At 41.8% G+C, this 71145-nt stretch overlaps 3 protein-coding genes across 6 annotated transcripts; all 3 read left to right on the plus strand.

The window, feature by feature from the left end:
- Positions 1-17588: 17588 nt before the first annotated feature.
- Positions 17589-18848, plus strand: RRS1 (ribosome biogenesis regulator homolog). The gene has a single exon (XM_027638629.1). The coding sequence runs from the start codon at positions 17644-17646 to the stop codon at positions 18733-18735; it is 1092 nt and encodes a 363-aa protein (XP_027494430.1). The 5' UTR covers positions 17589-17643; the 3' UTR covers positions 18736-18848.
- A 1208-nt stretch (positions 18849-20056) lies between these two features.
- ADHFE1 (alcohol dehydrogenase, iron containing 1) lies at positions 20057-41237 on the plus strand. Of its 3 annotated transcripts, XM_027638626.1 has the most exons (15): positions 20057-20173; positions 21851-21888; positions 24111-24154; positions 24351-24404; positions 25606-25760; positions 25928-26124; positions 26529-26606; positions 27754-27859; positions 29087-29239; positions 30361-30459; positions 31393-31471; positions 31592-31688; positions 34821-34978; positions 38596-38724; positions 39326-41237. In XM_027638626.1, exons 1-14 carry the CDS (start codon positions 20115-20117, stop codon positions 38677-38679), a joined length of 1401 nt encoding a protein of 466 aa, XP_027494427.1. In that variant the 5' UTR covers positions 20057-20114; the 3' UTR covers positions 38680-38724; positions 39326-41237. The 3 variants fall into 3 exon arrangements, with proteins under 3 accessions (XP_027494427.1, XP_027494426.1, XP_027494428.1); XM_027638625.1 differs by having other exon boundaries at positions 38596-41237; XM_027638627.1 differs by lacking the exon at positions 20057-20173 and adding an exon at positions 21510-21593 and having other exon boundaries at positions 38596-41237.
- An 8633-nt stretch (positions 41238-49870) lies between these two features.
- VXN (vexin) lies at positions 49871-68548 on the plus strand. 2 transcript variants are annotated; one of them, XM_027638630.1, is made up of 7 exons: positions 49871-49972; positions 51375-51547; positions 54433-54488; positions 60213-60339; positions 62851-62912; positions 64595-64680; positions 65559-68548. In XM_027638630.1, the coding sequence occupies exons 2-7, from the start codon at positions 51481-51483 to the stop codon at positions 65743-65745; spliced, it is 585 nt and encodes a 194-aa protein (XP_027494431.1). In that variant the 5' UTR covers positions 49871-49972; positions 51375-51480; the 3' UTR covers positions 65746-68548. The 2 variants fall into 2 exon arrangements, with proteins under 2 accessions (XP_027494431.1, XP_027494432.1); XM_027638631.1 differs by having other exon boundaries at positions 49905-49972; positions 51295-51547.
- The last annotated feature ends 2597 nt before the right edge of the window (positions 68549-71145 follow it).

Raw genomic sequence — 71145 nt, forward strand, 5'->3', positions numbered from 1 at the left:
GTGGTAGATGCTGAATGTCCCAATGTGTCCGACTCTGACATCCCCAAAAGGCAGACTGACTCACAGCTGTACATCCCAGATATGTGTAATGGAAGATCTGGCAGACTAAAAGAAAGCTGCCCCTGGATTTTTATCCCTAAATGTGTGCACCCAGATTATATCAGAAACTGGGCAGATAGAAAGGATGCAACGAAAGCAGGATGTGTTGAATGCATAGTCTATGCTCATCCATATCTGCAAACAGCTTGACTGAATGTGTAACTGGAAGACAAGTATAATATCATTTTCCCACCTATGTGATCATTTACTTCTTCAAGTTTGGCTTTTGTGCTCAATCCACCATGACAAAAACCTTCCTTTTAGAGTCAGAGGAAGAAGGAATTACAGTGTTTTCCCTTAAAACCGGACTGTCTGGCAGCACCTTGCACACTATTTTAAAACTGTAGGAAAAAACAAGCTTTTTGACTTGCAAAAGTGTATGGGGCTCTAAGGAGGACTGGACTTTACGGTTTGTTAGTCTGGATTACTATGATAGTTTTTCTGGAATAAACAAGGCACTATTCCCCATTCCTTTGTTCAAGCAGTGGGTGGATACTGAAACATTTCTGCTGTCGCTTTTTGATTTTATGTCATGTGGCTTCATGTTGAGCCTTAATTTGCTGCTTTTTATAGCTCAAGTGTAAGGAATACAGTTGAACAAATGTTTGAACCACTCCTCAAACAGAAAAAAAAAAACCAAAGCAAAAAACAAACCCTGTTGTGAATATTGATTTGCATTTTTTAACAAATTCTGGGGTTACATTCCTAGTTCATCTCTGACAAGTAACCCAATGAATTCTCTAATGAGAAGCAACAGCAAATGTGAGCAGGGAGCGCTGTGCTTTGAACACAGGGCAGGCTCAGGTCTAGTGGGGAGAAGTGAAGGGGCTTTGGCCAACCACCTTAATACTGGTCACCCTTCTCACATAACAGAACATGGTGAAGGCTATGAAGACACTGCCACAGACTGACTTCTCCCTTCACAAAGGTCAGGACAGTACTTGCCCTCACACATCAGCAGCACAATATTGTTCAGGGAGGCCACTGAATTTCTGCCCCAAAGGATGCAAGAGGGGAAAGCACAAAATATTGCAGACCTTTTATTTTATGTGTTCCCTTTGTGGTTGGATCCACAGAGCTGACCTACAGATGATTTGGGAATTGCTTCTGAATTTCAGTAGCATGAGCAGAAGCAGAGTGCAGCCTGGTTTAATAACAATACATAAAATATAACTGTATAAGTGCTTTCCAGTAAAGGAACACCACTGGTTTTAGTGTTCTGCTGAAATGTTCTACAGTTTCTTTGTCTTTGACCATGCAGAATAAGCAGGAGAATATTGACAGCACTACAGAAATACAGCAGCAAGGAAACAGAGTGAAATCCTGAGCCACTGAAGACAACAGGAAATTTCTGAGGGAGCTGAACTGGATCATTGTGTACTACCTCTTCACAGATATTTTAAAGATGTATATACTGCTTTTATACTGTATCACAGAGCACAGTGCTGCTGTACCTGAAAGCCTGCAGTTTCAAAGAGAACAAAGAACAGAAATCTCCTCTTTCCCTCATGAGAAAAACTCGTTCATTTTTAATGTGATTTTCTACTGGTCCATCACCTGAGCTGACTCACTCCAGGGTCATGCCACTGGCATGTGGGAAGTGGCAGGGCTTGACAGCTAGGGAGGCAGGGACAAAAAACGTCACCACCACCCTCTTTCAGTAGCACCTGGCCCCTAAAGCTGTATCATCGCTGCACCTCGAATGTACCAGAGCATGAAACTCCTGGCACTGGATGAAATGCATAAAGCTGCCATGAGACACTCCAGGTAGGACAGCAGATCACTTGGAGGAGCCTCTGGGAGCACAGAGTGCACTGGATAAGACCAGTTTTACTGCCAGGCACGACCCCTTCTCTAGATCATGGGTTGTTTGGCGAGCTGTATCTGGTACCTCAGGGCAAGGACTGAAAGTGGGTGAGACACAGGTGGGGCAAGAGGGAAACACTCAGCAAGGGCAGTCAAATGAGTCTGTCCAGTTTACTGCCCTGCTTTCCACCTTTAGCCCTCAGGAGATGAGCAAATATTTTCGAGGAATTCCTTAAGTACTCTGATTGCCAAACCCATTTATATAGACTCATCATCATCATCATCTCAAAGCACTGAAGAGTAGAAGAAAAATATACTCTGAGTAAAAAATGTAAAAAAGGGGGAAAAAAATAACAGGAAAGGAGTGTGAAGGAGAAAAAATAGCTTTTTAAGAGGAGATAAAAAGAAGGGAACAAAAAAAAAAATACTCTGGGAAGGGAATATATATATGGAACCTTGAATGGTCTTTACTTATTTAGGTCCCACGCAAGAAAGATCATCTCACTTACCTGTGACATCTACATAATGAAGGCTCAAACTGCCACTAAGCTTACTGAAGAGAAACAAACACTTGTAGGGCAGCTTTGTCTTGTCTCAAAGAAGTTATCCAGAATATCTTGGTATTTCTTGTTTCTTTCCACTGGTTCTAAAAGAAGCCTAAACAACCAGCTCTATGTGGACAGCTATAGTGTACCTGCCTAAAGCTAGTTGAGGTTATTAACACAGTAACATTCCCCATGCTCCTGCATGGTCTCTTCTGCTTCTTGATGTTCTCAGGGACTCTTGAGCTCCATGTTTCCCACTTCTCAGAGAGAGGTGCCCACCACAGACAAAAGTTATCTCACTGCCAAGCTGGAGATCTGCTGAATGCTTGGGAAACCAGGACCTTGCACACCACAACACACAAGACAGGTAGGCTTAGATGTCTCAGGGTATCATTTACATCCACTTCCAGTTTCTAACCATAAAGCCAATGCCTGGCCAAGTAGAAACCAGTGTATTCCTCATAGTGTGAAAACTTCGATAAATCTTGTAGAAATAGCAGCTATATCCACTTAAATTTATAAAATACGACTGCCTGTGGTGTTGTGTCCTTCATGGGCTGGGTTTCGCTCTTGTATAAATCCACTGAAGTCAGGGAGAAGTTGTAATGGGAACAGAGCACAAGCCCTAGTAGAATGACAATAGCAGGCACATTAAGTAGCATATTAATTCAGTTCACTAAATTGGGCACTTGCTCACTTTATTTAAATAATTATAGTGAAAGACACATTTATAGAATGAAAAGTTTGTAACAAAGTTAGATTTAAACAAAACTGAATGAAATAAAAAGGTGCATTTTCAGTTGGCAGAAAGACATAGGCTATATTTGGATTTTGGTCAGAAATGCAAGGACTGTTTTTATCGCCTCTAAATATGGTAGCAGAATTCTGAGGTCCCCGGTACTGGAAGTGATTCTGGAGGCACATCCTCTTTAGAGGAAGATTAGGGTAATTTTCCACACATTTGTGCTTATTAATAGAGAGGGGAATAAAGATTCAAATGTCTCAGAATTGATGGAACCTCAAAAAAGACTCAGAGACAGGAAAAGCTTCTGTCCAGAACTTGTACTTTCCACTCGAGAAGGCATATTGCATTGAAACCTTGCTGTCTTCAGCCATTCCTCTCTTTGTCCCAAGACAAGTTGAAAAACTACCGTGAATTCCTGATACGTTTGAAAACATACCTTTAAACCTGTTTTCAAGCAGGTGTTAAGTAAAATGATGCTGAGTTCAATTCACATTGATGAGCTAGGCCACAAATGGGGATTGTTCCACTTCCCATCCATGTTGGTCTTCCAAAGGCTGCTAGCAGAATCTGGATACCCTTGCTGAAAAATGACATGGTTCAGCTATTTCCTGTTTTTGGTTGGGTTTTTTTTGGAGCTGATGGCCTGACTATTTGCTGGCTTTCAGTATTTTTGGATGGATTTGGGCCAACAGCCAAGTGACCTTGAGCTCATCATGTTCTGCCAGCTGTTCCGTGATGCTGTCTGCCTACTTCTCACCTCCCTTCCTGTTCTCACCTGCAGAGCGCAAGGGTGTCAGCTCATCCCAGCAGAACAACTTCTCTTGCCCCCTTCTACTCAGTAGAGAAAGGTCTTCAGACAGACAAGACCACATTTCTCAAACTTATTGACTTCTGTGCAGTAACTTCAGGTTTTACCTGCAAAACAGGTAGAATGAGGACATGCAGTAAGGACAACTGATGTACTAATGGGGAGATCTTTTAACACTTTCATACAATCTTGTGCCCTCTACAATACCTCTAACCTGCAGCTTCAGCAGAAGGAAATACTTGCCAGGATTGAAGAAGCAGTGAAAATGGGAACATTGCTGTGATCCAGAGGTGTGACTGCAGCTCATACTTGAGTCACCTTCAGCTTCCATCTCTGATGCTGACCACAATATTTCTGCAGAGACTGCAAATCTACCCAGGACCCTGGGTGAGCACTTGGCTGTGGATGTCCTCAACGTCACAGCTCCCTTGTTATCTGTAACCCAGCCAGGAGATTTCAGGTGAGCTTAGGACAGAAAGGCAAGCCACAGTCCACCCCTTGAAGTGCAAGGTGAAGGTGCAAACCAAAAGGGTGAGCACATGGGACCTCTTGGTACTCAGGAGATCCAAGTGCAGTTGCTGGTATGCTGGATGGAAGGGATGCAAGCAGACCACACAACCATCCTGAAAACCTCCTGTATATCTACGCGTGCACCAATTTCCCTGTGAAACAGCAGCAGTTAACTACATGCATTCATAGGATCATCCAGAGGCTTTTAAAACTTCTGATCTTACTGGAAGAGTAAAGATGAAAGCAGGGCACTTATTTATAATGAAGGCATTTACAGAAGTAAGACTCTTTTATCTGTTTACTGTGTGGTACCAAATAGAAGATTCTGTGAGCATGTGCATCAGATAACAGTGAAAAATGTATCTGCATTATTTTTGTTAAGTATCTCACTAATGTGAAAGAAAGACTAAAGGTCATCTGTCAAACGAAGTTGTGAGGCAGGACAAAAATCCTCTCATGTTGCATATCTTGAAACCTTTCAGCTCATGATATTTTTGTTGAACAGAGAAAATGTGATCAATGAATCATTAGGAGTCCTGTGTCTGATAATGGAGATCAAGAGTGCCTCTTGATGATGAATTTAAGATGCTTTTATTAACCTGTCTCAAGATGGTTGATTGTTTTCTAATGTGATGAGACCACCTCAAGCACTCCAATTTTAAATATTTAGAGATCTTTATTGTCAAATGCTTCTCAATTAAACTTCTCAATAAATGAATTACTGTGCAAATTAAGCTCAAGGTAATTTCTAATAAAATTACAGGAGATTTCAGTATTCTGTAAGGGTAACTCATAGGAAAACACCTGGAAATTAATGAGGAACTAGGTGGATCTCTTTTTCTTTTTACACTAAGTTTCTGAGTATGTAAATCCACAAATTTCTAATTCTAACTGCCTCCAGGCCTCCAGTCAAATTTTGTTCATCACAAAACTTCATATGTGAGTAGAAATTAATTAATCTATGCTCCAGTCCTAAGAACTAAAGCCATTTTCAGCCTTGATGCTTTCTGATACAAAATCTATTTTGCATCTCATTTACTATATAGATTACATTCATATTTGTTTCACAATTCTGTTACACAGTTAGAGGAGTGCAAAATGATGTCTGACTAAATGAGAATCAGGCCGTCGCACATAAATTTTCACTCCTGTTTCAGGATCCCAATTCCCATTGAATTTACACAAAAGTGAAAACCAAATAAATCTATTCAAATCCACCAGACTGTACGACTGTGAAAACAGAATAGAGAAATCTTGATTAGATGAGTTGAGCAGCAGTTGTCCATGTTTAAATGGCTGCACGCTTTGTAGAGTTAGAACATACAGGATTTTGTTTATGCACCCTTTTTAAACTCTGACAGTTTAGGCCTTCATCTTGAAAGACAGCTCCAGTATCAATTCTAAATTTATAAAAAGGAACAGAGCACAGTTTTGCATTAGGTCCTGCCACTTCCAACTATTCATGATAGATGAGTATCCCGTACCCTGTTTTCACCTGGTGATATGTTAGAAGATAAATTATTAATAATACTGATTAGGCTGGTAGCTGGTCAAATTTGTATGATTTTGCTTGATTGTACAGCTACGTGACATAGTACTGAATTGTCTCATCTGCCATCTGCTTTGGTGTCAAGATGGGCTTTTTCCCAAGTGACATTCTGTTGTCAGTTGCAAGATTCTTGACATTTCAGAATGTCTTCATTGAGAATTTTTTGGTCTACTTCAGGTTTCCACAAAAAAGTGTTGTTGATCACCACCAGTACTATGGAACTCACTGTTTGTGGCAGCCAAAGGGATCATTCGCCTGGCATTTCTAGGCAGCACCATAGAAAATTCTGAAGCTTTACAGCCCTTTCTCCCAATTCTCTCCCAGTTTCACTTCTGAGTGAAGAATTCAGATGGGTTCACTTGCTCTGTTTGCTATTTTGCTTTCACTTTGCTCTACATGTTTAATATTCTTCTATTCATCTATATGATGGAAGTACAACAACAAAAAATTCATATTGGTTATGTTCCATGAGGTCTTAGTCATCTCATACAGGTCAGGATTGCAAGAGTTAATATGTTTTTGAGATGCTCAGTTTACTGTTTTCAATTTAATTTAATGTGGACTGGCTGTGTACTGTACTATATTATACTGTGTGTTGTATTATATTTTAGAAAGGGGAGCCTCTCACTAGGCATCAGTTGTGCACAAAATGATGCTATACTGTTTCATGAACTGTATATGAATCAAGTCTGTGGTGCTGGGGAAAAAAAAAGCCATTCTTACTCTTTGGGGCACTAGAAGGAAGGAAAGAAGGCCATTGGCAAGACCTGGGAGGTATGTTACTGATGTTCATTTGGGGTATCAAAGCCAAAGAAAGATGTAGGCTTTCTCTAAGAAAGCTTACAGAGGACAGCAACAAGAATAAAAAGTTTGGAGGACCAACCACAAATGAAGATGGGTTAGAGGCACAATTATCATCACTGAAATTGTGCAGGTCCTTCCCATTTGCAGTGCTGTAAGTGTGTGATTTTTGAATTCTTGACGCAATCCTCCCAGTCCACAAACACCAACATGTTCTCTTGGGGAAACCTTAAAAAATCTCAGGGAACTGTAGGGAACAGTTCCGAAAAGCTGCCTTGCTGAGGTCTCATTCATAGTCCCTGTGTGGGTATGTAATGCAAGTTACAAGGATGTTATTAATTGTCTGCAGCATCTGCATGATTTTTTCCCCTTCCATACCCTTTTCAACAGTTTAACTTAATTATGCCCTCTGAGGGTATCCACCTGTATCTTGCAGACACTCAGACAATTAGTAACATCCTTGTATATCTAACTGTGCCCTAACTGTATACCTTCAGAAACAAACAAAACAGAGCAACTCTCTGGCTGGATGCTGTAAAGCCGTGGCCTTCTAATTAGTCTCACTGACAGTGTGTGCGCAAAAGCAGGCTCAGATAGCTGGCAAAGCTGATGTAACTCAAGGAAATGCCAAGTCACGTCTGCCAAGGATCAGGTTGTAGACCTGTACAGTAGCAATGAGAGAATTTGGTTTGTAAGAGCTCTCTGGATCAAGTCCCACACAGCTTTCATAATGAATTTAAATAACTGCTCTTAGACACTGCAAAAAAATAGCTTGTACCACACAGGAAAAGGTCACAACAGCACTTGTGTTTCTACAAGAGGTAATTAACGTATTATTTGGCCTTTGATTTGTCAGTTCTTATAAAATGATGTACATGGCCAGCAGTTACACAAGGGCTCTATTGTACTAATGTTACCACAGAACAATTTCATTGAGAAACTCCCAAAGTTGCAAGGATAGCTTCACACTGAGAATAAATACACAAAATTTCTTTGTGAGCCACTTCCCATAAGACATGCACATTGAAACAAAACATACATCCCACAATCCATGTTCTGTTGGCGCCTGCGCTCCTTCATTTTGATACCACGGTGAGAATGCAGGGCTTTACAATTTTGTGCTCAGTGAGGTACGCTATTGGAGGATTTCTCTTTCAAAACTCACAGTTAAATACATACTTCACTTCAAACCCTTAAATCAGTAGGACTCTTTATGTACCTGAGTACCTTCCTGGATCAGGCTGCAAACAAGAGTTTTCCCACCTAGTTTAGCTAAAGATGAATCAGAGAGATGAAGCATGGTAGCAGTCAGCGTATTTTGGTTCGTCTGAACAGCTCTCATCTACCATTAGCTCTCATTATCTTGGCAAGCCCCACTCACTGCCCAAAACACAGGGAAAATCCAGCTAAATTTTGCCCTTCTCTATCTAATGGAAATGGTGAAACGCTGATGTGCTTTTAGTGCTGTTACAGCAAAAGTTTGCTATGCATTTAAACTTAAAGTGTATTTTCTGGACCCTGAAAGATCTATCATGCCACCCATTTTCAGACAGAAGCATAATGTGAAAGCAACTTTTCCATGACAGTTGCTGTTATGCTACTGTATACACACCCTGAAAAACAGCAGAACAAAGGAGTATTTCAAGGGACTTCAGGGATTTGTACATCCGGGCATTTTGCAAAGAGCAAGTTTGCAACAATCTGTTGAATTTTCCAAAATTATAATGAAACCAACTCAGAATCATAGCCTGTGTCCTGTCTGATCACATCTCAGCACATCTACATTAAAAAAAAAAGTGGGTTTGTAAAAAAAAAAAGAGAACAAGGCTTCAGTTCATTAGGTTTTTCAATTCATGTTTACTATGGTCTGCCTTGGTTTAAACTTCAAAATCCAAACAAAGGAAAACACAAGTGACTAGCTTGAAAAACAAAAGTAGCTAGCTGAAGGGCGGTAGGAAAACAGGTTTACAAAGATAGTTTCCTTTTTATATATATATAATTTTAAACTAGTGTAATTCACACAGAAAAGACAAACTCAAAATGCAAACTCAAATGTGAAGGTACAAAAAAGCAAGATCAATTTTTTCCCAGAGGACAGCACTCAATACTGCAGTTGAAGTGCATTTATCCTATATGTAAAACAAAGATTTCGTGCCACCTTGAAGACCACTGCTAAATCCATTGAGATGATGAACACAAATCTTCAGATTTCCAACCCAAACCCAACCCTTTTTATCTAATAGGATGTTTGATAGCATCCATCTACTTTCGGTTTTGTTCAAATTTTTTAGTTTAGAGGGCTTATTTAGAAGACACAGACTTAGTGTCAGATGCTTCCATCATAGTAATCCATAGCCTGAACAAGAATATCTCCCAAGATCTGTGAATATCCTCAGTTCAGACCTAAACCACCTACAGAGTTGGTTTTTTTCTTTCTCTAATCAGCAAAAACATAATGAGAATATGCTTTATCTAGAGCTGTTTTGCACAGCTTGAATAATTGGAGTGAAGGAAAAGCTGCAATCATTCAAACCATTCATTTAAAGAGATGTTGCTCACCTCCTTCTTCCCTACTGATCCCCTAAAATGCATTTATAAAGTATTTTTCCATGTAGCTTTCCTCTTCTTTCATCTACTCTCTCTGATTGTAGTTGTCTGTATTTTCATTGGTGTAGGATACAAAACTCAGGAAAGGCCTTAGCAAGTGAATGAAAAACAATTGCTTTTCAATACATAACACTGTCCACAGCAAATGTACAGCTGGGATTTTCCATGATCCTTTAACTGACTGGTAACATCAGAAAGAGTTGAGTCATAAGCTTAATTTACGACTCAAACTTACCATCAGCTTTTTCTCAAATTTACCAACACCTGTTTCTCACACTTACCACACCATTCACTCTTATTGTGCCATTTATTATCAGTGCATTATAGGAAAGTTAAGCCTGGCTTACTCACACAATTTAGTAGGTATTTTTTCCAGGTCCCCAGAAGTGCTCTGTAAACCTGCACCAGAAACGCATGCTCTGACACACCAGAGCACTGCAAATGGCTGTTCTGTCCACCAACAAACTAGTCTGGAGACAGGCTGTAGGCTGCAGCAAGATTTCCTCAAAAATCATGGTCATTCAAGGTTGGTGTATCACAGAAATAGTTAGAAATACTAACGGACATGATCGGAGTAGAGCATAGACTATGAAGAACAGCTTCAAATACAGGAGCAAGTAAGTAAACTCATTAGAATTAACAGGCCTTGGAGATCACTGCAGGCAGGTTGGACTAGATGGCCTTTAGGGGTCCCTTCAAACCCAAACTATTCTATGACTCTACATCTGCTTTAATGCAGTGAAGAAGGAAGAACAACAGAAAGGAATGAAAGCGATGAGAGGGAAACAAGGATCCAGGTGATGGGTTACATGGAGCACCTCTGAGGCACTCCAGATGATGTGCTCTGGATGCAGCAAGGCAAGTATTCAGAAGCTCAGAGAGCAGGTAGTGTTAAATCACCTTCAAGAGAAAAGGAAGGTGCCCTTTTTCAGAATCAGGGATATTTGGGACACTAGAGAATGCAAGTGCTTGGCCCTGTAAATACTATAGAGAAAGGAGCAACAAAGAGCAGTCCAGCAAAAGCTCCTATTTCCGTACAGCACCTCACACTAACAGGTAGTCCCAGAGGCAGACTGAACATGACCTGTATGAGAAATCTGCAGGTTTTAAACCTGCTTAACAGTATGGTGGATTAAACTGTTCATGTACCCTTGGCTAAAGAAGCAAATCTTTTAGTTTGTCCCTTTCATTTATTGTGTGAAAATATTTATTTTCATTTTATTGCTCCTAATCACTGCTACACACAAAATTGCCTTGCCCCTGCTTTAAAATTTCCCAGTAATTCAGAAAAATTACAGATTGAGCAGTTCCCATGGTGCCTGTAGAAGGATTCTGGAAACTGAGATTGTATCCCATTTTGACCTTTTTCTTGTAATGCAGCAGCTGATGAACAGAGACACTGCAGAAAACTAGAGGAATAAGGATGCACTGTGCAGAACAGCTGATTTGGGTTTGTGGCAGCATGAGGAAGGCTCTTAGTAGCTCAGAGAATCTCATCCCCTCTGAGGACCCTAGAGCTCTGACTGCAGATTAGGACAGGGATTTCAAACCCCAGCTCTGAGGGCTGTGATTCAGCAGTAGCAGCAGCAGCAGCAGGGAGGTTACCTCGTGAAGGCCAACATCATTCTTGCTTCCAGCTATCCCCACCCCACTCCTCTGAGATGCTCCCAAAACCCTTTGCAGGAATGACTGAAAAACCAATTTAGCAACTGGTTTAGTTTATAGTATGTTATAGTAAGGTAACAGCAAATTGTTGCCAGTTTCCCTTAACACAGCAAGCTGTGAGTTCTGGTTGCTATCCGAGCAGTTATGGGAGATCTCTGATGCTACATGAGCAGTTAAGCCACCTTTACAAGACAGACTTCTTCATGAAGAGGTTTGGTAGGCTGCTGTAGACACAAATCATGATTGTTTCTCCAAGGGAAGCCATCCATGGTTGTGAGTCAAGGCTGTGGTTAATTCTCTCAGGGACAAAACCTGTTTGAGAGATTGCTGTTCCCTCTCAAATGCCTAGCCCCAAATTCACGCTCCCACCGCACCCCAGAAGCTATGCTGATTCAGCCACCCTGCAAGCATGGTCTAAAATATGTGATATGACTCTGTTAATCTCTAGAACTTCTTTTTCAGCGTAAGAACTATTTTAACCAAATCTGTCATCACTGGGTAATGATGTAGAGTTACAGCTTTAGGCTGTATGACATTCAAAATGAAAAATATTTGTTTAACAGAATTTCCCCTAATTTATTCTGAACCACAATACAGGTAGAAGCTCATACAAGTTTATAGATGATTCTTGTCTTACATGAGTCACCTGTGGTTACATGTGGTTGAAAACCTCCCTAAAATCTTGGATTGAACCTGAAAAGTGCCATATTTCTGTGTACAAAAAGATCTAAACCAATACTTCTTTCCCATTTCATTGATAACTGTCAACTAAAAGTGTGTTACCAAGACCTTGAAGTCTTAAATGTAACTTTAAGACTAAAATAGTCTGCAAAGTCATTGAGGACAAAATTCCATGCTGACAGACAAGCCCCACAGATGAATGGAAATGTGGAGGATAAAAGGTTACAAAACTGTGTTTGGGGAGCCTTTTTCTTGCTGTCAAGTACTTCCAAGGCTTTGAAGAAACCTTTGGCAAGCAGCACTTCAGCGTACACCTCCATGTCATCCAGAAAAGGCTGGGAGAAGATTAAGGCAGTTGTGGTGTGTGAAATGGTTATGGTATGAGTATGAAATGATGCTTGGATCTATGCCTAGGCTCAGGTTCAAAGTTCTTCGATAAGTCTCTGAAGAATCATGGTCCTGAATGCATTGCATTGTCTTGCTGTGAGATCAGGTCTCATCTTTTTTGTTTTACCAAAATCAATATTTAGATCTCTCTTGCACCCGTGAACGCTGTTATCTGCATAGGTTTAGTCACACCCATGAAGTATTTAATGCACATAAAAGGCTGAGGTTTTCTGCTGAAAACATGTCCCAGTAAAGTCACTGCTGGGAAATGGATTATTTCTAACTCACAGAAGCATTAGAATATAGGAACTGGCATGGTCATTTTCAGCAGACATACATTTACCCTTCTCTCAGATGGACAGTATTGAACCTCCTGCTCCATTTGATTTGCATTGTGTCCCTCTGTCAATAAAAATCAGTAATGACTATGACACATATTTTGTATCGAGGATAAAGATTCACACGTTCCATCTCACTCCCAGTGTCAGAGATACTTCCAACCATGAACCCAATCCAAGAACAGAGGAACCAGTTTTGTTCTTCTGATTCCAAGTGCAGACTTAATCAAGGGCAAATCTCTGTGCATGACAGATTTGTTCTAAAAGAAGGAAATGCGTTCATTGGCTTTTTTTTTAGCTTGTAGAAGTAATCTTATGCCAAAAAGTAGGTCTACTCTAGACAGGTGATAAGAAGGACTGACCCTAGAAAAAGAATGTGTTACTATGTTGCCATTCTTTCCATCACTGTCTGATAAAGTTCTCACTCTGTTCTTTAAATTATCCTAGAAAACACCCAACAAAACTTAGCCACATCATTGCTGGTACTTCTAATATTAAGACCATGCTACAAGAAAACTTTCTCAAAAAAAAAAAAAATCAGGTCACTGTAGAGCTCATAAAAAAAAAAGGAAACCACATCACAATCTGTTCTCAGTCTGATTCCCTAATGCATTGCAAGATAGGCATCAAGCACTTGGGAAGGCCTCAAATTAGCTTAGCTTTGTTTTGTTTACCCAAAATCAGTTCAGTGAAACCACACAGTCACAGCCAGTCAAATGATGAAAATAGATTATGGACAACCCATCACTTTCCACAGTGCCTGCAGTCATCCAAATCTCCCTGCTATCTCACCAGTTATCTATGTTCTGGTTTCTGCACCAAAAATCAGGCTCTGCTTAGTAACAGCATTTCCAACTACCCAGTCTTATGTTTTGAAACTAGAGCTACAGCCTCCTGAGTTTTATCTGTACATTTTTTTCACAAATTCAACATTCTGCTATAATCACACTAAATCTTCAGACGGAAAATCTGCCCATTTACAAACCAGCCAGAATGGTTTTTAAGCATGTGAGCATAGATAATATTATCAATATCAACAGAATTTGCTTAGACTTAAGCATGTCCTTTACCAGATTCCTAGTAAGGCCTTACAGTAGAGAAGGAATGACCCACTATCTGTAATGAGTAATTTAACTCTTCTAATAGGAAAAACTGTAATTGCCAGTTGTACTTTTGTTATACTGCTGAAGTAAATTCTCATATTTTATAAAAGATGGCGCCTAAAGTATTTGCAATTTTTTTATTCCTTAAAGACAGTTTTTTTCACATTATATGGACTAGTGACTAGGAAGGAGTCTTTGTTTAGCCAAATTTGTATTCTTCTTGTTCATTATTTGGGCTGAAAAGGCACTTATATGTCCCAGAAAATAAGATACATGCTGAAATAGATGCTACAGGGGTAAAAAAATGTGTTAGGAAGCAGAATAGGTCCATAAACTGATGTACTTAATTTAGCTTCAGTGAGCAAATAACTTCTCCCTTATATGAAGAAGTCCTACAACACAGATTTTTACTTCAAAGCGTACTGAACAAAGTCAGTGGAAGGCAATGATTTGGAGATAGTGCGGATATTTTAAGGGCACTTTCTACTATTTGCCAAAATTATCAGCACTTTGAGTTTTCCTGATAAAAGTGTTCTTCATAACAATCCTCGCAGCAGGCCTATGAATTGGTTGAATCATCTTATAACTACATCTACTGCCATCCAGAGGTAATTGGCAAAAGTTTGAAGAGTAAATCTAAGTTAATGGTATCACTAACAGTGAGACATTAATCCTGTACATTAGAGCAGCTCCTACCAAACATAAAGCTGTAGCCCAGCTGAACAGAAACTACAAAAATAAATTTAAGCAGCCTAATTCTTTATTCTTTTCCAAAAGAAAAACAAACCCAACAGTATATCACGATGTTGTAGTTCTTTTGGTGCATCACACATATCTTGCATTATGTTTTCTATTAATCTTTTGGGCAAGTGTTTCTTCAAATTACATGCTGGCATCTTATGTTTTTCATGCAGTTAAAATTTTTATGTGGTAAAAAACAAACAAACAAACAAAAACAAAACAAACAAACAAACAAAAAACCTCCCTAAAACTCTACATCTTTCTTCATCCTAAAGAAAACCTGCACTTTGCAAAAGCATCCAGATTCTGTCTGGTGACCTCACAGTAAAGAAAACAAGCAAACACTATGGAATTAAGCATGTACACACACGCATACACCATGACATGTATTACTATTGTCCATACTAAAGAGATAAAGAACCTCATGGAAAGGGAAAGCAATGATGAAATTATTTATTTATCTATAGATTGTAAGTGCCCACAGTTAGCTGCTTTCAAGCCCTACGGCTGAGCACTTACAAATCCAGTTCACAGGTAGTTCGAGACATGCAGTATTTCAGATGCTAAAAGGAGCCTAGGAACCCAAAAGCAGAGATGATCAAAATGCATAAACTTTTCTAAAATTTCACTCTTTTAAAACTTTCTGAAAAAGTCCATTAAATAACCTGGAACAAACATGAGATAATGAGAGCATTCATTTCCTAAAAGCCATTTCAATACTGGTATCACCATTTCATCTTTTGAAAAGCCAAAATTTGCGGCAGTACACACACACCTACTCCCTTAACATAAGCAGTATGCCTGCTTGTAATTCCCAGCTCTAAACTGGGAGTACAAGCTCAAAGCATGGCTATGATCACTATACAGAGCATCTCAGAAGTCCCTTCTCAGAATGGGACAGTTTCCCAAAATATCTATGACTATTCACAAATCTTGGTTTACAAATCCATTCAAATATTCTTCCAGCTACCACCTTCCCAACCACACCATGAAACCACAAACTGCAAACGCCAAAAGCACGTTCTGGCTCTGAGGCGCAGATTTCTGGAAGGCACAAAAAGGCTGAAATTCAGTTCTACAGAACAGTTTCCAGAAAGTAGCTTTTACCTTCTGAGATTCTTCTACATGTTTTCAGGTAAAACAAGAAGGTCATGCACTCCTTCTGCTATTCCAGTGATAATCATTAACACTTCAACCAACTTAGGAAGTGCAGTTTATGTCCCCTCAGTCCCAGGCATTTACCTGAAGCATCCTGGGCTTTGTATAAATATAGACCAAAAGAACTCCAAGATGTTAGCTGCAGAAGGATAAAACAGGAGGGTACATGGATCAGCGTAAAGGTATTAACCAGACTGCTGAAATAGTGCACCTTGCAGTTCAAAAGTTTAAATTTATGCCTGAATATAGATAGTGCCTATGCATCTCTTCAAAGAACTGCCTTTAAAATTAATTTTATCTGTGATTCCAGGTGAAAGTATGAGTTGTCCAAATTAGGGAACAAAATATTGTCCAATGCCATCTTGTGGTAAATGAGAAAATAGTCTGTGCCATCCGGCTTGGATTTAAATACATAGGGACTCTGCTGCTCCATAGTATACAAATCATGCTCAAAACTGCTGACTTGGGGGAAAAAAGAAAATTATCATAGTTAGAGTAAAAAGGGTAAGTTTTTATATGCTAGCCATTAGAATTTGAGAATCAGCTATTTGTCTTCATCTTACGTTTTCTTTTCATTTCAACAATACTGCTGTGGCATTACACTCAGAATCATTTCCATCACTCCAAAACTAACATGAAGGAAAGATGTGATATAACTTAGTAGAGAACTGTACCTCATATAAAAACTCCCATCACTTCCCTCAGCTACCATGAAGTTAAGTGCTACCATGAACTTGTTTTTCGGGCACCAGGGATCAGTTCAAAATGTCATAGCCATACAAGCCAAATCACTGTATAGCTATAAAAGGATTCTTCCATACCACATTTGTTTAAAAATAGCACAGAGGTATCTTTGACTCAGCTGACCTTTGGGTGCACACCATATCACCCGATCACCTCACTTGAAATTATGCCTGATGAGACATCTGCCAGGTGATACTGCTTCCCAAATTCCTCCCCTCCCTTCTCTGTAGGGTGAGAACACCTCTGTGTCAGTCTCTGGGATCCTGCAATAAAATACTAGAATTTTGGTCCTGCAAGGAGCAGTTACAGGCACTGCTTTACAGCAAGGAGTGTCAGACATAATCATATGCAAAAGAGGGGAAGAAAGAAAGAAAAAAAACACAACCAAAAACCACAGGTAAAGTACATTCCTGTGTCGCAGTCCCTGACCTGTTCAGTGTTTGGATGTCATGGCACACCCCCAAGTGCAGGCAGAGGTAGGGGAAGCTGGCTGCAGGGCCCTGTTGGTTCTCTGATGGTCCCAGCTCTATGCTTTTGGCATTGTCTCCCCTCACCTGCAGTCTCTTCCCACACATTTTCCACCTCAGCACCACTCGCGGTGGCAGCGAGAGATGGGTTTGGGGCCACCACAGCCCCCACACAGCCCCAGCCTGGGTGTAACTGGGGATTCATGAGTATCGTTGGTGACACCATCAGTGAAGGATCTAGAGGGTAAGTTCTCCAAGGAGCAGCTGAGGGAGCTGGGGTTGTCAGCCTGGAGGAGGCTCAGGGGTGACCTTATCGCTCCCTACAACTACATGAAAGGAGGTTGTAGCCAGGTGGGGATTAGCCTCTTCTACCACACAAGTGACAGGACAAGAGGATAGAGGCTTAAACTGTCAGGGGAGGTTCTGGTTGAACATTAGGAGGAATTTCTTCACAGAAAGGGCAATTAATCATTGGAATGAAGTGTACAGGGAGGTGGTGGAGTCACCGTTTCTAGCGGTGTTTAAGGAAAGACTGGATGTGGCACTTTGTGCCATAGTCTAGCAGCATGGTGGTGTTGTTCAATCATAGGTTGGACTCGATGATCGCAGGGGTCTTTTCCAGCCTAGTCGATTCTGGGATAGGAAGCGCCTGCCCGTAACCCAGGGACGCCAAGGTGCGGTGACAGGGCAGCGGCGGGCGCAGACCCCGGGACGGTCTGTGGGGACTCGCGGCTACCTCAGGACTACATCTCCAGGCGGGCATTGCGCCGATCCCTCCCCTACGGGCGGGGCTGTTCCGGGCACGGCTGTTCCGGCGCTCTGACCCGGAGGAGCTTCCCCGCACTCCGGGGCACCGGCGGGGCCGCTCGCACGTGGTGCCGCCGCCGACATGGCGGCCGTGCGGGTCGAGGCGGTGCTGGCGGCCGCCGAGGAGCAGGAGGCGGAGAAGCGGCGGAGCATCACGGTGGAGAAGGAGCTGGAGCTGGAGTTCGACTTGGGTAACTTGCTGGCGCTGGACCGCAACCCCCCTCCAGCGGCGGCGGCGCTGCGCGGGGCCGGCCCGCGGCGGGAGGCGCTGCTGCGGGCGCTGGCCCGCGACAACACGCAGCTGCTGGTGTCCCGGCTCTGGGAGCTGCCGACCGAGCGCGCCGGCGGTGCCGGGGGGCCGCTGGTGGCGCGGCTGCCCGAGCCCACCTTCCGCCTGCCGCGGGAGAAGCCGCCGCCGCGGCCGCGGCCGCCGACGCGCTGGGAGCAGTTCGCGCGGCTGAAGGGCATCCGCCGCCGCAAGAAAACCTCGCTGGTGTGGGACGAGCAGGCCAAGGAGTGGCGGCGGCGCTGGGGCTACCGGCGAGCGGGCGGAGACCCGGCCCGAGCGTGGCTGGCGGAGGTGCCGGCGGGCGCCGACCCCGAGGAGGACCAGTTCGCGCGGCTGCGGCGGGAGAAGCGGGAGCGGGTGGCGCGCAACGAGCTGAACCGGCTGCGCAACCTGGCCCGGGCCCACCGCGCCGGGAGCGCCGTGCCCGCCGCGCCCCTGCACCCCACCGGCCACCAGGACCGCGAGGAGCTGCGCCGGGTCGCCCGCGTCGCCCGCGTCTCCACCGCCTCACTCGGCCGCTTCCAGCCGCGGCTGCCGAAGGAGCCAGCGGAGCCGCCCTCCCGCAGCGGCGGCAGAAAGCGCCGCTTCGAGCCGCTCCTGGGCAACCTGGCGGCCGAGCGCAGCCGGCAGCTGGAGCTGCTGCGGGACATGGGCAGCAAGAAGCCGGTCCTGGACATCACCCGCGCTGTCAACAAGCAGATGCGCCAAGAGGAGGCCGAGGCGGCCGCCACCCACAAGGGCAAGAAGCAGTCGCAGCGGGGCAAGCGCGGCCGCCGGCAGCAGCGGCCGGGCCGCAGCGGCAAGAAGAGCGGAGCCCGGCGGCAGCAGCAGCAGCAGAAGCCCGCGGGCAGTGGCACCGGCGGTGGCAGGAGGAAGAAGGCATGAGGGACAATGTGCAGCACGGGCTGGGGATGCCCTCTAAGGCGTGGAAAGGGACTGTCGCTTGCAGCCTTCCATCCCGTGCTCTGTTCACACACATACTTGTCAATAAATATGCTCTGGCCTTTCTAAAATGTCCTGCTTTTGGATCTTAGCTGGTGGTCAGGGAAGGCTGTGTACTCCATCCAAGGGAAATTGGTGATGTATCAAGGGGGTTGGGAGTCCTGGTTTCCCCTAGACTGGGGGTTTCACACTGACATGTGTCACGTGTTGCTTCAGCATCTCCAGGCAGGACCGAGGCTGGGCAAAGCTGTCCCATGTTCGGGTAGCTGGGACTGGGGATGGACCGCAGCTGTGACCTGTGTTTTGATGGAGTAACAGCCACGGATAAAGTTAAGAGGATGTGGCTGCTGTTTTCTGCTGTGGGCAAGTGGCCTGACGGTGGAGCTCTTGCTCTATTAAGTCAACTTCTGCTGCTCAGCCCTGGTACGCAGGCTGTGTTACCAAAGAGGTGAAAACTTACTGTAAGATTTATTGCAGGGCCTAAGAAATCATACAGATTTTCTAGAGCAATGTGTTGATGAGAAAAGGAAGTCAAAACCAGCCACTGAATTCAACAGAAAAATGTTTGCACTGAACAGCAAGTTGAAACCCCAATTTTTCCCCACAGTGTTACTAATCCATCATTTCATAGAAATAGTTTTACAATGTTTTTCTTCACTAAGCAGTTTGAGGGCTGATAGTGGAAATGATCTTAGACTTCTGCACATTATTCTTTTGAACTTTGTTGGTAACATGTAGAAAAATAAAATAAGCCACCAGTGTGTGGCTTAACTACAGGAAAGATGCTGTTTCCTGGTAAGAAAGTTAGTAAAACAAGTTTCAGCAATCTCTCTTAAGTTAGGTTTTCAAACTTTCACGTTTGTGAATTGTTAGTGATATTATATAATGCCTCACTGCAAATGAGTTTTTGAAAAAGCTGGGTGACTATAGCAATTCTCTTGTCCTATTCTGTAGCAGTTCACTTCGGATGGCAGCTTCAGTAAAAAGCATCCTAAAGCAAAACCTCTGTGTAAGGCAGCTGCCGAGGGCAGAAGGGGTGTGTACGCCTTGGGGCTTGGATGGCATTGATGGACTGAGTAGCACTCAACCATGTGTTGTTTGCCTCTTGAATGTTTCTTGTCCCTGTGCTGAGCAGTCTGCACTGCTGCAGGCTGCTTCAGTCTTGCTGGTGTCAGGAATGGTTTTGTGGACACAACCCTCTGTTATGAAGCCTTCAGTGTGAGTATCAAGACAAAGCAGGGGTAAAAAACTCTTGAACAAGTGGAAAAGGTTGTTTGGAGATACGTTCCAGACCTTTGAACTTCCAGGCATTGCCATAGGGCATGTCTTTTACCTGCTCGGCCAGAGAGATTAGGTCTTTCACAACGCATACACACACCTCGTAAGTATTCTGTGCTGACGATGAGGTTATTGGTAAACTTTCTCCACCAAAATCCTTGGCAGTTTGTGCATTTCCAGCAGTGATGAAGTAACCTGAGCAGAGGTACAGGTGCCTCTGGGGTGCTGACAGTTTCTGGTTCTCACAAATGGATGGTTTCACAGCTTCATGTATATTGCCTGGTCAGGCCATTAATATGCTCTTCTGAACTCAGCACCTTGCGAAATCGTCCTTTTTAAGCTCAACTGATCTGTTCATAGAATCACAGAATCATTTGAGTTAGAAGGGACCTTAAAGCTAGTTCCAACCCCTCTGCCATGGGCAGAAACACCAGATACTTGCATGTCCACAAAATGGAAATTTTCAGTATCTTCAGTATCTGAAGTACTTTTTCTTTCCTGGAGACCCAGAGAACACCAGCTGCCTGCCTTTAAAGTGTATTGCAAATAAATTCCTTTTTTGATGCATTAACCTTTTTTGCAACTCTCTAATAAATAAAACGCAGCAGTATGCGAAGGCAAAATACCTGCTACAACAGAAAAATGGTGCTTTCTTTGCCAGAATCCAATATTACATTTGCTTAATACTGATATACTTTTCTGTCAGCTAATCAGCATAGCTTAGAGAATCTTAAGAATGTGGTTACACAATTTTGATCCATCCTGCACTGTAGTTTCCATGTAATTTCACAGAATCATGGAATTCTTAGGGTTGGAAGGGACCTCTGGAGATCATCTAGTCCAACTCTCCTGCCAAGGCAGGGTCACCTCCAGCGAGTTACACAGGAACACGTCCAGGAGAATGTCTCCAGAGAGGGAGACTCCACCACCTCCCTGGGCAGCCTATTCCAGTGCTCTGCCACCCTCAATGGAAAGAAGTTCTTCCTTGTGTTGTGGTGGAACTTGTGTTTTAGTTTATGGCCATTGCTCCTCATCCTGTCACTGGGCACCACTAAAAAAGTCTGAAAAGTGTTTAAGCTAATTTTAAATTGCCCTATGCTCAGGACCGTGGCTTTTTTATTATTTTCACTCTGCAATCGGACTACTTTCAGTATTTTTCCGTGACAAGTACTATGACCCGCGCTCAGCCCTAGCTGTACTTCAGTAGCTCTTCGTGGGCACTCTGTGTTGTGTGTTTTAGCAATCAGGCTTTGCTTGCCTTGAAACAGGCGCGGGTTGGGTTTTGCAGTTCGGTGCCTGCATTGACCGCAGGGGCATTAACTGGGGAGGGACTGAATGCGGACAGTTCTTTTTTCACCCGTGCGGCTGGTGCGGGGCCGGGAAGCGGCGGCGCCTGACCCGGGAGGAGGCGCTGCCGCTGGCCCGTCCCCGTCCCAATCCCGATCCCCGTCCGGCCGCAAATGCGCGATGGCGGCGGGGCGGGCGCGGGTCGCTCGCCTGCTGCGGCAGCTGGAGCGGGCAGCGTGAGTGCGGTGGGACGGGGCGCCGAGGGCCGAGGGTTTTCTCCCCGGGGCCGGCACTGCCGGGGGCCGGGGCCGGGCGGGAGCCGCGTGTGGAGAGTGAAAAGCAGCGGCCGCTCCGTCCCCCCTCCCACCGCACACCGCTGGAGGCCCTTGGAATGGGTGCTGGCAGGATACTTTTAGGGAAGGACAGATTCGTTTGTCTGCTTTAGTTTCCCCTTTTAACCATACTTTTTTTTTTTTTTAAACATTTTAACTAGATGTCGGTGCCCGAGCCATGGCCACACTTATTCCCAAGGTAAGACTTAATTTGTGTCTCCAGAGTAAAATCCTGTAGGAGACCGTGACCCTGCAGAACCATATGTATCAGTGTAACCAAGGCAGAGGTGTAGGTAACAGGTGAGAAGGAGAGCAGCTTAAAGGTTAAGGTAAGCAGTCTGTATTTTGCGGCTGTACAGGGATACTGGTTATTGTTGGAGAGATTCACTGTTCCCACATGAACCGCAATTACTGCCTCCTGTCCCTTCCCTCCCCACACCGTGAGGCAAGTTGATCAGGCATTTGCTCTGGCTGCTACTACTGCTGTCACCACCTGAACCATCTCCACTTTAGATCTGCTTTTGGATACACACCTGTTACATTAGAAAGGAAACATGAAGCATTATGGATAAAAAGTAGCTATTCACAAAGGTGGAGAATAAAATCTCCATAGGCTTTTTGTACGCAGCTCAGGCCAGGGTTCTGGAGTCAGAGCAGGAGGCCTGTGCTGAGTAACCAAGCCACCCTGGAGGAGTTTCTGTGTGCATGGAGCATAGGGGGGCTGTGAGAATAACTATTTGTGTCAGTCTCCAGATAGCTGATTGGTCTCCAGATCCACTAAAAATCAGTATTTTTGGGCCATAATTTCTGTAATGGGTAATTCTGAGCAACTTGGTTTCACATGCTTTGCTGAAGACACTTTTTAAAAAATTGCCATTGCCATTTCACATATGGAAAAGCCATATCTGTGTTCAGATACTTGTTTTGTCCAAGGCCATCATACAGCAAGACAATAGCACAGCTGAGAAACAGAATCTCATTCTTCTGCTTGTCTGCTTGATGATCTACTCGGTCAATTCAAATTAAACTCTTCCTAAACAGAAGTCTTAGTTAAGCACACTCTCTGTAAGTTTTAAGCATCGAGTCTGTAGTGTAGCAAGATGATATCAGTTCAGTAAGTCTCTAAATAGTCAGAATTGATTTAACAGTGACTGTAGAGGAAAAATAAAAGTTCTTTATGTTTCTTGGTAGTGTTCAAGGAAATAGTGCAATTTTCAAACTCGGTAAAATTTCCTGAAAGTTAAGTTTGGCTCAAGAATATAACAAAAGGACATCTATTATACTATCAGAAAACAAGAGAGTAAATGTTTTGGACATGTTCTTAGCCTGTCAAATTAATGACTGAAAGTACAGCAGACTCAAGCTCCAGGAGAGGTCAAACGTGTCCAGCCTGGCAAGAGGTGGCAATGAAAAGAGCTGATAGCAGCTGGCCTGGGCTTCAATAGAAAATGCATAAAGGATTTTAATACATCTATGTGTTACTGTTGTGGGTCAGTGCTCCAGTGCACCCCAGAGTGTCTGTGACTCATTATCATGGCTTCACTCATTGGATCTGAACCCAAATTACATATTTTCAATTAATATAGCACATGTAAGGCATGACTTCAGCAGGAAGAGCAGAATGCCTCATCTGATCTTTTCTTGGAGAAGAATGGGCAGTGTCAGTTGATGAAGTTTGTTTCACTTTGTGGCAAAATCAGGATATGCCAGAAATTGAGTTTTGTGATGATTCATGCAAGAACAACATGACAGAGAGAGGCTGTGACTGAAGGACTGTCCTTATAAATATCTTTTCTTCTAAGTAAGGTTGAGAGTAACGCACCGATTCTTATTTATTATTAGAAATGCATGCAGTTTCTTAGTTTTCTAGCAAACAATTCAGTTTCACCTGCTAGTTCAGGACTAGGCAGAAGTAAAGAGAAGTGTAAACACCTGTTAGTATTGCTCCTACACATACAAAAGATTTTCTCTGTTCAGGTGTACATGGAGGATGTCTCATGGATTTGTCTTAAAAGTTGTTCTGAAGGTTATCATGTAGCCCCTACACATTTCTAGCACCTATCAGCTTGTACCAGCTTGTACCAGCACTCAGTTCTACTTATCGTGCTTTTCTGGTCTTTGCAGACTGCAAACATTCTCATACAGACTTCCTGCTAACTTGTTCAGTTTTTATAGGAAATAATTCTTGAAAGAAGGGGAAAAAATACTGGTTTTGCTGAACTACATTAATCAAATTAAGTACTTAGATAATCTCACAAGCAATAAGGGATGAAATGGGTAACTGTTATCCAGACAAGCTGAGATGACCTGTGCAAATATATTAGTGATTCTAAAAGCAAGGAAGTCTGTCAACTCTAGTGCTGAGAAACAGATTGCAATAACTTTTTGTTCCCTAATTTTACTGTTTCATTTCCATTCCAGTCCCTGAGCGGCATACCCTGGGAAATACAGACTATGCATTTGAGGTAGGTTTAATAATCAAATGTATTTGATTTTAAAGTAGTATACAAAACACTTAATTGCTAAACATGGCATTTAACAAATAGTTGCATTATTAAATATTTATATTTCACTTTGTCTGTGTGGTAGTAGATGCCATTTATCCATTTTTCCAGGAAAAAAAGGTTGTTTGGTTTTGGTTTGTTCTCTTTTTTTTTGTAGATGGCCATTTCAAACATCCGATACGGAGAAGGAGTTACAAAAGAGATTGGCATGGTAAGCTGCTATGGTCTAAGTCCATCTCTGGTGAAAAGTTACTTTCTAAAGGTCTGATGGTGCTATCAATCTGTTTTATGAAGGAAAATTTATTTATGGCATGTCTGAATCTCCACTGATTTGCAGTATGTGTTGTCATATATACCAGTGTAAAAAGGCTGGAAAATACTATTGGGTACAGAACAGAAGCATGTTGCATCGATGTTTCTATGGTATAACTGAGAACATGAAATGCAGCTTGGGGATAATTAGATAATTGATGATTTGCTAGGATTATGCAACAATACTTTTCACTGACAGGGAATTTAATTCAGAAAGTTTTGAATCCTGGTGACTCACCAGGATTTTCTCAAGATCATTTTTGTCTCTTCTACTGCTCCTTAAAATGAATTAGAGACTTTCCATTAAATTGGCTAGATTCTCATTCAGCTCTGAGTTTGCACTGTGAAAATGAAGAATTTTTGTTTCAGCGATGTGAGATGATTCACCTGAATACATTGTTCCAGTTTGCTGTTATCTTTGGCTTTTTTTGTTTATCATTTTTTCCTCCTTTCTTGGCATTTCTGGCATTAACAATTCTCTTTTTTATTTGCAAATTTGTAAAGCAAGATAACAGTCAGTAAATGAAATTAGACAGAACCTCTGTCTTTAAACAGTATTAGAATTATTTAGAATTGCATGTATCATGTAGCGCTTGTGACAATTAATTTAGCAAAGGTTAGGATGTATTTTCTCTCTTTTGCCACCTTATTTTGATTTTTAATCAATAAATTAATATTCAATATCAAATTTGCAAGATTTTGATCCTGTGCTTTGGTAGGTATCTAGGGGAGACAACCTGTGAAAAAACCTTTTTATTGTCACAGGAATTGTGTAGGAAAAATATTTTTTTAAAAAAAATTTACATTTTACTCTAGTCTTAACCATGTGGTTCAACAACTTTAGTTTTCTTCTGTTGTAAGACTTCAACTATATCGGTTTGGCAGCTTTAAATTTTATGCTGCTTTCTGCGTCCTATATGTGTGTGGTTAATGCTCTTTTTCTTTGGCTGATATGGTTTTAAAAATTTTACAATAACCAACTATTTTTAGGTTGGGGTTTTTTTTATTATTAATTGATCCGTTGATTTGGATCAGTTTTTAAATTGTTCAGTGTATGATTTTTACTAGTCATTTGGTTTTTAATGTCATTGTTATTGTAGGACCTGCAGAATCTTGGTGCTAGAAGAGTTTGTTTGATGACAGATAAAAACCTCTCCAAACTCCCTCCTGTAAATGCAGTATTGAATTCCTTGGCAAAATATGGTATAAACTTTCAGATATATGATAATGTCCGGGTGGAGCCAACAGACCAAAGGTACTACTCACGTCTGACAGTGCACTTCTCCAAGTAGTGCCTAGGCCTTTCCGGCATTCCCTGTGGCTGTTTAAACACCTTATGACCTGCATACTGGTCTTAATAATTAGTTTCCCTGTGTACTGGTTTAATCCTGACTAATTGGAAATCCTTTCTTGTTTTCCAAGTTTCCTGGATGCCATTAGATTTGCCAAAAAGGGAGAGTTTGATGCCTATGTTGCTGTTGGAGGTGGGTCTGTGATAGACACCTGTAAAGCTGCCAACCTGTACGCAGCCAGCCCTACTTCAGAATTCTTGGATTATGTCAATGCTCCTATTGGGAAAGGGAAGCCTGTCACTGTTCCCCTCAAGCCACTGATAGCAGGTAAAGCAGGAGGGATGTATGTGGAGAGTGAGGGCTTGGGGGTAAGGGAGTTATTCTACACTCTCTGTGATATTTCTATTGAAATCAGTTTACCATGACTGTTTCAGCTTCCTCTGGGCTTACTTCTCCTCTAGTTGTATTCAGCAGCAATTTTACTATTTACTTCAGTGTAAAAATCAGAGCTTTTGTAATCAGTTTGTCTTGTTTAGCTCAATTAGATTGCTTTTACTGAGAAAAGAGATCAAAGTAACAGTTTCTCTTTGACCTGTTGGCTTTGGATCAGGGATTCCTCCAAGATTTCCTGGTTCCTGTGTTTTTGGTGGTGTTACTATTGTGGTTTTATTTACTTATTTTGCAATATTTTATATTATTTATTTGTTGTTATGCCCATTCTTCCTTTTAAGTTCCTACAACATCTGGCACTGGAAGTGAAACCACTGGTGTTGCCATTTTTGACTTCAAAGAACTAAAAGTTAAAACTGGTGAGGTTTTGCTGTTTTGTTTGGGTTTTTTGTGGGTTTTTTTTGTATGCTATGCAAGACAACTGCTTTTCCAATGTCTTTGTTATTTCCCTGCTGTGAAAGGAAGGGATACTGCATTTCATTTCAGGTGTCATTTTGTTTGAGTCAACTGCCACAGGCAAATTTGAAGAGCTTAATGGTTTCCTCCTTGAATTAAATTCATAGCGTATTAACATAATGAAATGCCTATGTAATACATTGGATTATAGTTTGAAGGCAAAACAGGAAACTAAAATCTTTCAAGTCCTTAAATGGCAGAAAATGTTAATTGCAAAGGAAATTTCTACTTATATTCAGGGTCAACCAACTGTTCCTTATTTCCTCTGTATTTTTCTTTCTGCTTTTAAGACTTCTGTTTCTTTGTTGTGTAATTGCAACCAAATGTTCCTTTTCCTGACTTTTGAAACCTCAGGCCTGGGATGCTGTGCAAGTGAGGGACAGTCTTCCCTTGGCCTTTTCATCCCTGGCAAATAAAGATTAAGGCTAAAATGTCATCTTGAGCTTCATAGCTGTTTTGAGGTTTTACTTCTAAACATGTGGATTTTATATGCCATGCAGTCTGCAGCACTTGGGACCCAAATGGGTGTGCTAAGGTGTTCTGATAATAGCTCAAGAGTTTTCTAGTCTATAAGTAGTCAATCAGTCTGTGTCTGTCTGTCTCTCCCTCAAAGCTACATCTGTGCCTCCATAACCAAAACACGAGGGCATGGTTATTACAGGTGCTCAAGACAGCAATTGTAGGCCCAAACCAGTTTTGCCCTCTGACTGTTCACAGGAGATACAAATTTAAGAATACTGCAGATACCATGCAGCACAGACATTTTGCAAGTATAGGCTGCTCAGGGAGTGTTGCAAACAGAGAAAGAATGCTATTGCCACTTCAGGCAAAAGTCTCAAATCATATAAGCCTGCTACAGGGACTTCATCGTCAGTAAGATACCTATGATCTACATTTATAGATACTCCTTGCTCTCTCTTCTCTCTCTTCCCTTTTACGTTCATAGTTTCAAATAAGTTCCCCTCCCTATTGTGATGTTTTGAACATTAAGCTTGTCCTATTTTGTTGCAAAAAATCTTTAACCCATTTTCCTCACTTTACATATTGCAGGCATTGCTTCAAGAGCCATTAAGCCAACATTAGGCATCATTGATCCTTTGCACACACTGTCTATGCCTGAACGAATAGTGGCCAACAGTGGCTTTGATGTGCTTTGGTGAGTTTTCTGTGTAGGCTGCTACCTGAACTTATTACATTTTTGTATTTTTACTATGATGATTGTAGAAAAAAATATATTTTGGGAGCAGAAAAGGATGATCTTTTTTCTCCTTTTGCTCTTCTCGTTAAGGTGAGCTCTGTTATACTTTCCTCTTAGTTAGTTTCACTGCCTCCCTCAGAATGTATGGAACCAAATCACTCATTTGCAGAAATTTGCTTCCAGGATGGTTGTTGTCAGAGAAGAGGGTCCAGGTGTCTTTTTTTAAGAGATCATAGAGATTATTAATCAGAATTGTGACAGCATTTATCATGTCTCATAGACATGACAGGGAATAGAGAACAAGGATTTTCTAACAAAAGCCATGATGTGTCAATAAAAGTTTGTGAAGGCTTGTGAGATGCTGGCAGGTCTTCACCCAATTATGGCCATCTTTGGAACGTCTCTTTAATTTGCTTTTCACTTGGCACAAAATTTTCTTCATCTTAAACCTACAGCTTTTAGTTTCACAAAATGCATTGACATTTCTATTCGGAGAGCCAGAGCTCACTTTGCTTCTGGATTCTGTGTATATTAAAGCAATAGAGCTGTAATGAAACAGTGATTTCTCAAACTTGGTGAAGTACCCTGAACTGCAATGTCTGTAGTGGAATTAAGGCATTTGTTCACCAATGAAAATGGTTTTAAACATCTGTAGTTTTAAACATCTGAATGTAGCCATGTACCCAGTGCCCCTTCTTTATGTGCTCAGATTCATGAGAATCTCAGAGATTAAACTGTTGACAGTTCCACCCAACTTAAACATCATACCCCTAATTTTTTAAAGGTCGATACTTCTAAAAGAAAGGTACCTTAGTGATGCTTCCTGTGCTAAAGCTTCTTACAGTTCTTTGTCCCACAGAAAGAAAATGCACCCATTGCACATGTACAGTGTTCTTCAGTGAAAAGCATTACACACCAAGGTGCCAATGCATCCAACCTAGCTTTAAGCATGGTGTGAGCTGATAGATAATGACTGTGTTTGGATTGCCGTCTGTGTGTTTGTTGGAGAGTGAAGCACTCTGGAGGCGCCTGCCCGGCATTCTCCCAGTTGTCTATGAGATTGTATTTTTGTTTTTGGCAACTGTTAAACACCAGAAATAAATAAGAACCTGCATTCAAGGGACAGCAGGGCAGTAACATGGAGTTCTCCCCCTTAAATAATTAATTTTTTAATCTTTCTGTCAGCCATGCTCTAGAATCATACACCGCTCTTCCTTACAACATGCGCAGTCCCTGCCCTTCAAACCCGATCAACCGACCAGCTTACCAAGGCAGCAACCCTGTCAGTGATGTCTGGGCTCTTCATGCTCTGCATATTGTGGCTAAATATTTGAAAAGGTAATACATTTAACAGCCATCTGCCTTGCAGTATGTTCTGTCTTCAGTGCCCTGAAAGGGATGCTTAGAAGAGCTTGAATTTTAGGCTAAATTAAGGCAAGCTGCAACATTAAACTTTCATTTTCTACCCTGGGTTTTTCTTAAATAAAGGAAAATTTTTTTTCAAATAAAATTGAAAGTAAAATTGGGGTTAATAGGTTTCTTGAGGGAGGTAGCTTTTTAATGCCTCTGTGAATCTATTTTAGAAGTCCTGTTAAAGATATTTCAAGCTGCTCAGTTAATATGGGAGTATCATTTACATATTTTTCCAAGAATCAACTTTTTATAACAGTGTAATGGGAATATGTAACAAACTGAACAAAATACTGCTGATGTAACTTCTGTGACCATCAGAGTAAATTAAGATACTTACACATCCATCGAGAAGGTAGCCACATACACTTACGAATGTGCAGAATTATGCATTTATTGAAAACCTGCTCATACTTAGAAGACCCTCAATTTAGAATAAGAATTGGCTTAATTGGATGCTAATTTTGATTCCTACCAATAAAGTTTTAGCCAGCATACAGCTTTTGTATACCATGTGCCCTTCTATTAAAGATCATTGTGGAGTTTTGTTGTAAAAGACTTTTTACCTAGCTAGTCAAAATAGTTTTTTCTTGTTCATGTAGAATCTATTCACGAGACTTTTTCTCCTTGTTGTCAAAGTACACAAGGAGCCTGAGGCATAGAAAGGCAAGCAACCTTGTCTTTTTCCCACAACAGGTGATGGGATCTAGACTGCCACCTAATGAGTGGAGTGATCCTTGAGCTGTACACAGAATGGCCAAAGCTCCTAAGTAGAGTTGTTTAAATCACCATTGAGGTTAATCTGGTTAAATTCACTTTATTTACTCAGTTTTTGGAAAAGTGAAAAGAGGCTTGCCCTTCACTGAATCAGTGCAATCTACTTAGTGATCCAGAAGCAAGATTGTTCTCTTACTGCAGTGGCTTGATCCTGTTTCCAGCATTTTATCTCAGCTTATCTTAGAGGGTTTTGTCTATCTGTCCATAAAGAAGCCCTCTTCCCCTTCTCCCTCCCGAATCACCAATCTGTTTGTGAATTTGCTGGTACACAGAGCCATCAGAAACCCTGAAGACCGTGGAGCAAGAGCCAACATGCACCTGGCAAGTGCTTTTGCTGGTATTGGCTTTGGCAATGCTGGTGTCCATCTCTGGTGAGTACAGACAAGCAGTAACCCCATATGAGGTCAACTTCTAGCTAGTGTTTGCTTCAGATTGTCAAAGATGTCACTGCCTTTGTTGCTGAGTGTATATTAAGGGATTGTAGCCTGGCCTGTGGATGCTGAGGGAGCTGTGTGTTGTGAGAAATTAATAGGCTTTTGGCATTTATGTGTATGAGGATTGTGTATTCTAGCTTGTGATACTCAGATCCAATCATGTAAAAATTACAAAACATGGCCTTCTTTACCTTCCTTGATAGTAAAGACCACAGTAAAAAAAAAGTCAATGACATCTAAAATGTTAGATTTCATGCCAGCTTTTCTGCAGTGAGACAGAATGATGTAATCTTGTGCTTTTCCTGAACTGATGCAATTGTCTGTAAGTTTGTCTGTAGGGTAGGCAATCAGCAGGCTGAAATGAGCTGTAATTATTATTGTAAGGCAATATAGTTTCATTTGGATGGAAATCTCAGAGATTGAATTGTGTGAAGTTTTTAGCAGTCATTCTTTTCAAAGATGTTTCTTTCATTCCTTTTCTTTGAGCAAGTCTACTCTTTTAATTATACCTTAAAATTAATGTTTATTTTTCTTAGGCAGTATGATCATGTAGGGATGCAGATTATGGTATTTTTGGCATATCTGTATTATTTCAGGAACTGAACATCTTTCAGTCCAGTCAATGGAGTAATATAACTTCACACTCACAAAGTAAGGAGGTACTGTTTTTTACAGCTATATCCCTGAGGTGCAGAGGGATGAGGTTTGTCTGTACCTGATATCCACACCACAGCTGTATGTCAATACCTTTTGAATATCTGTGCTGAAGAGACTTGCATACCGAAAACTGACCACACAAGGGACTGAAAGCAAATTTTCCAAATGCCAGGAGTGCTGCCCTAACCACTTGCTCTCTGCTCTCTGTTCCAGCCATGGAATGTCTTACCCTATTTCTGGTTTGGTGAAAACTTATAAACCAAAGGATTATAATGTGGATCACTCTTTAGTGGTAAAACTTGGTTTATCTTTGGTTTTGTATTGTACGTTTCAGTTGTCTGTTATCTGTCATTAATGAGTATTAAAGCATATTGAAGTTAAAAGTACATGTCCTTTTTTTTTTTTTCCCCAGCCACATGGCCTTTCTGTAGTGCTGACATCCCCAGCAGTGTTCGCTTTCACAGCACAGATACATCCTGAGCGGCACTTGGAAGCTGCAGAGATTCTAGGTAGGAATCTCTATGGATACAGCTTACCTGTACAAATGGAATTCTTTCCAAAAATTCCAATTTCCAAATATTTTTTTGAGAGGAAAAAAAAATGCGTGCAAGCAATTGTTGTTTGTTGTTGTGAGGGCGTTAAATTTAAAAATCAGGATTCTGGAGTTAATGTGTAATGCAAAGTTAGCTCAAATAACACTAAATTTTGATATTGAATGATGTGGTTAGAGGAGCAAGCTGGAGAAATCATCTTCTTGGCTAGAAAACTGGACAGCTGAAATTAACTGTAGACCTCTTACAAATCAAAGGAAAGTGGCTGCAATTGGCATATATCTTGGTGCTTTATGGAGAATAGTTACCATGAAATGAACAAGTGCTCAGGTGCATTTGCTAAAAGACAGAATTTTGCCTAACAAATTCCCTGCTATGACAATGAATTAGAACAGGGTGGTGTTTCGAATCACTCCTGCTCTTTTTCCATGGCACACAACTGTGGGTTTGGGTCTTTGTAATGTATGCCTAAGCTTGTTTGTAGGTGTTGGAATTTCTCAGTGGCTGATGTCAAAGGAAAGCATGGAGTAGCTCTCCTGTGGACACATGTGATGGCTAAGAAGTGGATTAACAAGCTAAATGACCTTTTCTGCTTCTTAGCAGAATAAAAGTAAATGCTGCAGGCTGACAGCTCATTTAAAGGTTACCTTTTTATACAGCACTTTGTTATCAGTGCAACCCATCACAAAAAGGTGTCCTAGAGAAAGGATACCTCTTAATTGCACCCCCAGCACGACTGTGTAATAAACCAGCTTCCAGTGATGTAATCTCAGAGCTGTTAGCAGTCTAGCTGTGACAGCATGGCTCTGCAGTGAGCTAATTTATTTATGTCTAAGATCAGGTGTTTGTCTGCACTAGGCTCTATGTTGTAACTAAACTGCTGCTAATACCCATGCTGGCTAAGGAGCAGTCACAGTCAGGCAGCAGTGCAAAGTGGTTAGGCCAGCTGTCCTTGTATTTGGAAAATTTGTGTTCAGTACCTCGTATGGTCAGCCTTCTGTATGCAAGTCACAGCAATCCAGCCATATCTATAAGTAATCTGAAAACATCCCCAAGAAAGAATGGGACTTTTATACAGACAGTGAAAATATCACAGTATTTTCAAGAGGTCATAAAATAACATGGTCAGAAAAACTACATTCAGGGAAAATTCCATTTGTTTCATAAACGGTGTCTGTGAAGCTCTTCAGGCTTCCTCTAAAATATGCAGTCCTGCCTGTGGTCAAACCAGAACACAAACCTAGTTGGAATCATATGCTAAACTACTAAACATTTGTGTTCCTACAGCAATATCACAGAGCTGAAATTAGACAAAGAAGATGTTTTTGGATAACTAGTCACCACAGCATATCAGAGAATTTGGCTCTTGATTTTAAAACAAGTGGCTGAAAAGCAGTTCCTTTACGTTTTGTGGTATTAACTGCTGCTATAAATTCTGTCTCTAGAAGTTCTGTTAATTTTGTCAGTAGAAATTTTAACTATGTCATTGTGTGCCTTGCTGTAAAGGGACTCTGCCGAAAACGTGTCACAGGGAATTGAATTTATTACTTCCCATCTGGGGTGTTTACTTCTGATTCCAGTCCAGAGTCTAACTGACTACAGTAGCTGATTCAAATCTGTCATGTTGCCAAGTGCAGTGACTAAGAAGGTATTTTATGACATGAAGCAGATTACTAAATAGTTATGTTATGTGTAGGTACAGCTGTGAATTTGGGTAGATCCAGAAAAATCTTAATACCTCCCTGGGTGGATTCTTAAATAGTTGAAATAGGTGTGTGTGCAGTCAGAAATTTTCTTAAGTGCAATCAAAGACTGATGTGTCCTTTAGGTTGAGCAAAAAGAAAGTCCTAGAACTATAGCAATATTTTAAAACTGCCAGTCACATTTACTGTCATGTTTTATCCTCTTCCTTTTGCCTTTTACTGTACTATCTGAAGATAGTGTATTTATTTATTTATTATTTATTTATGTCTCAGTTACTCCTCCATAGCAAAACCCAGGATAAACTCAGACTTCATGCCATAATCCTAATAGCACAAGACTTGGTACAAGATTCTGTCATATCTTATTTATCAATTTCTCCCAGACATTATCTGCTATAGCACTGCCAGTCCTACTACCCAAATATCTGAGCTCTTCAAATGAGCTTGTAGGTCTTCTGTTCACTTTAACTCCCTTTGAATGTTCCACTGAACTGCGTGAGGACCACAGGAAGTGTTTTTTCCCTGTAGCTATTTAGTTCTCTTACTCATCTCTCGGTATGGCACTTGGACCTAACATAGTTCTGGTGTAACATCATTGAGGTTACACAGAGAAGCAGTTTAGCTTGAGTTACTTTGAAAAAGAAATCTTATGGAGGAACCTGTGTCTTTTGTCTGGACATGCTTTTGTTATTACTTTTAAGTAAGTCCTGACCATTTATCGAAAAAGGGGAAGCAAGCTATTCTGTGAGAAATATTAGTAATCTTCCTTTTTATATCAATGTTTTCATTACTGTTCCATAGTTGTTTCAAATATATCAGTTCCTCCCCTTCAGTTCTGCATCATCCTACACAAATCTGCGCATCCTCAAATTAAATTTAGGATTTACTCAGCCCCCTGAACACTTGCCTGCCGTCTCCTGCCTTTTTCAGCCTGCATGCTCTAGTCCTGTATGTGAATCTGTAATTGAGCAGAAGAGTCCTCTAGATGTCAGCAAACTCAAGGCATTAAAATGAAGTTAGCATTTGGCACACTGTCCATAAAAATAAATACCACTGACGTTCATGCGTTAGCTTCTTTCCTCCCAGCAGTTAGTCAGTCTGAAAAGTGCTTCTCCCTGTAAGCACAGAGGAAAAGGAAGTTAACCTCATGTGGCAGTTAGTCTTTTTGGCATCATTTACCTGCTTCTGATCTTGTTTTATTTCACCTTTCACAAACTATTCCAACTGTAAAATGAAGGCTGATTCCTCTTTTTACTTCATGTTGCTTTTAGGGCAGTGACTGCTGTGTATGGATATGTATTCAGCTGATATTATGATTAAATTAAGTCCAGAACAGGCTTCCTCCGCTCTCTCCACCCTACAGTCAAGGCATTATGTCTTATTTTAGGAGCTGACATCCGCACTGCCAGAATCAAAGATGCGGGGCTTATTTTGGCAGACACACTCCGGAAATTCCTATTTGATCTGAATGTTGATGATGGCTTAGCTGCAATTGGTTATTCCAAAGCAGACATCCCTGCATTAGTCAAAGGCACTCTGCCTCAGGTAAGACAGAAAGCAAAACAGTTTTTCTTGTCAAATAAAATAGAACAGATTCTGGAAAAAACAGAATTGCTTCTTTTCAAACAACTGTTATTTCTATTCCTGCATGAAAACAATTAACGTGAAGAAAACTACGGATAGTCGACTGTGTTTTGTTTCATTCCACAGTTTAGGTTTTTCTTTTCAGCGGGATTGAGTGAATGCTGTACTCTGTAATGGCTAAACGTTCGGGGTTTTTTTTTAAATGTCACGTTTTTGAAAAAGAGGATTTTTTCATAGACCTTTGATCTTTGTAGAAGATACTGCTTTTTCATAACTATTTCTGCTAATTATGTATGCAGATGGGCTATGGATAAAGCCTTAATACCAAGTGCTATCTGGTAAGAATGACCGAGCTTACTTTACGTTAAACTTTCCATATTGAGAAGTTGCATTTTTCTTCCCAGATGGCTTTTTTGCTCCATTGACCCCCATCAGAATTTGAAATAAGGTCCCCTGGGATGATATAGATTAAACTTGTGATACTCTTTATTGTTTCAGTGCCCACAAAGACATTACAAACAGCAGCACACCACTCTAAAAGCAAAATCCAGTGTCTTCCTTGTAAAAAGAGAGTTTGATTCATGTGCTATGAACTCTTCTGTCCAGTTATTATTTATTTCCACCAAGTTGCAAGGGAAATAAACATTATGGAGAAAGTGAAAATTTTTTAGGCCAAAAGGTTATTCGTTTTTTACAGCAGACCTCTTACTATGTCTAGTTCTTCTCAATCATGAATCTCAGAGCAACTTAGAGCAGCTATATTTACAGTAAATATTAATATTCCTGTTTTATACCTGAGAAAATGACACAAAGGTGCAACTATGTAGGATCACACACAACAGAGTGGTGGCAAAGCCAGGCAGAAAACTAAGGTCTCTGAGCACCCATCAAATAGCTTATGTATGTAAGTCGTTACAGGGCATTTGGGGGGTTTGTTTAGATAAATATGTTTCTTTAAAACAATTAGGTTTAGGTCATCATAAGCAAAACATCTCGTTGAAGACTAGTTTTGCATGACTAGGGGAGGGGAAAGGTTCTTCTCCAAAAGATGTTGAAGGGTTTGTTAGCTTAGCTCAAATTGACTTTTCATTCATTTACTGTGGTCTCATGGCATTGATGATTGTACTGTGTAAAATGAGTTGACTTGATAGTTTCTCAACCTGTATTTTTGTATATAAGATGTTACATGATGAAAATGTATTAGCCACAGTATATTTTTTTTGTTGTTTTCATCTTGCAGTAGGTTTGCTTTGGAATATAGCACTGACCCACTCATGTCAGCAAAGCAGTGTGATGCAGTTGTCATAGCACTAAAAAGCATGCAAAGTTTATTCCATGTTGCGAAGTGCAGGCTGCAGGAAAACAAAACTAATCTGACTGTCAGAATTTAGGTGGGAACTCTGTTGGGGCAAACACCTGTGCTTGAAGTTAAAATAGAATTTATTTTCCTTCCTAAGTGAGTCTATTGAAATTGATCCTATTTGCAGATAGCAGTGATTCTAGCAGAAGATGCTCTCTTGATGTCTAAGGTGGCTGGCCCTGTGGAGAGGATGAGAGAAAATGAGGGAGTGGAAAAGCTGTTCTCTGGCCCAACCACCCCTGCAGACATCCCAGAGACAGCTACAATGGTGCTGAACCAGTGATGAGCCTTAAGCTACTCGGTTTTGGCACTAAACTAGAATGCACTGAGTCAGATTAAGGGAGCCAGGGCCTTGCTGTCTGGGCACCAGCAAATATCAGCAAGCTTGTGCAGAAGTAGTGCTGGTGCCTCTGTGTCGAGGCATAAAGGAGGAGCCTCCATTTGCAGCCTTCTGTCAATATAGCTGGGAAATGCTACAGTCTGTCAGGCTGATTGTCTCCTGTCTCCCGGTGTGGCTTTACAGATAACTCTGGCCATTTCAGTGCACAGAGCTGCAAAACTGGACTTTGGCCCACAGTGTCCTTCTGTAAGCCTGATGAATTTATGAATATTTGAGCACCAAGTTGTTATATTTTGCATATTATAAGTCTGAAAAAAACCAACACACTTTTGCCGTAGTACTATTTGAATTTTCCATTTGGTTTCAAAACTGCATAGAAGAATCTTAAGCTTCTCTTCAGCTGGATCTGTGTGTCTAGCAACACTGGTCAGGGATGAGGAAAGAGGTACCATTTGATTGCTACTTATGCACCAGCAAAGCTTCTCCTGTAGGTAAAATAATGCAGACAAAGCTGCACTTTTCATACTCATCACAAGCCATGCTAACCATGATTATGAACTGTGAATGCCTCACAGCTGGCTTCCTCACCATGCTAGACCAATATTTCACATTCAGTTTGCAGTGTGGTGGTACTCTTGCTGTGTAACCACATCCAGCCTGCCCACAAATCGCATCCCTGCGGGCTGAGGGGGAAGTGGAGCGGCTGCAGCATTGCACTGCGGCATCACCCTGGGCAGGGGTGTGTGCTCCACCCAGGATGGCAGCTCAGCTCAGCCTCCCACCCAGGCAGGGGGCTGGAGGAGCCCCTTCCCCAGCATCCCACTTGGTGCATGAAGCAAGGACCTTAGCAAATGACATCCACTTTCTCACATGTGAAAAAGGGGAAAGAGATTTAAAGCTGGGGACAGCATCTTCCACAAGGGAGATGTTGAAACAGGTTGTAGCTGTAGAAATTTCCTCTTGCCAAAATATACCACATTCATCTAAAGATACTGCATTCGTAGTAGTAAGTCTGGCTTCTGTCTTTGTAGACATTTCTAATTCTTTCCAGTATTTCAATAAATGTTAAAATCATTGGTTGCTGGAAACAGAAGTGCTAATCATAACCAGTATGAGTATGTTGGCATTAGGCCCTTTAAGCTGAGTGTTTCTGCAGTACCCGAACACCTACACTAATACAGCTCCTCATCCTCAGTAGCACAGGGCTTTTCTGAATTTCCACCCCTGCCTTTGTGGTTATTTTGTCCAGCAGAGCAGTGAAGCAAATACCTGGGTTTCATTTCTGTCAGTGGTACTTCAGCACCTACAAATTCGGTTGAATCACTACCCAAATGAAGGTCAACCACAACTACTTTGTGTTCTGATTACAAGGTGTCAGGCTGTTTATTAAGAAGTTTCATACCATATCTTGCCGTGTCCCTTTATTGCAGTCTGAGTTACAAGCACTGTTTACTTTGCCCATTTACAGCAGTTCCTGGGCCTTGGGAGATGTTATGTTTTGAAAGTCTTGGTTCCTAAAACTCGAACTCCTGGTTCCAATGCTGGCAAATGAATTTTAAAAGGGACTGTGTTCCCAAGGTAATATCCTCCAGCGTACTGACATCTTGATGGACAAGGCCCGTGTTTGCAGTACTTGACTCTGCAACTGAACGACATTCTAATCTTGCTTCTCTGTATTTAATTATAGGCAATTTTAGGTAATATGTTCTTGAAAGTCTTGTACAGTTGACGAAGCATCAACCTTAATTACTCGATTACTTATTTGCAAAGCCTTGTTGTTCTCTGTAAAGGATGTAGTACAGAAACACATAATTCAGCTACTGTTTGATTAATTTTATTGACAACCTTAAGTAATTTAGTTTTTCTTTAATCTTATAGGAGAGAGTGACTAAGCTATCACCACGTCCCCAAACAGAAGAGGACTTAGCAGCTCTCTTCGAGGCTTCCATGAAGCTTTATTAGCTTAAACTTTGTGTTCTGAAAAGTGTGCTCTATTCTAACAGAGAGGTAATTTCTTACAGATACAGCACTGAATTTGTTTAGAGCATGGAAGAACTTGGGTATTTTTGACCTCTGTTCCATTGTACACTGCAAAAAGGTCATGCAATTCATCTTTAACTAAACAGTGCTTTGAAGTGAAGACTTTACAGTGGTTTCTTTTTTGCTCAGTAGTCAGTGGTATTGACTTGCATAAAAGTTGGAGCAGATTTCTTGCAGTAGTGAAGGCTTTCTTGTGCTTTAGAGATGGTCAAAGGTGGGAAAATGTTTTAAGGGATATTCCAAACCATTTTGCAAATTATGCTTCTATTTAAATTATCCATGATTTTGTTCTGAAAAGTCACGCTAGTTACAAAATAAGTAAGATCATTATTAATTAGGGAGGGGGAGTTCCCTGCAGAAAATGTCAGCTTACTGTATTCTGTTCTGCTTATCATCATTTTACCATCTGATTTTGCTAAGAAGGCTATTGAACTGGGGTACTTCTTTCATTGTTTGGTTAAGAAAAAAAAACTACACACTTTCATAGTTGTTTGGAAAAGGCTTCCCGAAAATTTGTTTTGAGTTAAAATTCTCACATGTATTGTCAGATATTTATCTTTCCTTTTAGGATCTATGTGAAGTGTTCATCAGAGGAATAAAATCAGAGTAAAACATGGTCACATGCTCAACAGGAACCGTGTAATAGCAAGACAGTATCCATCATGGTCATTCTGTCTCTGGAGGCAAGAGCTCCTTTTTCCTGCTGTGTTCTGTGGAAGGAAGCTCTCAGCTGTGTCTTACTTTGCTGTGAATGAATTGCTTCTGCTGAGCTCTTGCAGGTGCTGTCCCTCACAGTGCAGCCACCAGCTTAAGGAAGTGGCTGTGTGCTGTGGTTCAATATTAAAAATTGGTGGTGAAGCATATGGCTGCACAGTGCCCCGTGGGGAGCACTGGTTAAATGTGGGAATGAGCCTGCACCTTCAGAGCAGTTAACCAGCTGGTTGACTGTCAACTGAGAAAGGGAAGTGGGGAAGGGAGAAATGAAACTAAAATTTTAATACTATTTTTCTTTTTTAAAAAGGTTCATGTGGTTGTGTGTACAGTTCATTTAAATCAGTTTCTGCTTCGTGTTGAACTGTTTCAGCATCTGATTCATGCAGCTACCACAGCACAAGACAAATGTGAGAAGAACCCCATAACCTCTGGTGTGCTTATTTCTTTGTGCTGGGAAGGGAGCACTTTTCAGTCACCCTGTTGAAGTAGAAAGCTCTATACTTTCACCTTTGCATTTAGATGTTTGTCTGATCAAGCTAGTGCTGTCTTAGAATCTGAGAACAGATGTGTACTCAGTATTGACACTGGATCTGTTTTAGTGCTGTTAAAATGGGTGGATGGATGCTATGGTTGAAGCCTGGTTGTTTTTAGCAACAGAACAGGTTTAGTTGCCATAGGACTGCACTGCCTGTATGCCTCAGCCTGTGCTGGGATACACATCTGATTTCCATGTCCTTCTGAATCTTTTCCTCTGCTGAAATTGCCCACAAGTACCTCTGTCATGAGGGGTGATATAGCAAGAGATTCACACTGTTGTATTGTGCGAAGCTTCCATGTTTTGGAAAAAACCCCTTTTTGTCAAAACCTTCTGTCAAACCCTGTCATTCAAGGTCAGGCTGGATGGGACTCTGAACAACTTAGTGTAGTGGAAGGTATCCCTGCCCATGGCTGGGGGATTGGAACTAGATGATCTTTAAGGTCCCTTTCAACCAAAACCATTCTGTGGTTCTATATAAACTTTTGGCCTGTTTTGTCTTTCCAGTCCTGTCTTTCTCCAGCACACTTTTTATTTGCCATTTATGCCAATATGGCAGTTATTGGCAGGCTGCATTTCCAGCTGACAGAACCTCACACTTAACTTCCTATACCAGGTAACCCAGAGCTCTTGCTAGTTTTTAAATTAAACCTCATACCCCCTCTGATTTTGCAGGTGAGACAAAGGGTTTGATGTAATACCTAACCCAGCTTAAGCAGATGGTGCTGTAAGAAGGACCCTTTCTGTCTTCCAGAGCCCTTTCACAGCATCAGAGTCTTCAGCTGACTTAAACTGGTTGTGAAGTCTCACTCACTGATATCAGCTACACAAGTAGTGGTTTTCCCACCACCAGTTGTTAGTTACTAGTGCAAATTTGCTAAGGAAAAATCGGGGGATCTCATGTCACCCCACAGTGCTGTCTTTCAAATAGTGGTGATATGACAGGGAGTCACACCCTGGCTCACAGGCAGTTGTAGTTTTATTCGCAGCTGAAGAGTTATGTGGAGCTTTTCATGTATTACTCTGTACTGAATTACTAAATTACTCTCTACTGAAACAACCTAGTTGGTCAAATGTATCTGTATCTTTGAACATGTCGATTTTGTGCATGAGTCTGGCATTTGTATGGGGAGCTGGGTGACACTGTAATTCTGAGTGTCCAGCAGTGATTTGGCATATGTGTGAAGTCTGGGCAGCTTGTTCTTCTGGCTCTTGTTGCCACTCTGTTACTATGTTTAGATGATGCTGAAATGCAAATAACAAAAATAAACACAAGCTTGTTTGAATGTGTTTGAGAGCAGTGTTTAACTCTGTCATGTTTAGTTCAATCCTACAAGGTAACTATGAACCAAATTATTCAGAGGAGGAGACTTTCACTGGCTTCATGAACCATAATGATTCCTCCTGCAAAGTCACTTGCCTGGTGAGCTTGACACTGTGCACCCAAAAGCATTGTATCATGGATGAGAACTGAGAGCAGTGGTAGAGGCATTCCAGAAGTAAAAGCCTCTGAACTGCTGCATAGTATTTCTGTGAACATTTAAGACTGTTTCTGGATAATCAGTACACAATACATAACCAGTAGATAATCAGTTGTAAATATTATTAGATATTTCACGACAACACTGTTGATCCTTGTACGTCATACTTGCTAGCAGTAAGGCTTGATTGAGTCACTCCTCTTCCTCACGGGGTCAAAGACTTACTTTCTGCCTTAAACAGCTGTAACTATATAAAAGGATTTGTCAGTCTCTATATAAAGAAGAACAAATGTCCAGTTCATATAGACCATGATTTCTGAATAGGTTTTAAGTGAGCATATATGTCAGCTATTCAGTCATGACAAAAGGATGGTTTGAAGAGGCTTTAGGGACTCCTTTTAGAGTAGGAGTTATCACGTTCATGATTCTTGCTGTGGAAATTCACCTGCTATTTCTTTTCCCTAGTCTTGTATTCTCTGAGTTCTGTGCAGGCAGACGCAAAACAAAACCTGGCCCATCTGGTTACTCACTCAGTCCATCTACACTAATAAGATTAGCTTTGGGGAGCAAGTGTGAACAAGTGCATATGAAAGTGCTGGTGAAAGGAGTTTACTAGTCAGTATATTTTCCCAAATCTTCGTTCGCGAAGCCTAGCCATGATGATATTTTCACCTGGAGTGCACAAAATGAAAAGCTCACTCCACTCCCCTCACAAGGTAGAGCTCCCAGGATTTCTGCTTGGGATTATAAAAATGAGAGCAGTTGGTACAGTAGTTTGTCCATCCCCTCTTTTCCCTTGCCTCTTCCCATTCCAGTGCTGATTTTACCAGCATTTAAAGCAAAAAGACAATGAAGCAAAAAATATGTAATCAACATGCCTAAATCTCCAAAAACTCTCACCATCTTCCTATGTGAATAAACTTGGAAGAAACTACAGATAGGTTATCGTGTATGCTCGTTCCTCGTTGCACCATCCTGTGCCAAGTTTGTCATCCTCTGTCTTGGAGTTGGCTTTTCATCCCCTGAGAGACCTGAAGAAATGGATGAGAAAGAGCAATGGTTAAGGGACACAGCCCAGCTCTGTCTAGGCCCTGTCCATAACCCCCGAGTAAATCTGCTTAAGTATCACAGTGCTCCAGGACACGTGCAGTGTGCCTTGGACTCAACAGCTCCTACCTAGTAAATCTGTCACTGCATTAAGTGTTGTCTGTGCAGAAGGGACAAGGGCAATCTGATGCAATGCAGCAAGAGGCCTAAAGGTAGGGTCTCCATTTTCCCTCAGGCCATCCCTATGAGCTTTCTAAAGGAAAAGGTAATTATTTTAAATCCAAACACCAGCTAGTGAATGCAGAAAGTGATGCCACCATTTTCCTGATCTCTCCAGGAGCTGTAGCTCATGCAGCAGCACACAAACTGCTTGTCTGCTGCAGTGTCAGCCCTGAGCAGTGAGAAGAGGGTCTTCCACACCAACCCACCCCTGCTAATCCTTCCTGGAGACCTTGTTAAATCTTTGATGTACCACCAGGCCACCTACAGAAGAAGTTTCTCTTTAAGTAGTGGTGTGGTGGGACTGGCAGTGACTGAATTTGCAGACTCTATCTGTGCATTGGGTTGCAGTGTACATATGAGAAATCACACAGGGTCAGTTTGTTACAAAATGTTTAGTGCATATTTTTATGTGTAGTGGTCCATGAAAACAAGCAAAAGCTTCTACTGCTGCTCTGAATTTCTCAGTGAAATTGAGACACAAAAAAAAAGCCCAAAACCTGGGCTATCATTAGGAACACTACAGTTCCCTTAGATGCAATGTTTCTGAATGCAGTTTTATATTTTACCAGTCCCAGTCTCCCATTAAATAGTCCTCTAAAATGCAATTCCGGTTTTTTTCCCCCATTGTACAGAAACAGCTGCCACGAGTGAGTCGGTAGAAAATGTTTACAGCCAAATAATAAAAGGGACAACCATTTGACACAGCGCAATTGAACGTTTATCAGGTTCTCAAGTTAACTGCTTTCCTAGATGGAGGAGAGGGAGATTAAAACAAATACTTTCAGTCTCTAGTTTCTGTGGCAAAATTACATGTACTCCATTTTCAGAGAACTCTAATTACAACAGATGGCAGCAGATATTTTCCTTATTTCTCTATTATGAAATTAAAGGGGAAAAATTAATGTACATCCATGAGGTGGCACAGTTCAGTGAAAGCGGAGGAAACATGACGTGTATCCTTTGAGGATAATTCATGTGGTAATTCATGTCACCGTGTAGAACCACACAGCTTGGTTCTGTGGTCATGTACGCTGACAGCATGTGCACAACCAAAGTCAGCTGAGCAGTGGCAGAATGTTGGTTGTGCTGAGCCTGTAGTCTGAGCTCCCATTAAATGTTCAATTTAATCTAATACTCCTGTATCATGAAATATATATATATATATATATATATATATATATCATAGGACAAACTGGTTTATTGATGGGGAACTTTTTCTCTGTGTTCCCTGACCTGCAGTGACTTTGACCTACTTTGACAGTGCACTTGTGCTTTTTCTGGGGTACTCTGTTTAGATGTTTGACCATACAGCCTTAAATTAGCAACTTGACATTGAAATGCTGATTTACACCTGCAGTCAAATGGATAACACATGTTAAAGACTGATTGTCAGCAGCTTTAATACGTTATCGCTTCATTCTGTGGCATTGTCGCTTGCCTTTATGGGATTTAAGGAAAACATTGTGTGGCATTGTTGGTATGGCTATGGACACAGCTGTGGGGGGCTGACACTGTGTATGGACTTTGTCATTTATCTAAAAGCTGACATCACTTTCAAAAAAACACTGTGAAAGGTTGGATGTTTAAGTGTTGCTGTATATTTTAAGATAGCATTAGAAATAAAGAAGCTTTTTTGATTGCATAAAAAAACAGTTAACATTGAATAACTTGCTCTTCTGACCTTTTCACCTTAAGAAAGATTAATGGTTGTTTAGATAAGAACTTCCCCCCCCCAACCCAATCAGGGGTCTGAATGGTTCAGGGATTCAAATAGACAAAGAAAGTCATTTCACCTCTAGGTCACCAGCACAGACCTAGGGTGTCTCACTAGTGACCATTAGATGATTGCTCAGTCGTTTATGTGCAAGAGTTGGTGGTCATAATCCATTTTCCAATGGACAGGTTCCTGCCTCATGAAAGCTGTCACTACATGCTTATCCAAGCACCAACAAATGGGAATTAACATGAAGAGAGCCTGAACTGCATTTGCCTTACACTGCTGAAACCTCAGAGCCTCTGTAACGCTTGTTTCAGTGGATCAGAGCCTCCCCAGGAAGGGTCAAAGCCGTGTCAGTGCTGTGTTGTGAGCGGTGGCACTTCGGTGTTCCCTTCTGGAGGGCTGCAGCCTCTGCTCCCACCTCTGGAGCGTGTGGGTCTCATTCAGACGCACTCACAGTGGCACCATTTGCATTTGGGGCAGTTAGGACATCCTAGAATAACACATCCCACAGCCTTCATGTAGCCATCTCCCGACGTTAGTTCTTGGTGTGGTCAAGCTGGTGTACTTCATACCTACTGTACTTGTGTTTTAAATAGAAGTCCTAAAATTAGGACTCCTCCATTGGCAAAACTGAACAGAGAGCTATTGGGCAGATTTTGATAGTAAAGTAACCGTTTGTGACTTCTCATGTCAGAAATTATAACGTCACCAACTGTAAAGCACGGTTTGGGGACCTACCCAACAGAGCCAAGCTAAAATCACCAAAGCGCCAAACAAAGGCAGCACAGAGTCGGCTGATGGGCGTTTAAAATCTAAAGTATGTCCTTCACCAGAGACATCTGCGTGCACACAGCAAGCAAGGCACTGGGAAAAACTGACATGAGTGCAAACATCTGCATACGATTGTTCACAGCTGAGACATTGAGCGTGAATATATAACATGGTTACACGCTAGAGAGAGAGAAAGTTGAAATGCAGGATCCAGGAGTCTACTACTTTTGGCTGACCAAGTTGAGAGGATATATGAACATCAGACTTCAGGGTGACATCTAAGACGAGAATATGCATTTTAAAAAACATCATAAAAACCTGAAGGATGAGGAATCTAAACCTATATAGTTATTAAGGAGAATGTGCCATGTCCATTGCAAAGCCCAAAAAACTCCTTCCTGTTCCCTTTTGGTTTTCTCTCACCCAGGGTTACCTCTGTCCAGTACTTTCCTCATACTGGACAGAGCAACATAACAGATTACAAGTAGAACTGAATTAATAAAGGTAAATGCTTAAGTGTAAAGGCTAATGGGAGAGAGGAAAAGGACAAGTAAAGATCATCAGTTCTGCGAAAATCAGAGATCTCAGAGGCTGCTGTGTGACTTGTACTGACCTCCATGTAGCTTATGAGATTGAAAATCCTCTCCTATGTATTTGCAGCATTAATTCCTCTTGTTATCTGAGGTGATCTACTTTAATCAGATTCCTACAAACAAGTCGAGTACTTACAACAGAAGATCTTTGACATCCCTTCTTGGCAGCATCAGTAGAGAGGACAAAGACCAAACCAGCAGGGGGATCAGATAAACCATCTCATCTCTGCAAAAACTTTTAGGATAATTGGCATCAGAGGAAGTCCCCTTCCTCCAGATTCATACCTGCATGCTCTGTGGTCATGTGATGTAATGGTTGCACAAAAGCTACCTCAAAATTCTCACATTTCAAAGACTGGTGCTCCCATTCTGTTTTAAAACCTCCTCTGTTGCAGTGCCATCTCCTGTGCTACCTTACTGCTTCACACAGGCCCGTAGCTTAAGTCTGGATCAAACGGGGATTCACAAATTTGATCCTCCTTACATGCCTTTAGTGCAGCTTCTAATTCCTATTTTCTAAGTTTCTGGAACAGAGGTTTCTGAGTGCCAGTAATGATGATCCTTGTTCTAGTGCTCATTTTCACACAGAACTTGAGCCAGAGGAGGCAATGCCATTTGATACCTTCCAAAGACTTTCATCCCCACAAAGCACATGTGTTGCACGTGGCAAAAGGAGCCTGATGGTTGTGTGAGGACATACTAGAGACATGTAAGGTGACAGTTCAAACTGCCCTATTATTTAGACTTATCCATTGGAGAAATCCTAAGTATTCTGTGCCTGGTTAGCCAAGCCGTGGATTTTATTGCATATGGTGTGAGACACATTATGCAGTTAGAGCAAGAGGGCTACCACTGCATAAATCCAGGAACCATAGGACAAGCTTTTATAACATGCTTGTTTGCCCAAAAATGGTTATGTTCACAGCAGGAGCCAATAGTCAAAATAATCTTAAAATATTCTAAAGAAAAGAAAACAGGAGTGAAAAAAACCATACAAAAATCCCTGTACTTTATCAGAGGAATAAAAACATCACTGACTAATTAGCCTGAAAAATTAATAAATCAAGGACAAATGTAATAAAGTTAGCATTTTAATCAGCTATTGTTGTCACAGCCCAGTTTGGACATATCGCTCCTTTGTTGACATTTTTAATGCTTTCTGTGAATTACCAGTACATGACCAGTATATGAAAGCTTGTTAAGCCTCCACGTGCTCAGCCTGGCCTTAACTTTAATACTGGCTTAGTGCAATCCCTTCTGCTGGCACAAGCTCTGCGGGACTTGAACCTTGCAGTCCTGGGCATTGTGTTTCTTGATAATCATCATATGAACTTACTCAAGTGTGTTTTACAAGCTTAGGGCAAATTTGTGAATGCCCAGTTATCTATATTTAACTTTTTTAAGAGAAGCCAACCAGACTTGTGGGTTTTTTCTTTTGTCAGGATCCTGCAATATCTTCCTGTAACTAGTGGGGGGATGCTTTCAGCCTGTCTGGTATCTTCTTTCCCGACTGGCAGAGAAGTCTGTGCATTAGTCCTTTCAAACTGAAGAGCTCTTGCATCTCTCTCACCTGGTCTCCTGTAGTGAATTTAAAGTTCAAAATATTTCTTAAATGCCTCAATCTTATTCCCACTCAGGAAAAATCTGTTACAGCAACTTCTAGCCAGATGCAAATTCAAATGTTACTTTTGGCAATTCTTCACTCATTCACAGATCTTTCAGCCATGTAGTGCTACTTCAATTTTGAACTAGATTTTCAGTCTCCTACAAGTGGGAGGTGAAATTATTGGTAGTGTATTTGTCTCTCTATTCCTTTCATTTAGAGAAAAATAACAGATTATGTATGAGAAGCTCACTTTCTATTTTGCTTTTTTTTGTTGTTCGTTTTCCTTTTCAGTCATTTGCAGTTGCAATTCTGTGGCCCTAAAATGAAATGAAGCAGTTTTCCTTCCACAAAAAGTGGTGCTGGCACTGCATTACGTGGAAGTGTTTTAGAGTAGATGCCTGCAGCATGCATGTGCAGTTTTATCCCATCTTATTTTTAAATGGTTATCTGTGCATCACTCTGGTTCACAATCCCATTCCAAAAATATCTGAGGTTTATCCTTATCATATTCCCCAGCTAACAGTAAGAAATAGGCTCAAGGGGCTCAGTACAGATTAGATTTGCCTCTTATACAACGAGGTACAAGATCCAGGTAGAAGCCAGAGACCTGCCTTGGGAAGAGCTCTGTCCAGGGAATCCCTTGGCAATATTCCTTGCCTATACGGAGAGTACCAGGATGCTTCCCACTAACTTCACAGGAAGAATGCTGTGTTGAAAAGGGATTAATTTGTTCACAGAGGCCAGGATAAATAAGGTCTAGAGGTTTCTGACACTTATCTTAAATCACTCAAAATTCTAATTACAGTTTTTGTAACCATATTTGACTTTTTTATTCTATTACTTTTAAGTTTATCAGCTCTGACATACTTGGTAAACAGGACAAGCATCTACACTTGTTTCTTCCAAATGTATCTGAACAGATTCAGCCCTTGGGAAAAGCACTCTTGCCAACTCCCCACAGGGACATTTCACCAGTTTATGGGATTTTCTGCCATGTTTACCAGGGTCACTGAGCCTCCTGCTGTTTTCAGCAGTTGTTTTCCTCTCAGCCTCAGCAAACATCTCTTCTCCTCCACCTTTACTTCCTTCCTACCCACATTCCCAAGAATCAAATACCTTCCCTGTCCCAGACTTGCAGATAAGGTTAGATGGGTGTTTTGGCAGACACCATATGTCTGTTCTTGTGTCCTGAGTTCTTCTCCTCCTCCTCCTCCTCTTCCTCAGTTGTCCCTCTTCACCTTTGGTCACCCTGTTCTTGCACCAGCAAACATTTTGATCCTTTGCTGTCAACACTGAGAGTTCAGCTATTTGGTAAACTGCTATATCACAGATAGGAATCTGAATTCCACATGTTTGCTTGGGAGTCCTCAGTCAAAGATAGACCCTGGTGCCAAAATTTCTTTGGGTCTTCTCATGGCTGCAGGGGCACCATGTGAATTAAGTTAATAGCTTATTAATTGTCTTTAGCAATGAGGAAAAAAATTGAGCCTGGTCTCTAGATGTTTTATGTAGTTTGGGGAACAAAACAGTGATTCATGGACTTAAAAATTGTTTGGTTTCCTGCTCCCACCACAGACTGGACTCTTGTTAGGTCAGTAGGGAGCCAAAGGGAGACACCATATGAAATTGTCTGATGTGGCTCTGTGAACAGCTCCTAGGTTAGACATTGTAGAGAGTTATCTCCCTCAAGTCTAAGATTACTGCCTGCTGTTGTTCAGCAGGTAGCATGCAGTCAAGCTTTGTAGTACGCTTCCTTGTCAGGTGTTATTACACCCATTTTATAGCTAAACCAGGACATTTGCCCGAAATATTTCACAGACAGGTGGAAAAAACATAGCCCAATATGTGCATTCGGTTTCTTGAAGCCACATTAAGATTTCCTGCAAAACTCTGGGCATTCATAGTGCTCGACTATGCTGTAAGATCTGGACAAAATAAGGCAGCAAACTCCCTTTCATGACCAGAGGAAAATTCATTCCCAAATGAGGATCCCTGATGAGAGATGCTATATTTGCCCTCCTAAAGCCTATTTTTCAGCTTGGAAGTGAGGTGAGAGCCTTTTTATCAGCTCCTTGTACAGAGTGACTCATCCCCAGAGCATCCTGTGCCTGTAAAGATGTGTTCAAAGCCTACTTGCCCTGTAACACAGTGAATGCCAACTAGTAACAACCTCTTGAGTCTCACTTCAGTGTCCACATTCCCACCACCCCTTGACAGCATGAAGCACCCAATACTTGTTCTAAAGTTAAACCTCATCTACTATTTGAAAATATCTCTAGGTCATTCCTAGAACTAGGAGACCAATGACTTGGATCCAAAAGTACCCCTCTTCTCATAAGACTATGAATATCTTGAAGGTGAAATAAAGGGTGGGTTAGATTTGTTATAGCCTTTTTTTTTTTTAATCGACTATTCAGTGTTGGTCTTCATTATTTTTTTTTATTCTTTTGAAAGCTTTAAAGCCTCCTGCATAACCGCGTCTGCCCCATTCACTGCTGAATGGACGGTGCGCTGATCTTTTTCTCGGTGGGTAATGGATTTGGTTTGATTGCTTGACACAGGAACAATAGGGGGGTAAACAATTGCCTTCGCACCCGTGCAGCTCCCCATCTGTTGAGTGTGTGTGCCTTCAGAGGCAGCCGGGCAGGGACGGATGAACGTGCCAGCCGAGCCTGATGTTAATGACATCAGTCATACAAGCAGAACATGTGGCGCAATAAATCAAAAACTAATTGAACTTTTGGTTGATTATATTGCCGTCCCACCGCCCACTTCAAGCACGGCACGGTTTCCTGAGACAATGCCCCCAGCACCACAATGGCTTTGCTACCGCTGGACAGCAGGAGCCTGCCCTGGGAGGTGACAAGAGATAGCAGCTTCTCTTCACTCACTGCTTTCCTGAAACAGCGACACCTTCCACTCAACCAAAATGCTTCCAAGCTCAGGATGTGTATTTGACCAGTGTTTATTATTTCGAATAAGAAATGTTCATCAATATGGCAATGACAGCCCATGTTCACTGGCACTTTCCGTCTGGGACTGTTGGTGGCAGACCTCTATTACAGGAGAAGACAGCTCTTGTTTTTGTGTTAATTAGACACACACGTGGTAGTAATGGAGGCTATTCATTAGACTGATATAATTTAATATCATTATTCACACTTGAAAGTGTTCCTACTACATCAGTTGCTAGAGCCTGCAAGCCAAAATTTTCTGTCTTAGGTGTCCGTGGCAGCAGTAAGTCACCAGAAGTTGAGGGGGCTGATATTCAGAGGTGGAAAAGAACAGTTTCTGATAGGAGCATTAAGGAATGAAAAGCTTTGGCAAGAAGACCCTTTATTGAAGTGCATAAATATGGGATTAGGCCCCAGAACTATCAAGTCATGTAGGAACCCATCTATGACTGAGCCATCTGCCCTCCCTCTGCAACCACGGAAGTGTAGGGGGCATAGAGACCTATGCACATCTGCCTGATGTGCCCTTTCTTAGTCATCTGCATTTGAAATTTTCCTTTGAAATGCCCAGGATTCTGGTACTTTTTCATGAAATTAAAAGGTAAAGCACAAAACACTTTTCTTAATGCCCCTAGAATCAACTCCTCATTATATGGAAGAAACAAATTTTTATGATAAATGTGTTAAAGTACACAATTAACCCAATTTTTTTTAAGAAGTCCTTGTAGTACTTCTGTAAACATTTGTTTGCCTATAGATTAGACTTTAATTATTAGCTATTTATTGCAGAGAATTCTCCACGCTGGTAAAAGGAGACATTAAATAAAATGCTCCTATCTGAGTAGAGGCTTAAGTAACAGCTAAATTAAATCTTTGTGTTAATATTATTCATAGAAAGCCAGATGGGAGCAGAAAATGTTGCAATGAAGAATATGGAATGAGATGAGATCACAGCATCAGTCTGTCCTTTGTAGATCTGGACAATGATCACAGAGCCAGATTGGATTAGTGAAACCTATTTACCAGAAGTTCAGAGCGGTTGCATGAAGCTGAAAGGCAGTCAGTAGGGAGACGTGGAAAATGCACCAGATTTACAGCTGCAGCGACGAGAATTTAGAAGTTTTCACTACTGTGATTTCATCCAAATGTGAGTACATCAAAATGTAACAACCTCTACGGTGTTGTCTTTTGGAGGGATGGGATGTTTAGCGATGGGGAAATCTTTGGAATGAGCAGCTCCTCTGCTCTGCCGTGCCCTGCTCTCCCTGCAGCCCAGCACTCGCCGCCGCTTTCACGAGCTAATCCGTGCAGGTGCTTCGACATTGTGGCTGTGTAAAATCTTTGCACTGACAAAATTGGGAGATCTGAAATCGGTGTTGCTATACCTATGAGGTAACTGCTAAAGTGACAGCTTGCAACTGTGTGGCTATTCTGCGTAATAGAAAAGAGAATGAAGTTCTGTGAGCAGTTAGCAGCTCAGATGAAGTGGGTGAACTGCATGAATGTTGAATTTAAGTCTGCTGGCTCAATAAGTGGACCATTTCCAAAGCCATGCCCTGGAAATGAATGCATGATTAACATTAATTGCTTCTAATGAAGAGTAAGAACCGGACAAAGCCCAGCCTGCATTTGATTGAACAAATTAGTTTAAATTCAATGGCTGCATATTTCAGCAACAAGAAAGCAGGGAAAAGCAGGGAAAACAAATTCTGGGACCAGATCAGATCTTTACTTGCAAGCTGCGAGCATGAGTTCTCAGCTGCTTAATTTTGCAATATAAGTGGAAATGACAAAGTGAAACATCACTGTAATTGTATTTGTTGCCTGAAAGCTGGGCTGTACATACAAACATTCTTTTACAGGCAAATCCAGATACATCATCTGCAGGGATTAATTCTTCCCTTCCTTCTCTCCCACTCTCTGCATAGATTCGTGTTTGCAGGGACAGCCCCGCAGCCCCACTGTTTGCACTGCTGCCATTGTGTTCCCCCACAAGTGGGTCACTTCTGGCTACCTCTGTGATTCACTCTTCTTTCAATGGCTATTCAAGTAACTGCATGTTTGCTGGTGCTGTGACTTCCCTTTCATGCCTTGCCTTTCTTCAGCCCCTGTAAGCCTTTTGCCACTAGTTCTGGTGGACAACAGGCAGAAAGTTCGACTGTGGATCCTATGTACTCTGAAAATATGCAAATTTATTACTGTTAGGCACATTTATGTGTTCTTCCTTGTGCACCAGCCTGGGTAGCTATAACAGCACAAAAGCACTTGCTTCTGGTAGAAATCTCTGTGAATTTTGCTCCTCACACTGTCTGGTAAAATACATAAAATACCAGAGAGACAAGAAGATAATTAATTACTTGCATCACTAAACTTTTTTGCACTTGAGCGTTTCATTTGTGAGCAATTAGTTTAGTCCCCACACAATGAAATTCCAGAATTAGAGGTGATTGAAGCAGCTTCAATATTACCAGGGAAGAAAAAAAATCAAGCCATCTTTATTATGTTTGTCTAGCTTTCATGCCACACTCCTGTGGTTTAAAATATAAAATGTGTCCTGCAGGAGAAGACAGTAAGGATCCCTGAGAATATCATGCCATGCAAAACAGACTGTAATTGAACTGACAGCTTAGCACACTCTCAAGCTCTGAACAGGCAGATAACTTACTTGTGATGAGTTCAGTGTGGAAGTGCCCTGTGCTGCAGTGAAACACTCTCAGGGACCCTGGGCAAGACTGTTCACCTCCCATGTTCCTGTCATGTTTCACTATTGGCAGAGCACAGGCCAAAACTTTTTCTCCAGTGTGGTCCTAATGCTCAGTACTTATACCCTCACTGAGGTATGGAGGGGTGGCTGTTAGACATACTCAAACTGTCTAGGAGGAGTGACTTTGGTCTCACTGCCAGCTCTGCTTGTGCTGGAGCCCTGGAAAGCCCAGTTATTCCTGCCATCTGAGGAGAGCAGTTTGGCTGCAGTAACCAGCAGCCTTCAGTGACCTCCAGCTGCTTACACAGCTTCAAAACTTTGCAAACAGTAATACATAGCAGCGATAAGCATTGTAACTCCTGGAGTTAAATGTATGCCAGTGTAAAAGAAAGCTCACCTGGGGAGCAGGAGTCACCCATCATCTCATAACAAACCTTCCTGGCTCTTCAAAGCCTTTGGATTATACATGGAGCCTGAATAGGAAACCCCCATTCACATGCCTTGCCCCAAGGCTAAGCCTTTAGAACTGGAGTTAATTCTCCACATTTGGCAGGTTTTTGCAGGCCTGTTCCTGTCACTGGCTGCTAAATCCTGTAGCTCCTGTAGCCTGAAAACAGGGGAGGGTAATATATGATGAGAGGCAGAGCTGGAAGTATCACAGAGCCTTTCAGGCCAGTTTCAATTCTAACTCAAACAACGAGTGTTTAAATAATCTCCACTTTGTCCAATAAAACCCCCATCCAAACCCACTCACTTCAGCCAAAAACTTGGCTTATGGACGTGGCATTTTGTGTATCTATTGCCTAGTGGTTCTATGATTTTGGTGTTTTCATGGGCCTAAGAAATAAAAAAGAGAAACAGACTTTAAGCAAAATGCCCCAAGTTAGAGAACTGAATGGGTCATTTTGAGAATTGAAAAAGAAAATATAAGGCTTAGTGCAAATGTTATGCTTTGGACATCATGCAGTAAAAGTGAAATGGTGTCCTGAGGGAGTTTGAGCTTATTGATAAAATCCATAACTAGATAAAATTATAGAACTCTCCAAGATAATGTTTAGACTAGTCATTTCCTTCTGAAATATTGGCAGGTGGGAGATCAGATCAAAACTGAGGAAAGAGAAGGGTTCCTCCAGGAAGCCTATGGAAGAGTTGTAGAAACTTGGCTGTTGCCCTAAGCCCATGGATGTCTGTATTGTATAGCTAGAGCATGACCTCTCAGACAACATTAAAAAGGAGTTTTTTGGGAGTTATTTCAGCTGGAATCTTCCTTAAAGGCATGTGTCCACCTCTACTACAGGCTGACCATGTTCCTGTTCTTCTTTCTGCAGCATGTAGTCCTGCCCGAAGACGAGCCAAAACTACGCAGCACATCCTAACAAAGAACGTAAGAAAAGTTTCCTTTTCTAGTTGACTACATTTATCCTAAAACATGCTGTGGATAAATGGGAAGCAGATCTTTCAGGGTAAAGAAGTGCATCGGTGTCTGATGTAGGGAGTGGGGTGGGAAACAGAAATGAGAGTTTCTGTAAAGCTGCAGTTTATTTACAGAAGTATTTTGAAACAAACAATAAAATAAATGTGGTCTTGCTGTGCACAGTCAAAAGGAACATAGCAGCTTATCAACATGGACCATCTGAGGGAATCACAGACTTACTTCTTATCCATAAAGCCTTAATAGTAGTGCCAGGGGGACAGGCAAGAATCAAAAGTAAACAAATCATAGCAATACATATACATGTTAATCAAGGAGCCAGTATCCCAGGGAATTTGGGAGAAAAACACCAAGCAATGGACTGTAATCTCAAAGGGATGACTGATAGAGCTACTGGAGGATGCTTGTCCCTTGACCCCAGCAGTGTTTGCCTGCCCTTGACTCACCTGCAGTGCACCGGCCCAGAGGGCACACATGGAGCTTTACCCACTCCCTGTAGCTGAGGTACCCCCCAAATTAAAATAATTGAACATTTTTCATTCTCTGAGAAAATGTTTTCTAAGTTCCAGTGCTTTGGCACATGGTGTGAGGTTTCTTGCCTTCAGAGGCAGTTTTTCCTCCTTAAATCCACTTGACCCATTCACAATTCCTTTCACAATCCTTTTAACTGATTTGAAAGAATGACGATCTCTTTCTCTTCTGCATATCCAAGCACTTTTTACAGGGTTTGAGACTCTTCTGCCATAGCATTTCTTCTCACCACAGACCTGTCTCCTCTCTAGCACTTTGTTGAAATATTTTGCTCCTTGGCCTTTCTTTTTTCCATGCTCTATCCTACTACACAGCCCCATCGTCAATTGTAGAGAGCCTCTTCTTTGCATTCTTGATTCCCTGATCTCCCTACAGAACTGTGGGTCCTCCGGCTTACCACCCTCACTCCCGTTCCATCTTTTGGTTATTAAAGCACATCACAGGATCCCAGAATGTCACAGGAGGCCTGAAGTGGTTCCCAGGCTGAGTCAATAACATGCCTGTCAATTTTGGGTAGACACTATATATATGTGTATTTTTACAAATGGTTAGAAGTCTTATTTTTGTCCTGTAACTCAGGCTCAGGTTTCGAAATGACTCTTCAAATGTGGATGAAAGTCAGAGTGCTGGAGTGTTACTCAAACTAAGCCATTTTGAGATACCCGATTTTTATTTCCTTATGCCTTTTATTTCCATTATGCCTTTGATATCTTTTGTTTTCCATGCAATATAAAAACAGAAGAAAAGTTCAAACTAAAAGTAAACTATTCTCACTTGATGAAACAGTATGCTCAGATAACTTATCACTTTTTTTTTTTTGACAAATTTTTTCATAAAACTATTTAGCTGAAAACTTTCAGCTAAGCTTTCATTGAAATCAAGGGCAACTCTATGTCTGCTATGGTGTTCCAAATCCCAGCAGATAGTTGCTGTTGTTTCTACTAAATGGAAGCATCTAATTTTTAATTTGGATTGAATCAGCTACTGTGGCAGCACTATACTCATAAAGGCCCAAGAAAAGAAGATAAGAAAGTCCCTGTTTTGTTGCTGTATTTTAAGAGGATTGGTTTTCTCCTTTGGGGCTTTCCTGACCCCAATTAAGGATGTCCTTTGATTGGCTCTTAGTCATGATGCAGGCAGCATCATGTTAGCAGTGGAGCTTTAAGCCCGAGGAATGGTCTGCAGCTCCAGCAAAGAAAACAAGGATGGCTCTCAAACCAAAGGAATTGGCGCGGTCAATTCTTAGGCTTGTGCATTCCCCTTCATCGGTGGGATGCAGCTGCTTACAGCTCACACACAAGCATTCAAATAAATTGCATGTACTGGAATAGACATGCCTGTGAGGAAGTTGTGATTGCCAATTTCTAGACCCACAGAAAAGTAGCAGAATGATTATTTATTTTTCACTTTTACATCTGCACCTGTAGTCAGTGCTGTAGAAATGCCTCAGCTAACATGAAATCTCCTGCTCTGGCGATTGCAGTGGATGCACAACTTTAATCCTCAGCAAGACAAAAATAGCAACCAATGTGGACATCTGCCAGACCTTTTTTTTTCACAGCAGAAATACTCAAGTAGTGTAACAGTAAGTGATTTAACATTCAAATGACTTTACTTTTGGGGGTGTAACTTCCATCGCATTCAAGAACCCATCCCAAATGCACAATCATGACTGTGGAAGGGTGAATGAAGGGGGGAAACCCCTTCTCTTTTTCAGCTGAGTGTTTAAAGAACATCTTTATTTCCAGTTCCTGTTGCCCTATTAAGAGGTATTTCCAATGATAGTAGATCCTTCACTTCTCTTCCCTTGCTCTTCTAGCCCCAAAATCCCTTGGGTAAAACTGTCTGGACAGTACCTGGCTACTTTGCATGAAAGTGGTAAATCCCTCTGTGGATGCTAGAGCTACCACATTAAAAATTAGCTTGATATTAGACCATCAAAAAGAGCTTAACTCTACAAATCCAGCATTTGCTTCACTAACAAGCACTTGGTTGTTCAGCCTCTAACCTTCAAAGTTTTATACAAAGCCATATATTTAATTGTCACCTTTTCTGGATGGTTGTTGGTTTGGTGGTAGGATTTTGGGTCCAGCATCAGGGTGGCTGGAACAGCATCTGTGCTGCTCTGCAACCCTCCTGTGTCTTTCGTGCCCCTTCCCCCTTAGCACAGCTAATTCCAACAGTGGGTATGCCAGGCCTCCATGCTGTCATGTGCACGGCAAAGTCCATTAAAACACACTTTGCTGAGCTCTGAATTCAGAGGCAATGTCCTGCAAACAGACTGAGCCGGTCAAGGGACTTACAGGTTCTAAAAAGAGTAGGTTTTTAGAGAGCAACTGGCTAGTTCTGCACAGTCTGACTGACTCTGCCATTCACACAGATTTAAATCTCCTGGTTTGTCTAGAAAAGAAAAGTGACTCCCAGCTGATCCTTCTGCCTTACCCTAGGTACCCTAGAGAAATGTCAGCTCCACTTTAGATCAAAACCGTGCTGCAGCAGGTTTAGTTTCCTGACCTAGATAAGTCTTAACATATTACAGCAATGAGTGAGGTAGCCAAAGTCACAGTGAAATCTTGAATTAAGAGATAAGGAACTTCCAAAGTGTGCTACAGCCAAACACTGCAAAGAGGTTCACTATAGACATTGAACTGTTGTCTCCAGCTGTAATGGAAAATGGTACTGTAACTTATTTATACAGATTCTGCTGCTTGGAGCCATTTTGGCATTACTGATATCACAGGTAACGAGGAATCTTGCAAACAATAACCGTGTGCCTAAATAATTCCTGCTATTAATCAAGTTAAAAATCCTGCTTCCTTTCCCCAAACATATTTCATTCTTTGCAACACGTAGGCAGAACGTTTCAAGTCCACGACGGTTTACACTGATCAAATAAGCCACTTTCAGGATTAGAATTAGCTGCAGCCAGCATCCTACTTACCAAAAATGCTCTTTCCATGACAATGCAAAATAAGTGACCTCAGGTGTCTCAGTAGCATAGAGTTGATGGTATTTTCTGTCACACACCAATAAAGTCAGAGTTTGACCAAGAGCACTGGGCATATTTCCAGAGATGGTGGGAAGAACTAAGCTTTGTGGAATTCCTTGAAAGCTTGATTCGTACGAGGCAGGTTCCAAGGGCTGTCATGAGAGACCCCTACCAGCCACAGTCTCATCATATTTGTACTGAAGACAGGTGTCTCCACTGATGTCACTGTGGTGAAGGGGATGATGCCTCTGATAAGCAGCTTGCAAGGTTCAGGTGGTCAGGGTATGTGTGGACGCAGGAGCCTGCAGCCTGTGAGGAGCTGCTGCAGAGGGATGGGGAGGTGCTGGAACTGGTCCAGGGGCAGCTGGGAGAAAGCCAATGCCAACAGCTTCAGCAGCAACAGGAGGCCTCTCACGACCAGTATCACTCTCATTTCTGAGTTATCGGAGTAATGCTGAGGCTCGACTCTGTTCAACAGCACCAGATTCACGGTCAGTAGAGCTGGGAACCAACTGCAGCTGCCCTTAGTGTGTGCTTATCTTCAGACACCAATAGTCTCTTTGACTTTAACTTACCGCTGGACATGTCCTTATGTAGCTTACAGTGGGGACTGTGTTTGGCTGTGTATCAAAGTCCACAGAATTAGGAGAAAACCCCTCTTAGACCTTAGATTAGGTTCTGGTTGCCTTATCAGCCTTTTCCAGCAGTATTTCTGCCTACTGTTGGGCAGTTTCTGCTCCTCTTCCTGCTGGTCAGTAAGATTTAGGCAATATAGCCTCCTCCAGACTCCTGAGGATACATGGAGACAAAAGAGTTAAAAGTGGTCGGGTTGGGGTTTTTCTTCTTTCCTGTTTTGCAAAGCATTGGTTTGTATACATTTTTATGTCTGTGTAAAAAATCACATGCTCAGAATATTGCAGATTAATGGCAAACTGAATTAAAACTTAATTAGAGGAAATGGACAATTTGGCATGAGGGGCCATGCTTAAATCCAGTCTTGCTTTTATCATGAGTGTATGTTAGAAGGCAATAGATAGAATTAAGGTTTTTTCTGTGCCAATAGTGGGCTGGTCAGTTGTTGGTCTCAGTCCTGAAACAAAATAACTGTATTTATATCTAAAACATGCAGATGGCAACTATCAGTCAGTCATCAGTTAGATGCAAGTAACTGCTTTACTCCTGGTCTTCCAATGTAAGATCAACATAAGTAAGTGTAATAGGAAACAATCTGAATAGTTGCCATGTGTCTTGCTTCCTTGAAGATTTGGATCATCACCCTGTTTAAGTGGTTCTCTGTATGACAGTAGTAAGTCTTCAAGGAAGAAGAAAAAAAAAAACTTAAAACCACAACAAAGTATGAAACACTCTTTTCGTGCTATTGGAACCTTAATCTTCTTGAGAAAACTGTTCCCAGACCATCCCAAATAACAGTCCTGATGGATCCACTTGTTTGGAGCATATCCCTGTTTTTTTAAACTGACATTAGCTTTGTCTCACCCAGTTGCCTGTGGCAGCACAGTGAGTGACATGGCTTAGTTGTGATTGATGTAGAACTTGATTTCGTTCACACTCATTTTCGAGATACAGGGGACCTCATCTTCAAAGATGCAGCTCTCAGTGAATTTTGTTTGTGGGAGCTAATGTTTATGAAAATTAATCTCTAGAAGCACAATTATTCACTGCCTCGTATCCTCATATAGGCATTTGCCAGGTACAAAATGTAAGTCCAAAAGACAGGGGAGACCATGAGGAAATAGCAGTTGTAATTCTCATTGTGTAAGTTTGATCAATTGCCCAAGATGTAACACAATAAAAAATTAAATTTGAGCTGTCTAATAGGCATATCCTACTCAGTGAAGCTTGAAAAAGACCATATTTCAACCTCCTGAGGAGAATACAGAAAGGTGTAAATAAGTAGCTGGGTCCCAGAGAGACTCCACAGGATTTTCCCATATTTTTATATGTCTCATGCACAGAGGCTAGAGCCAAACAAAACAAATCCCACAAATCCCAGAGCCCCCACCTGACAAAATGCACTTTGGATGACAGTAAAGCAGTGGGAAGAGCAAACTGCCTTTCGGCTCCCCCATGACCTCAACAGACCACCTAATGCCCAAAGCCAAGTGTAACAGGATGGTTTTGTCTCCTCCCTGCAGGTGGTGGCCATCTCCGACCGCCGGCCCCACCAGGGTGACCTGCTGCAGGTGCTGTACAGCGAGGACGAGGCGCGGGGCCTGGGCGGGCAGAGGGGGCCCCGCCCTGCCAAGGGCACGGCCCAGCACGGTAAGTCCACAGAAGGGCCTTTTTTCCTCCACAGCTTTAGGACATTTTTAGATATTGCAGCCTTCCAGTTTGCAGCGGAGCAGGCGCTTTATTATGTACCTGGAGGATAATTCCGTGCTTAAAATATCTAGTGGAATTAATGAGATAATGACTGTGGCATTGCTCAATTTATTTGGAGTCATAAACTCACTTTATTCAGTCATAAACACTCCTTGACAATATTTTAGAATGATAAATTGTGAATTACTGCATTTGCCTGAGTCATCTTATTATATAAGATCCCTGTTCAGTTGCTTAGAACTTGCCAGAACATAATAATTTGAGATGAAATTTCAGATTCTGGATGTCAGCCACAGACCTGAATTTTTTTCAACTAGAACTTCTTCAGCATATTTGTGAGAACTCGTGAAGGAAAAACAGAGCTTGCCAATACGAAACTAAGGAGATGAGTAAACATAAACAGAGTGGTCATTCAGCTCCTTCAACACTGGTGTGTTATGTTTGGAGGATCAAAGCTGGAGCAGGGCTGTGCAGTTTGGCAAGGGATGGCCTTTTAATCAAAACCATGTGTTTTGCTCTCCTTTGGAAAACCACCCAGTTGCAGTCAAGTCATAAGCCTTTAAAAAAATCCCATATGGCATGTATTTGGTAGACAAAATGGGCATTAAATTGGCTGTTAAAACATGCAAAATTAGTAAAGCAGGTGCATGAAGGTGTGTATTCCTCACATCACTGGTCTGCAACTGCATTGCACATAAGCCATCCCACCAGGAACATAGACCAGACAGGAGCGGGGCCTGGGAAACTGGGAAGGAAGAAACTGAGCTTGGGACCATAGGGAAAGATCTCAAACCAGGACCAGAGCCAAGATGTGTCTGAACAAAGAACTGGAGCCTCAGGGCTGGAGTGGGGAGAGGAGGAGGAGTGGCTGGGACTGGCTGCAGGGTAAAGGGTGGCAGAGAGCCAGAGAAGGAGAAAGGAGGGCCTTCTGGTCTCTGCTGTTAGAGGAGATGAGTAAAGGATGACAGAGAGGTGCAAAAAAGCGAAAAGCTGCAGGAATCCAAAAAGAAGAACAGAAAAGGGGGAAACAGGCCTCATAGGAGGAGAAAGGGAAGTGAGTGGGCAGAACTTAGAAACTAGGTTTAAATTAGAACAAAAAACATAAAAGAGCACTGATGAGGCCATCAGCATGTTTATTGCTAGCATCAGAAATCCCACACAAATAACAAAGCATAAGGACAGTCCATTTCAGTGTACGGGAAGGCACTTCTGGAACTGGAATTCACAATACACCCAGCCACTACTGTCCCGAGGGGAGCACCTACAAACCTGAAGCCATGAGGCCTTACTTTTGTTCAGATATTTTGCTAAAAGTTTACCAGAACATTTTCTGTATCTAGTAAGAAGAGGGACAGGCTGAAGGGAAGAATCAGACAATATAAGAGCAAATAAAACAAAATAAAAAGAAAAAATATGGACATTAGCTGAAGTACTGATGCCTGGAGCTACTTGCTGAATACTGTTAGTACCTAATATGCAAGATGAGAGGAGGTAATTTCATTAACTTTGACGTGAGGGATACAGTAAGGTACCTAATGGAATTACTAGAGGGGGGTGGAGCAGGAAGCAAGAGGCTGGTTAAGACATTTGTCATGCTCAAATATTGCACCCAGAAGGAAAAGACAGTTCTGATTGCTAAGTCATGCTGGAGACAGCACTATAAGAAGCACCTTGACTATTTCCAAATTTGCTTTCATTATTTGTATTCCATTGGTCACAGCAGTAGAAATGTCCACATTCCCCCAGCCAAGTGGGAGGATTTACCTCCATGAAAAAAATCTGGCATCCCTCACATTTATTTCCTTGACACAGCTAGCAGGAATGTCAGTGACCATTTATCCATGGATAAGTTACTGGCTCACTTGAAGCTGAAGCCAGAGTTGAAGACAGCAGAGAGGTGTCACTCAGCCACGAGCAGACAGAAATATTAAATCCCTCCCTGTGATGAGGTGGACATAACACACATCTCTGCCCAGGTTAAAATAACTCCCTAGAGCAATGCAGAAATGAGAGAATTATCTCCTAGGCAGGACAGACCTGCAGTGGAGGCTCCAGGATGCATAAAAACTGGGTTGCCCAACCTCTGCTGGGGAGCAGCAGATGGGACCACTCTTTGCATGTAGAGACATGTGAGTGTTCCTGGAGGGGAATGCCTCCCACTTAGCTTGGTCTGCTAAGGACAGTTCACCATCTCATTTGAAAAGTCTAGGAGCAAGCAGTTGAGAGACTTTCCAGAATGACTTAAGTAATTCCACAGTCACTTATTTTGACATCACAGATGGTCATAGTAAAGAAAACTCTGTGCTTTTGCTATAATCAAAGCTAGTGGAATTATAATCTGTATCTGGGCTCTGTCCATATCTGAGCTTATACTGCATGAAAAGAGGCTTTTCATACAAGATATGCCAAAAGGATAATTACAGATAATACCATGTCTCTTATGCTTTGCAGTGGGAATTAATGAACGAGAGTCATCCAAGTCCTATAGTCACCTGTTGGATGGAAAGTCTTTGGTAAGTAAATACAGCAAGACCAACTGACCAACTGCCATTGTCTGATGCATCTTAAACTGTTGTACCTTTTGGTTTGTCCCACAGTAACAGCATGACAGTCTGTCACAGTACATGTGGATTTCACAGTCTTTGTTAAAGCTTTGAGGTATAATCTTGCCATAGGATCCTTAGCTGGGAGCAGAGACTGGCTCAGGACAACTATCCCTCAGGGGACCAGGAAGGGTGTTGGGACAGAAGGAGACAGGCTCCTATTCTGAATGCTCAGCAACCTGCAAGAGCTGGGAGGAATTAGCCTCTTGTTTCTCAGGGAATTTCACAAATCCGGAAAAAACTAATTTTTAAAGTGCAACAGGCATCAAATAATTTGCATTCTCCAGAATTCCAACTTGACATGATTATCACGTGAGTCAGAAATGTCAAAAAAGATTTGATGAGAAAATCTTCATACTAAACCCTTAAATTTGTATTTCAATGAACAGAAAAAATGTTTTGGTTAAAAATGACTCATGTTTACTAAAACATTCTCTCTCCTTTCTTTGTCTTACAAAAAAACCCAATTTTCAAAATCCCGACATTTAAAAAATATAGGTTTTTCAAAGAGAAAAAAATCTTCTGAAAAGTTTCTGGCCAACACTGGACCATACTATCAAAACTTCAGGCTTCAAAGGCTCTTTTGGATGGCTGCAACATACTTGCTAGCTGAAAGCTGGGCTACACTTGGGAAAAACAACACTACAGTATTGAAGGATGGTCAAAATTAGTGGTATTCAGTGTAATGAAATTAATTGAACTTACTAATAATTACCATGGTTAAATTGCAAAAGATGCCTGCAAAAGTGATTTCAAAATCTCCAAGTCTTGGGATACTTGAAAAGCACACTTAAACGTATCCAGTCTCAGAATAATCCCAGGAGAAATAGCCCTAGACAGCTTAAAGGTCAGTTATGGTAGTGACAATAACATGAAGAAATTTTTCAGTGTTGCCAGTAAAATCAATATATGCTTATTGCCTGAAATTATGAGATCACAGCACAGTTTTTGACTTTTTTTTTTATTTCTGGGCAACTAACATTTTAACTTACTGTCTTGGAGGATATGCTAGTCTCACTGACCCGTTTATGGGATAAAGTGACTCAGTTCTGGCAGGCAATTTAGGTTCGAATAAGACCAGGAGGGAGTCGACAATTGGGCACTTGTAGGGCTGTGGCAGAACTGGAATATAACCAGGGCTCCCCATGCCACAGAGAAGCACCCAACAAAACAGGGAAACATTTCACAATGCTCAAGGGATGATGATGGCTGAGACATCTGCTTCCCAGGCAGCCACAGAGGTTGCCTGTGAGGAGCTGCAAGAGGCGGCTGCTCAGTCTGCACAAAGCCTCACTGCCTCAGGAAGCTAAATGTAACAACTGGGGACTAAAATGTTCTGCAAGCCTCCCTCTTTTGATGGGAGGTGTAACTCTTGCTCATACAAGTCATGTGCTGACCTCACTGAGAACATTCACGAGAGCAATTGGTATTTGTGTGGTTGCGAGTTGGGCAGTCAAATCCCTAACCTGCTTTCTCTTGCTGAGAGATTTACAGTATTTATTGATTTTGTTAAAACAGCCTCTTTCCTCAGATGAACCTGTGTCCCTATTCATCAGTGGCATTTCCTAACGATGTGCATTTTCCTCTCACAGATTCCTCCATCTCCAGTTGCCCATATCACAGTGAAAACTGTGACTGTCACAGGCTCTCCCACACGTGACTGCAGTTCTACAGAGGAGTAAGTTCCTTCCCATCCCTCCAGCCAAGCCACACCTCTTGCTCCCCAAAGGCAGGGAGAGATTGGGAAAGGATATGCTGACTACTCATTAGCCACAGCCGCTTATACAGCTGCCTCAGTACCCATTACAACTCTTTTATCACTGGAAAAAAAGTCATCTTAATTCAAAATATAAGTATTTTCAAGTATTTTCCCTCTAAGAAGTCTACCATATTTGCCCTGAGGTAGCTTAGAAAATATAATTAACTAAAAAAACCCACAAATTAACTAAAAAGTTAACTAAAAAAAAGCACAAACCTTTAATGTCTTTAAGCATAATTAAGGAACAGCTTGACCACAGTACAAATGCACTCATCAACAGGCAGTTAACTCAGACATGGATCTATGTGGTATTTGAGATGCTACCTGAGGGACAGTAAGAAGCTGATTGTCACAGTGCCATCACACTCTGTACAGAGACATGTAAATCAGCTAGTGGAGTTCATCCCTCCCGGGTGCTGCCACATGGTCCCCAGGACTTTGGTGGAAGGGCCCAGCTCTCTCCTTGGACAACCTACCAGCTTCTTGTTGGGTGACAAGTGCTAGAAAGAATGCACTAAGTAGTGGTCCCACTTGTACCCCATCCCCTTGTGTGAGTGTCTACTCTGATAGCAAGGGAACGGGGGCACCAAGTGGAAGGGTGTCAGCTGCAGCATCCAAGCCCACTGTCCTGCACAGCCCCTGCTCATTCCAGACTTGCCAGTCCCAGGGACAGGCCAGCATGGACATATCTGGTTGAAACAACGAGACAGCTTTTGGTTTTAAATGGCTGGTCTCTATAAGCAGGGAAGAAGGGCCATGGAGATGCACTCTGTACACATCTGTGCTTTATTTGCCAGCCACAGGCACCGCTGGAGAAAGACAACGGAGTATGACCTGGCCCTGCCACCAGGAGCAGAAGCTTCCCTGCCACTGACAGGAGGCAACCTGTGCGGGACACCCAGCCTCCTAAGGAAGATGTGGATGAAGCACAAGAAGAAGTCAGAGTACCTGGGGGCAACAAACAGTGCCTTTGAGGCGGACTGATGAGACTCAGCATCACTTGGAACGGCAAAAGGTCCTTTAGCCAAGGTGCTTTATGGAACAGACACAGCACAGCTCATCCAGGAAAACAATATCCTTTTTATTACTTCATGCCATTGCCTCAAAACAGTGGGAGAAAGGCTAACTAAGATAAAAGTGGTGAACATGATGCAACTCACTGGCCTTTCTTTGTTGCGTTATACTAAAATCCCAAGTATCCCACTAGATTTACATCTTGATTCAAAGATGCTGAAACTACTGCTGACCCATTCACCATTTTCTATGTCCTGTCTGAATCAGCTCAGACTTACAACAAGAAAAGCCTACCAAGAGGTTTGTGTATTCCTGCAAGGCAATAGATCAGTAACAGAGTGCCATTAAATCCCAGGAATCTACTTGTTGTGTACTGCTGCTTGCTGTCTTTCTCCTCTCATATCATGAGAAAAAAACCACATCTTACGATATGCTTGGTTGAATGACACATCCCAAACATTTTTTTTTACTTCAGTTTCAGTGTTTCAAGACTGGAGTAGAAGATGTAAAAAATTTAAAACAATGGGCCAGAACTAAGAAAATTTGCAAACATATGTACTAAATTTGTGATTGATGTTTCAAAGTGTTCTGCCAGATTAAGCTATGAGCAACTGAATAACCTCAAGGGATACTTTCTGCCACAGAACCTGCTTACATGTGAAGTAGTAGTCAGCAACTTAACCTCTACCTATGTGGTAGAGGATATTTCATTAAGTGCACAAAATACTAGGAGGAAAGAAAACATATAAATGGTGCAACTAGGTAACTAAACATGAGATATTTGCATGTAGGAGACCTGTGCTTATGAATAGATAGATTTGATGGAATTTGCTTAATTTTTTTTTTCTCAATTTAGAAATAGCTGGTCAGGGCCTCTTGGGTTTTTGTCTCAAAAAAAGAAACAAACGGCTTTACAAAAATCAGCACGGTTACAGATAATATTACACTAGTCATGAGCAGTACTTGCCTCCTATGAGTGCTCCCCTGGTTCTTATAAAAGACATTGGTTTCCCTGAATACAGAACTTTATTTTTCAAGCTGGTGGAAGAATATATCCTGTTGCTCATAATAATGATGATCTCTAGTCTAAAAGCCAGTGCACCAAAACATAAATTAAAAATACAAGTTTTACTCTGTGACAGAAGCAGAAGGAAGAAGCTCCCATCTGAAACTTGCTTACCAGCAGCCAGTGCAGTAAAATGCACTGAGATGCCACCAAAAGCAGTGCCATGGTACATACTGAGGTGAGGAGGCTCAGACAACTGTCCCTGGTCAGGGGCCACCAGCTCAGAAGTACCAGGGTACCACCTGGCCAGGAGAGAAAGGAGACAGGCCCTCTGGCTTTGGGTTGAGCAGGGTAGAGCAGCACACAGGAAAGGTTTGCAGCTTGACAGCCTGAGCGACTGAAGTCCTTGGAATGGGAAAGCAAATGGAACAGTAGCTTCACAGAGAAAATGTGCCCAGTGGCTCCAGGGAAGCCAGTAGGGGACACCTATGTGGGGCTAGACATGATGGAGGAGGCAGTAGAGTGGGGATGGAAGCATTATTTAAAAAGATAACTGTGGCTTTTCATACAGCCAGAGCCCACTCCAGAGTCTGCCAAAGAGAGAGAGAGGCACTAGACCTTCATGAAATACCTCTGTCAGCCCTCACATTCAGTTGTTTTTCACTGCTTCAGTCACAGGCACCTCTTTCAGAGGTGCTCAACTACTCAGGGTATAACCTTGCAATTAGAAATCACACAGACTTTCAGTCCTCCTTACCAAACGTAAAAGTCCTTTTCTGGCCCAGCAGCTTGACACAGGGATGATCTGCTCTCCTGCTTTTATTTCTTACTCCTGTGAGCAAGGAGAACACAGTTCCTTGTTAACCACATGCTGGATGTGGCAATGATGACCCAGCATTAACCATGTGCCACCTACCACAGCATGTGAGACCAATGCCAATGCCCACTGAAGGCTGCACACCTGAGCAGTTCCAGAGCAGTTTTCTCACAAGGGTCCATGCCACCTTTAAATTGGAGCCTGATACGTTGGCCCTGTGTAATAGTCTGGGCACCGTGACCCTGCCAGCAGCAGGTCCTCTGTGACTGAACCAAGCTGGAGCCATGGACAGGAGTTTCTTGAAAACACCTTTTACAGATATCACCAACCACACTACAGCCCTCTCCCTAGCCCATAGAAATCCTGCCAGAAACCTTGGCCTTGTAGGGACATGCTATTTTTACGCACATAGGTGAATTTAGTAAGTTCAGCAGGACTGCTCCCTTGCACAGAGATGCAGACTCAAGGAGTAAGGAGAACAGTAATCACTCATTCCCTTTCTTGGTCTCATTTCCTAAACAAAGTAAAAATAAGGATGGTGGAGAGATACTGGGAAAAGTCCATTTGCTGAAATTGGTAATTAGGAGAGTGAGCATTTGTGGTACCTGCCCTTGTAGCTAACATGACCCATAAAGCACCCAAACAAACTCCAGGGAAGCAAGAGTTTTGTCTGTTGAGAAAGTTGTATTGTAGTATTTAATTTGTTAATTAATAGCTTTAAGCAGTATGAGGATGGAGGCAGAGATTATTAATATTTCTTTTTAATAATTGCTGTATCTTGAAATGTGTATTTATGTTTTTCTTATTTATTTAATTTATAATTTGGATCTACAAGAGGAGGAGATATTTACAAGAAGCATGTTTAATTTCTTGTATTTCAGGTACTGCTGTGGAGATTTTTTTGTATTGCAGTAGATATTTATTTTATTGATTTAAAAATATGTTCTATTATGAAAAAAAAAGTAAATAAACAAGTAGCATGTGGTAACCTATGGGTCTCAGTGACTTAAGAAGTTTTGGGAAGCATTTAGCAGAAAACAAAGGCAGGGTGCATGGTACTTAAAAATACAAACACCTGATAACAAAGAACACGAACTTTGCTCCCCATGGGGAGAGCCTGAAAGTGTGTTTGTGAGCAACTCCAGTATTTTTACAGGTGGTAGAATCATTGTTTGTTATCAGATGCACAGACAAAAGCCCTGGCACTGCCAGGAGTCAGATGTTAGATACACCTTTACACACCTGACCTCAAATGCATTCCAGACACAACATTAAATATCACTGTGGCCCTGAGAGGAAAGCAGCATCACCTTCCTCCCATCAAATAAGAGCACGAAGACAGAGACTCCTCAAAGGTAGTTACAGCTCTGGTAGAGAATAAAACCAAGTTCTCCCTGTCTTCATCTTACCAGCTGACAAGAAAGTCACTGAACTTACCTCAAACACAACATTGTCTTTGGAGATCCCCTGCTAAACCACGGCACAACCCGAGAAGGGTGGCACAGGGACGCAGGAGCCCAGCCTAGGGAAAATGACTCAGGACTGCAAGTGGAAAGACTTTAAGATACAAGGAAAGAAAACATACGGTGTTGGCATTCTTTACCAAACCAGACTTCAAAGCTCATCTATTAGAGGGTGACTTGTCCCCCTGCCTGCTGCAGTGCTCGTACCTCATGCAGCTCTGGTGAAAAGTTGCCAAATTTCTGTTCCTTCCATTACAGACAGCATTATGTTTAAAATGAGCAAGCCAGGGAGTGTCCTCTTGGTGAGTCTCCACACCACAGGACTTGGCACGGATTTTTTCTAGGACCTGGCCTCTGCTAGAAACTCCTCTGCAAATACCTGACCTTTAGCCATGCATTAAAAATATCGGCATGAGTATGCAAGAGGATGTGGATATGCAATACATTTTCCAGATGAAACTGTACAGAAAGCAATGTTGGGTTGACTCCAGCACACTGTCAGAAAAATGTGGAATAGTGATAACTAGAATAAGTGAACTGTACTATTTTTCCACCAAAGATGCAGAGATTGTCAACTTTGCAGCTGAAAGCATTGCCTCTGGCACTACCAGGCACAAGCCTGTTGTTATAGTTTATAACATCTCTCAGAAGATGCATTTTTCAGACATGTTTCATGTCAATTTATAATTTGGCATTCCCTGGAACTACAGACTAACTGGGTCACTGACCTGACAGAAATAGACTGCATGATGACAATCCATTCCACTTATGGTAGTTCATAGTTCATTTCCAAAGAAAAGGTTTTCTAATTTCTTCTCATCATTTCAAAAACACTTTTGTAATAAAGCTAGTCACTAAAATATCCATCATTACTTTGCATACCACTTTATTTAAATAAACTGTAGTGAATTTAAGGCTATGGTACTATATAAAATAATTCCTACTGATGCGTGAAAAAAAATAAATCTCAGATATGCTTTGCCTGCCTTTCTTCCCCTTTTGCTCTCAACTTATAGATCCTGTAGCAAACAGAGTCACCAGAAGAGCCTATTATGGACACATGGCTGTTTGAGGGAATACCAAAGACTTTATACAGAAAATATTTAAACTCAAATATTGGCATCTGCACAACAATTTCACGTCTGAGAGTTACCCAGCCAGAAAAGTTGCAATATCAGAACTTGCACACACAAAAAAACCTGAAACAAGTCAGATTTCTCAGACGAAACTCCTCCTCAGAAAGCCGTATGTGAACTCTACAAACAATGAAGATGTCAAATAGTGACAATTATTTTAAGAGAGGTTTTTAAAATCTCACCATTAACTCCATAAATGATTCACATGTAAGTAGCTCGACCCTACACGGTATTGAAAATCTTTTTTTTTTTTTTTGTAAGTGGTACAACTATTATTAAAATAAATGGGCACACAGATCACTAATAAAAAACCTGAAATGATTAGAAGGAAAAGAGAGAGTTGAATGTATAATTCAGTTAGATGAAGGCCCAGAAAAACTGAGAAGTTGAGTTCAAGGGGGATGAAATGGAAACCCTTGTGAATGATCTCCCTCTTCTCAGCCATCAGGTTGGGGTCACTATTAAAGAGGTATCATATTCAACAGTTTTTTATTAATAAGCCTCGTGGAGCAGTCAGGGCCTCAGACCCGGCTCAAAGGTAGTAGATCAGCACAGACACTTGCTGGCAGTCCCCAGACTCAGCCAGGTGTTCCACCATGTCAGACCTCCTGTCCTGCAGATTCACCTGCCTAATAATCTGCTTTATTTTAGACTGATATTTTCGTGCTGAGCCACCACATTTTGCATAAAAGCGGTGAAACAGTAAGAGGCAGCACACAATCTATTTGTCTGATGCTTCCTTTTTTGGGGGGGATGGGGTGCACTGGGCCATGAAGCAGAACGGACACGCAAAAGCCCAAGCAGCATGCACAGTTCTTCACCACTCTGTCTGACAAGGCACTTTTTGGTGAAGTGAGCCCCAGGCAGAGCCGGTGCCGGGAGCTGACACTGTGAAACCAGACACTCTGCCTCTGATGTGCCAGCAAAAGCAAAGGCGGAGCTCAGGAA

This window comes from Corapipo altera, unplaced genomic scaffold (assembly GCF_003945725.1).
Source record: "Corapipo altera isolate COAL_440 unplaced genomic scaffold, ASM394572v1 49, whole genome shotgun sequence".
Lineage (NCBI taxonomy): Eukaryota > Metazoa > Chordata > Aves > Passeriformes > Pipridae > Corapipo > Corapipo altera.

Bases quoted from the DNA above. Each gene is read 5' to 3' on its own strand.
- RRS1 (XM_027638629.1), top strand. From the start codon at position 17,644: ATGGCGGCCGTGCGGGTCGAGGCGGTGCTGGCGGCCGCCGAGGAGCAG.
- ADHFE1 (XM_027638625.1), top strand. From the start codon at position 20,115: ATGTCTTTTACCTGCTCGGCCAGAGAGATTAGGTCTTTCACAACGCAT. The intron at 30,460-31,392 runs GTGAGTACAGAC...TCTCTGTTCCAG, and splicing joins AATGCTGGTGTCCATCTCTG to CCATGGAATGTCTTACCCTA. The intron at 34,979-38,595 runs GTAAGACAGAAA...TTAATCTTATAG, and splicing joins TCAAAGGCACTCTGCCTCAG to GAGAGAGTGACTAAGCTATC.
- VXN (XM_027638630.1), top strand. From the start codon at position 51,481: ATGCACCAGATTTACAGCTGCAGCGACGAGAATTTAGAAGTTTTCACT. The intron at 51,548-54,432 runs GTGAGTACATCA...TTCTTTCTGCAG, and splicing joins TACTGTGATTTCATCCAAAT to CATGTAGTCCTGCCCGAAGA. The intron at 64,681-65,558 runs GTAAGTTCCTTC...TTTATTTGCCAG, and splicing joins GACTGCAGTTCTACAGAGGA to CCACAGGCACCGCTGGAGAA.